Genomic DNA, 61,563 nt, shown 5'->3' on the forward strand with positions numbered 1-61,563 from the left:
TCTGTGCCAATCACCATCACCACCTCTGTGCCAATCACCATCACCACCTCTGTGCCCATCACCACCTCTGTGCCCATCACCATCACCACTTCTGTGCCCCTTCACCATCACCACCTCTGTCCCTCTTTTGTTTTACTTACCTTTCTATTGCCTTTCTTCTCTAGCGCGCTGCTCCTCCTCGGTCAGTCCAAACAGATTTAAAAAAAAAAAAAGAGTCACGTGATCGCTCGTCGGGTCCCGGCAGTCTCTCCTCCTCTCTCTATCACTGAGACACTGAGAGGAGAAGAGGCTGCCGGGACCCGATTCGAGGCACACAAGGCACTAGGCAGGGGCCTAGGTTGCCTAGCGGTAAATCCGGCCCTGGGTGGATCTCTGTAAGGGGTCCCTTGATGGCCTGTAGTTTGGGATGGTGTTGCACTAGAGCCAGGGATCTGCAGTATCATTGTCCATACTGCATGGGGGCAGTAAGAGGTGTGAGTAACAGGAGGTGCATGAAGTTAGTTAGAGCTGGTGGAGCCAGCTGTACAATGTCAGTAGACAAAGGAGGGAAATGGAGACGTAGTAGTAGAAATAGTTATGGGGAAGGAGGAAGGAAAAAGTAGAAACTTGGAGTTTGATCAAACAATGGAAAAATGAGAGTAATGAATATTCTGATTGTATTAAAATAAAAATAGAATTGATGGTGGGAAAAAGGGGTTATATAAGAGTTGAAATTGTGGGGAAGTGGATAGGGGGGTATAGGAGGAATAGAGGCCAAAGGGGCTGATGGAGTGGGGGAAGAGGTGGGGGGATAGAGGTGAGGGGTGGTGAGTAAGGAAAGTATGTTAGTATAATACTATAGATATAGCTTGTATGACTATGGAATGGGCTGCAATAAAGTCCATCAGATTTGCTAGATAAATAGTATGGTTAGGGTAAATGCAAGTGTTGGGATTGTTAGATAACATACAAGTGTGGTCTCTATAGTGAAAGATTCTTTAATGCTAAAAAATATGTATGTGGCAAAAAAGAAAAGAAACCACTGTGAAAGCCACATACTGGTGGTGAAACACAATTAGCACAACCACAGCAAGGAACCCTACTGCACAGTAGGAAAATATTTTTATTTCCAATATGCTGATCTTTTATTTCTTCTAATTATTGCACTCATTTCATTTTCTCCATTTCTCTGTAATTCTATATTCATACCTTTTCCCATGGCCATTGGTAACTGCTTATTTATATATATCTTATCAAAATATCAAATACTAGTTAAAAGTGTATTTTTAATGCATAGATTATGTCAATTTGAGATTGCTCTATAGGGGCTAATCCATTCCTTTTGACCCCCTATCATCATTTATTTATACAGTGCCACCAATTCCAGAGTGCTGTTCATTCTTATAGGTCCCGGCTCCTTTGGAGCTTACAGTCTAAATTCCCTAACACAAACAGACTAGAGTTAATTTTGTCAGAAGCCAATTAACCTACTACTATGTTTTTGGAGTGTGGGAGGAAACAGGAGCACCCAGAGGAACCTCATGCGAACGCAGGGAGAACACACAAACTCCACACAGAAAATTCCCTGAGTGGGAATCAAACTCATGACCCCAGTGTTGTGAAGCTGAAATGCTAACCACTGAGCCACTGTGCTGCCCACACCCTATAACTTGAGTTGGCCAGACCAGGGCCCCTGGTCTCTTCCCTGTAGAGCACAATCCGTATAGTAACCGGCAAGTTGTGGGGCCAACCGTTACCCTGGTGGGCCAGTACGTGCCTGCTTATTGTGCAAGAGTGTGCTCCAGAACTCTCTATGCAAGGGAGGAAATCTGTGAAAGATATGAGCAGTGGAGGCTGCACCAAGCGACTAATGGGTCTATTTATTCTGATCCCGCAGTATTGTAGATTTCCTGTCGCTGGCTAGCGCAAAAATAGAATATTTATCAGTAAAAGTTTGCCTGGACTTGGGCTTTCAGCTCCAGATACAGGAAAAAAAAATAATAAAGTTGTTTAAACAATATTTATAACATAAACTTTATTTTAAAAAAACATGAAAAATATATTATTTTAATAATATTGATAGCAAAACAATCCATATATATCTATGCTTAATACGCAATTATCCAACGTAATTAAAAATTATACAGCCATCTTCCCACTGGAAACGCATAGAAAACACTAAACTTTGTATATATCTATGCTTAAAACCATAACCGAATTCTGGGAGTACTCCCAGGAGAGCAGGGCAACCTCCCGGTTCCTGTTCACTGCAGTAGTTAATTGGCAGGGGCGGGGCTTAGCAACACAATTCGCACACCATAGTGGCCCACCCCCTGCTGTAATTGGCCATAATATATGATGCACGTCTAGGGGATGGGGCCAAATGACACAATTTGCCGGGCCCCGCCCCCGAACGCCCACCTTCCCCCCGGAGAAGAATATACCTAAGTTGGCAACTATGCTTAAAATTCAATCATTCCACATAAATAAAAACAGATCTCTCCGTAATTATTTGTTATAATTTTATAATAAAGAATATATTGCTACAGTCTAATATTACGCCCTAAGGATTGTTATATATACAGGTTCGATATACTCCTTTATTATAACATGTCTGGTCCTGACACAACAGGCTCCTCACCTGTATGTAAATATATATATATATATATATATATATATATATATATATATATGGGATAATGCATTTCATATGGTAAATGATATGGATATTATGGGCCAGATTCAATTAGCGGGAATGCTCCTCAGAACATCGCGGCTGCGCACTTTTTCTGATACTACGGTAGAAATCTCTGCTAGTATTTTCTTGCACTTCTATGGGGCGCCAGGAAAAATGAGCAGAGATTTCTTTTAACATCTGCGCCGCAAAGTGTCTTCAGAATGTCCGTGAGACACTTCGCAGCTAATTGAATTCCCCCCTATAAGTAACTGCTTATAGGCTTTTTAGTTTTTTTCTTAACTATATTTAAAAGCTCTATGGGGCATATTTAATTGTCGGCGGAAACGCTGAAAATCTCGCGGTCCGCGCATTATTACCGCTATTAGGGTAATAATGAGCGGAAAAAACGTTATTACGGTAGTGTTCTCGCTGGATTTCAGGGAGCTGCGAGCTGAAATCCAGCTAACGGTAGTAGTTTTAGCGCGCTGCGGAAACGGCACAATTGAATATGCCCCTATATGTTTTGTTGTACTTTGCAAAATCTGAAATGAAGATAAAAAGTTAAGCTACTCCCATCCAGTGTTTTGGAGGTGAACTGCAGGCAATCATCACTTTCTGTGACCATCCTTTCAGTACATCCCTTAAACAAGCGTTACCAGCTAACAAATCTGACAATACAGCAGGAAGGTGCAGGAAGTGCTTGTTGCCCATCACCCCTCTATAAACATTGTATCACACAATCCTTTGTTTTAATAACTTCCTTCCCCCCCCTGTATATAATGTGTAAAAACTTCCCTTAATTTTTGGGAAACTGTTTACTATTCTGGGTGCTGTTTCAATGTCATTGTACTTGAGAATTTCAACGTGAAATGACTGCTGAGGTGAGAGGCTGAGTAACATAATTAGGTAATATTGTTGGCAACGACTTATTCAGTATTAATTAACGATTTATTAAAACCACTTTAGTCGTATTAATTTGCAACGAAGAAGATGATAAACCGGCACTGACTCCTGATGGACATGTGAAGGAGCTGTACGTGCTGTGTGCTGGGCCGGACACTGTGCACTTATCTGATTGAGAGGGAAGACATTAAAATATTCCGTCACCCAGCCGCGGCCGCTGATTGGCTGAGACGCGCCCCCATGCAGCTGGGGGAGCGGAGACTCAGTGGATGAGTGTGAGGCTTCCTCCGGTTATTGTGTGGGGCTGAGACCGCCGTGGCGGCCCATTACATGGCAATGTACCGGGCGGGCAGCAGCTGAACGGGAGCCCTGGCATGGTGAGAGCTCGGGGATGTGATATGTGGACGGGGATTACTGCAGAGTAGGCACATTTATTATCCGGCTCAGTGACCTGATGTGCAGGGTAGGGGAAGGGATAAATGGAAGCTGTGACATGACCAACACACGATTGTAGTAGCAAATTCTGAAGGACTTGTAAGACTACATCAGGTTTAGACAGCAGTGCCTCTCAGTTGTTGTAGAACTACAAGTTTCAGCATGGCTCCGAGGACACCCTGAGGCTTGTAGTACCACAGCAACTAGCTAGCTAAATGCTTCCTGTCTGTGGGATACAATACTCAGACAATTCACTTTGCATCAAATTTGAAAAGTTATCAACCTATTGTCTTATTGGGCAATTGTTTTGTTTATTTCTATTTACTCATAAACCCCCATAGACTTTGCTGTGTTTTACTTTATTTCCTCCTTGACCTAATGGAGTTCCCAGCTACACAGCCCATTTTATATGTCCTTCAACCGGTGCCATGTTTTTCACCAGTGGCGCCGCTAATTCATAACTGGTTTTTCTCAATCAGGTGCCAGCTCATGCTCCTGTTGAACAAAAATAATTTTAATTGAACAATCTACCTACAGTTCTATTATTGGCATCACTAATAACAGGTGCAGGTGTTTGCTATAAATGTATTTTTACAACCTCTATTTCTTGCACCACTCTGTGCTTTGTTAATCACGTTTGGCATTCATTTGAATTGCAATCGGAACTTTCGTAGCTTGTGACATATGGAGATAGAATTGTTAACAAGTATAATTTTAATTATATATTGGTAACTTATTCAAGTGCTCTTTACATTAATATATACAAACTTCACAAAACAAGTACAGTTGAATCTTATTTTTAATAACTAAAGGGAGTTTTATAAAGTTGTTGTTTTTCCCTCTTCAGATAAGGCTCTCCGCCATTTCATGTGTGAAACATTGTGTTCCTTTACTTCCCTTTTTTCAACAATAAACTAGAAACCTTGGCAAACTCAAACTTGATCCCTAATAAATAACCTATTATGCAGCAATTTACAGAGAATGTTTATACATTCAGATCAGTCCCTGCCCCAGTGGAGCTTACAGTATAAGGGCCATATTTTCTAATTAACTCTGTTTTGCCCTGTTAATTGTCAACTGTCATTGAAACAATGACAAGATGACTTTTCGGCCCCATTTAATAAAAAAAATAACCCTGGGACAGCGCCTCTGATCTCGCCTGTCTTAAAACTCACGGTCACTATGGCAACTGTAGGTCACGCATGAGCATAGACATATTTACGATAGTGACTGTAAGGGTGAGCAGGTAAGCTTTGGTGAGGAACCTGAAATTCCCTCTACCACAATGCGCTCCCCATTGGCTTCAATGTATCGCTGATAAGTTCCATAGAAACCTATTGGGAATGGTTTTGCGTATGAAGTCAGTGAGTGAGTCTGCAGCAGATGTCTGCTATGATCCTTTCATCATCATCACCATTTATTTATATAGCGCCACTATTTCCGCAGCGCTGTACAGAGAACTTATTCACATCAGTCCCTGCCCCATTGTAGCTTACAATCTAAATCCCCTAACATACACACAGACCGAGAGAAACTAAAGGCAATTTAATAGCAGCCAATTATTCTACCAGTATGTTTTTTGGAGTGTGGGAGGAAACCCACGCAAACACGGGGAGAACATACAAACTCCACACAGATAAGGCCATGGTCTGGAATCAAACTCATGACCCCAGTACTGTGAGGCAGAAGTGCTAGCCACTAAGCAACCATGCTGCCCACATCCTCAATATTGCAACTCATTTCCTCTTCCATGCTGCCAAAGTTGATCATGTGACTTCCCAAAGTCAGAATGGCATAGCTCTGTCCACAATTTGTACCTAATCATCTTCTCCTTTGTAAGAGTGCAGATGGGTTGTGCAAAGCACAGAAGTGTTCAGAAGTCGCTTTGTAGATACTAATTTCTTTTGCCAAGAAAGCTTGCAATTGTTCATATGTTTTGAGAACGATACAGAAGTTGGTTCTTTTAAAAACATTATTTACTATAATGTGATGGTAATGTCAAGGTCACTGATCATTCTGACAGTATGAAGGCGCAGTTGTGAATTATTTCTACAATTCATGAATTATACAGTATAATTTATCTGTATTATTTTCATATTTGCAGGAAAAAAGGTATATATGACTATTCCTTATTCTATTCTTTGTTCTATCTTAACTCCTTTTAATAATAGTACTAGGCTAGGTACACACTGGAGGTTTTTCAGCCAATCATTGGACCAATCAGCCGATAGACGACCGTTCGGTCAGATATCACGTTAGTGTGTATACTTACACAATAAACGACAGTCGTTCCAAAGTTCCGATTGTCGTTCCATTTGGTTGGTCGTACTGTTTGATAATCTCATTCCAGTCACCTTTCGATTATGTAGTGTGTATGAATTCCCCACAAATTCCACGACCAACTGCCGATGGTTCCTCAAACTGCAACTTTTGGGGCGTGTGTATGTACATTTCTGATGTCTTTACCTCTCCCATGTGGTGTGAAGTCCGCATGTCGGTCAAATGAGAATTAGGTGCTTCTAATGGAAAAGCAATAGTAGCTTTATATTGCACTGATGCTTATAGCATATGTCTGCTTGTCTAATTATTCATCTTTGTCAGTACAGTCTACAAGAAAAGGCACATATATTTGAAATACTAAAGATGTGTATTGGATATGTCTGCTTCCATAATTATACACCTGTGTACATCACGTCTACAAGAATAGCACGTAGCAATGTATTCTGTAGATGCGTTTTGGATAAAACCATACGTGTGTGTGCATGTTTTATACTTCTAGCTTTATTGTAAGTAAATATATATATATTTTTGAAAGTACACCAAAGAAATCACGCTTTTTTAATCCAGCACATTTATTAGTAGACAATATCCATAGAAATGGGTAAAGCAATTAAAAAAAATTATTGCAGCTCTTATAAATTCACTGACATATTTAACGATTAACCTGGCTTCTGCTTTCTGACATAAGTTTCTCATATACTTGAAACAATTCCAGGAATTTTTTCAAGCTTGAGGTGAAATTGCTGTGCTGTATTTGAGATCAGCCTGTGGCCAATAATTTCAGAGTAATTACCAGTCTCTGCTCTGCAGATATCACCATTTATTTATATAGCGCCACTAATACCGCAGCGCTGTACAGAGAACTCATTCACATCAGTCCCTGCCCCATTAGAGCTTACAGTCTAAATTTCCTAACAGACAGACAGACCAGGGTAAATTTAATAGCAGCCAATTAACCAACTAGTATGTTTTTGGAGTGTGGGAGGATACCGGAGCACCCGGAGGAAACCCACGCAAACACGGGGAGAACATACAAACTCCACACAAATAAGGCCATGGTTGGGAATTGAACTCATGACCCCAGCGCTGTGAGGCAGAAGTGCTAACCACTTGGCTACAGTGCTGCCCATGGGTGGTTTTAAATGGGTGTCCTCCTTCTGGATGTGGGGTGTCAAATTGCAGCAGTTCCTGGAATGTGGGCTCATTCATCCGCAGGAAAATCCTGAAGTCATCAGTTTTATTGTCCCGTATATCCTGTATCGGGGGCATATAAGAGAATGAGTCTCTCCTCTGGAACTACTCTTTGGTCCAACAAGACCCATTAATTCTCCTTCTTTCCCTCCGTGTCTGTGCTTGCAGTCTTCTTGCAATAGCAAGTGGCAAAAGACCGGTAGTTTGCTCTACTCAACAGTATCCATAACATTAAAATAAATCATTGCTGTGCAGTCACGAATTAACGTACGCTGTATACAAACGTGTTATAAAATGAATGGAGATGACGTATTTCCTTTTAAAAGTTTTTGGGAGGTTTTAGCCATAGATGTTCTGCCCTTTTATTTAAATTTCTTCGGTATTTCGCTGCAGGGAGCCCTTATGTCGTTTGTGTGTGTATGAAATCAAAATATTTTAAGACAACAATATGGCTGTCAAAAGTCGCTCTCCAGACGGTTGATCTTCCACAAATCGTTTAAAGCTTGTATAGTGTGTACACATGAATCGCCCGACCGATGGGACCTTCAGTCGCAGGTACAAGCGTTGTAGATAAAACATCGGTTGGAAAACTCTCAAGTGTGTACCGAGCCCTACTCAGCAATGTGATGTCTTTTAGTTTCTGCCAGCAGCTGTTTACTAATGGTGATGACTGATGGACATGTTGCCTCTTATCATACAGTGTGTGGTTGCCAGTCTGTATGCAGGTGGTAGATAATCATCAGCTGTATGTTAGGCCAGGGCAGTTCTAAATGTCTTTTGTTAGCAGCCTTATTATATTGTTACAGAGCCAATAAGATTAAATGATTCTGAGGGTGAACACTTGCAAGTCTTGTTTTACTTTCCGCGCACTGTACATGTTCAGCTGCTATTGGCTTCAGTCCATCCCATCTTTGTACTGCGTCCTGTTCAGCAGCCAGTTTCCCATATGTGTCTTTTCATAGTCAAAATGACTGTCTGTCTGAAACTATAGTGAAAGTAACCACCATTTAATTAGTATACCAGGCTTACATTACAGCTCTATGTTAGAGGCTTATATGACTCATTTACTAACATTGCATTTAGGTGCAAAAAGTCCTCTGAATCACAGTAACCAATCAGGAATTGGTGTATGTTGGACAATGAGGCAAGTGTCTGGTTGCTATGGTTTACTGCAAATTTCGCAATTAAAAAAAAAGTTTTAGTAAATGAGGCATAATGATGTATCTACTTGGGTTAGTGCTGCAATCTTTGCTTGCCAACGGAGATCTCTCGTGTGAAGTGCTCTTATTCTTTCATGATGGCAATATTTTAATGCAAAGAAGTGTGTATAGTTTTATAAAGCTGTTCTGTGTGAACAGATGCATTGTATGCTGATTACCAGAGGCAAACGTGTGTTTTGTTTGAACAAGGCACCAACTTTTTGCATGTTTAAAAACAAAAACGACATATTTAAATGTATACTAAATCCGCACATAAACATAATGCGGTTTTTATGTCTATTTACTCTGCTTTTTTTTAAAAAAAAATCTGTTAATTTTCAACAATAACAGGTACAAAAAGGAGGGACAATTGGAATTCAATATTAGTCATCTAAATGAAGGTTGCATTAACACACACAACTTATGAAAACTAAAAATAGAGCTTAAACTTGTGCTACTAGGTATCTTCATAGAATAGGTATTGTTGTCCAGGGTAGCTTATTGCAATAGTTAAATATAGTTGACTGACGTCTACCGGATGACATCTGGTCCTCAATCTAACCCCAGAGTCCAGGCCAGGGTAGCTACCATGTTGTTGGATTTTTCTGTATCGGTATAGGAAGGGGAAGGGACAGGGGGGAGGAAGAAAAGTTGAGGTGGGGGTGGGGGAAAAGGGGACTGAGTTTGTAGAATAAAAGTAATAGGGGAGGGAGCCAAGACAAAAGTCCATCTAGGGTGGGGTGACCTGCACCACTATCGCCCGAGAAAATAAGAGACAATACATTAGAAGAAAAGAAGAAAGTACCCAGGTGTAAAGAGGTGAGGAAGCGACTCACCTAATGCCAGGTAGCGGAGTGTGATAATATGTGTACCATGGATCCCATGTCTTTTGAAAGTTAAATACCTTGTCCTTTAAAAGGCTTGTGATATACTCCATCGACACTATATACCACACTTGAGAGATCACTGCCTGGAGGCATGGAGGGGACGAGGACCTCCAATCTGCAGCGATTTGTAAGCGGGTAGCTACACAGACATACTGTACCAGTCTGTCTGTTTATCAATGGTTTTCACCAGAGAGCAAAGCAACATGACCAGGGGGCAAGGGTTACTTCATTGTCCTGGATCTGAGTAAGTAGCGCAGTCACCTGTCGACACTAATTTGATATGTGAGGACATTGCCACCAAATATGGTAAAAGTCCCCGCACCCCCTCCAGCAGAGATCAGACGTGCCCGGATATAATCTGTGTAATCGTGTGGGAACCGGATACCAAAGCGTGTAAACTTTAAATGCATTTTCTATGATTGAGCTGTTTATAGATACCTTAGATATCCTGAGCCTCAGCCTGGACCAAAGTCCTCATTGTCCAAAGTCCTCTGGGTATCTCGCTCCCATGCCATCTCGATCAGTTCCAAGGTTTCGGTAGCCGGTGATAAGGTAACATGGTATATGAAGGACACCAATCCTGGGAAACCCACTCGGTACATGCAAAACTTCTCGAAGGTGGTAGGTTTCTGCAATTTGGCGGTTTTGCATTGGGTCTGGATGAATCCTTGGATTTGAATGTAGGAGAAATGCAAGGAAGCCGGGAGGCCCACCCTCTCACTGAGATCAGAAAATGTGCGTGGAGCAAATTGCCCAGAGATATGTTCGAATTGAGTTATGCCCCCTCTGTGCCAGGGTGTGATATACGAAATGGAATTCCCTGGAGGGAATGCCGAATGATGCCAAAGTGGAGTAAGAGGTGAGGGGAATGTAGTGAGGTCCTTGTTTTTCTTAATGAGTTTATCCCATATGTCTAGCATGAATTGTATAGTGGGGTGACAGTATACCGAGGCTGGTCTCTGGTTTCGTGGGAGCCAGGGAAGGTATTGCATGATGTGGGCAGGTGTTCGTGTATTCTCCAAGTCTACCCATCTCTTTTTCTTCTGAGTCGTTTGCCAGGAGATAATGTGGCTGAGGTTGACTGCCTGGTAGTAATGTTCGAAAATCGGGAGCCCATACCCCCTGGACACAGCTGTTTTAGCTAAACAGGAGCGCCGTAGTTGTGGTTCCTTACTATGCCACACGAATCCTCCACATCTGTTGAAGGGAGGCCAGGAAAGTCCCGGGACTGAGACTGGGAGCGTTTGAAAGAGGTACAAGACTTTGGGGAAGACGTTCATTTTACTCACGCTTATTCTACCAAACCATGAGATGTATAGTTACTCAGCTTTTTTACAAGCAAAAAGAATGCATTGCAAAAGCCAATATGTATTTAGCCTTTAATTGTCGTTCACATTGAATTTGAAGCTAAATATAACAAATTGTTTTCTGTCAAATGTGAACAGTCTTTTTATCTGGTAAAAAAAACTTGTTTCATTTTTGTTTTGCAATAACACGGGGAGGTCAAAGCAGGTTTTTGTTGCTACACATTTAACTTCCTTGTGTTATCTTTATCCAGTGTTATGTTATCTATAGGCAGCACTGTTACAGCACTAACCTGATTTAGTAGATAATACAAAAGCAATAGATTTTGTATCGTGCAGCTCACTTTTTTACTATAACATATTAATGTTCAGATGTCGTAGTGCTGGGCAGTGGGGTGAACTGAGCATTCATCAACCAGTGACATACACGGTAGATGGAATAAATACAGAGGTGAACACAAAGGGTAGGCAAGTCTTGCCCTAAGAGAGCTTACAATCTAGCGGAAAATGAAGGGCAGAGCTGAGATAATAGGAACCAGTGTGGCTTGGAGTACAGATTGTACCACTGTGACTAGTACAGGGGAAACTAAAAAGTGTTAATAAAGAGAACAGGATTATTACGATTTTCCTACACTGAACCAGAATTTGACTATTACTCCAGTCTGATTATAGAGTATAGACAATTGGTGAAGGAGGGATAGTTGGCTCAGTTATATATAGGGTGTTACAATGATCATGTAGGTCACTGAGTTAGTTAGGATATCTTACCTGATGGGGCAATATAGGGTGTAGCAGGAGCTCACAACTCAGAACTTCAGAATGGATGGCAAAACATAGAATTTATACACTGATTAGTTCCCAGGCATCTTTTCTTTTCACTGTAACTCACAATACATAATGAATATCCTTTATGTGGTTAAAGGCCCAGATACTCACTCTGCATAAAGTTTGAGCTAGGCAGTAGCTATTTGGCTGATAATACTCCTTCTGCACCTGTAAGGCGGTAGCTAATTTCCCTTTGAGTTGGCGGCCAAGCTGCATCACCAGTATTCATGAGACTCTGGATCCTATTGAATGTTCTTGTGATTATTGATTCAGCCAATAAAACGGCTGCGCCTCTTTGTGTGCAGATGACAAGCGCTCTAAGAAGACTCTGAAGACAGTTCCAGCAGAGATATTTGTCATCGACCATGAGAGCATTCTACATGTGCATACCCTGGTGGTATTCATGCAGTGCTGCCTTATTGGGTGGATGGAAGCCTGTTAAAGCAGTGCTAGCAACAAAATTGTCTTGAGGTGAAAGAGTGAACTAAGAAGTAAAGTATTGCCATCACTATCTTGTATTATAACGCATGTTTGGACAATCTGAATCTTGCCGATTCGAACCTATTACATATACCAAACAAACCAAGCAAAATGTAGTTCATGGTTATCTGGAGTTTGCCGTGTTAGGCTTTTTGTGTTTTGCAGACAAGAAGATCATTGAGAACGGTGCAAACTTACGTTATGCCAAATATTTTTTGGTCTAACAAATGCTTGAAACATCCATGTATATGTTAAAGCTGCTAGTATCTATTTTATATGCAACAGCTTTTTATTTGTCAGCAAATGGCTATTGAATGGTTTGCAGTCTTGTATGTTTGTTGAAAGCTTCAGCTGCGTACCTTTCCCTAGATAATTGAACTCTTCCTTAGGTTGAGTAATTAACACTGCAGCAGCATAACAAAAATAAATCCACATGTACAACAGGTACATTCCTGCAGTTTGCATCCAGACCAGTAAATGTGGTGCACAAAATGAAGTACAATTGGTCAATTTTTCCTCATTAGAACTAGGTTAGTTCTTAATTTATCTACTCATTCAACCTTTCTAACAGCAAATGACATGCCAATTATCAGTACAAGGAACAAACACATCAAGTTCAAGTCAAGGGCAGGATATAGAAAACACACTTTCAAAAAGAGAAAATTACCTTTCAACGTTGTTTTGCATATTGTAAGAGTGACGCATATCATAGATGAAAACCTATTACTCATTAATAGTGTTACGGTTGAGATGTACATGGGACAATTGGAATGGGGGCGCAACAACCCCCCTCAATCTAATATCTGTAACTCTTTGGAAATGTCATGAATCAATAATTTACACACTTTCTGAATTGAGCAATGGGTCTCTGTGCAGAGGAAAGTGATTGCGTTATAAACCTGCTCTAGTGGGCAATGGGAAAATGGCTGAAAGAAACTGCTTATAAGGGGACACAGTCATGTAATAGAATGAGACGATTACAAGGAGGCATTAGGCCTGCAAGCTACAGCTAAACAAGGGACAAGTAAGCAGACGATTATAAAACCCCGACCGAGACAAATTTACAATATATGGTGCCAAATTTGTCTGTAAACTTTGTCTAAAAATTAGTTTGATAACCAAATTCACATATGACTTTTGTGAATTGGGAGATGGTAGGGCTTATTAACTAAAAAGAAAAATAGTGCAAAATTTGCACTCATAAGAACCAATCAGATGCTTTCATTGTTTAACTTGCACTAAAAAGATGAAAGCTAATTGCTGATTGGGTACTCTGCAATGAGTCCTGATGACATTAAAATTAATGTAAAATAAATAGATTATTAAATTTCTAGAAATATTTATCATTGGACATATAAAAATAAAATGCTAATGACTGATCTACTTAACACCATTTTCACTAATTTTCAATTGTGCAATGAGTTTAGCCACTCAAAGTTTTTATAAAACGTTTTTAAAATTGATTTAAGATGTTTGTGAATATAGAGTTAAGGTCATTTATTAAAAAATGACAATATTAACACCATTTAATTTTTTTTTTTAATGTAGTTTTGCTCTTTTTGTGAATTCAATCTGCTTTGTCTGTTATTGACAGCAGGAGATATGTGGGGATCTTTGTCCATGGGGAAAGGAATAGAGCTCCTCCCCCCAACAGGTCTTACAATATTTTTTCAGAGAAAAGCCTAGTGTGTAATCTGCTAATTCAGCTTCAGTGAAAACATGTATTTATTTTAGTGATATATTTTTAATGACATTTGTCCCTTTCTGACATGTTTTAGCCTGTGGGTGTCAACTTATTCAGTCGTCTGTGAATTGGTTTTGTCATTCATGAACCGCTCTCCACACTTGGCAACACACTGAACAGATGGGTTATTGTTACAATGACAGAACAAAATATTGTTGTTGTTTTTATCTACTGAAAACTGTTTAATTTTGGACAATGCATTTAAACCAATTTTGATGACATTTTCTTGAACTCTCCATTTATATAATCGGGAGCTTATGTTTTGAGGTAAATTTATGGGATGACATCAGTTCATCTAAGTAACTATGGTAAGCGTCAAAGAGGAAATATCTCCATATTTTACCTGTTGTTTTCTGCCCTTATGCAATAGACCTAAAATAAAAATCAGTTTGATATTTACAATATATAGTTGCTCAAACTTTATAGTCATTAATACCATACCACATATTGACTAATATAAACATTTGGAATCCACACATGATTAATAGGAATAGTTATATATATATATATATATATATATATATATATATATATATATATATATATATATATTTATTTATTGTAACAGAAGACAGGCAGGGCGCCTCAATGTGTATTACCACTTGTATAGTATAAATGGAAGTAATATCATGCGTACCATTAGGTATTGATAGGTCGTCTAGTCAGATAAGGAGGATCCTCTTCATAAATTGTTCCTCCCAGTTGGTAAAATAATGGACAATGCAGGAAACAGAATACAACATAGAGTAGTATTGTCAGGATGTGTAATCACACCACCTGTGAGATATATACCACCTATGGGACTTCCTTATCGTGCACAAACACATATGCCCAGGGATCAACAGTTATAATGTATAGGACACCCATGTGTACCAACCCAAAAACAGGTATAAAAATATATATAAACTGCGTACCAGATGGTCTCTTCAAGTTGGCATAAAATCAATCCTTTGAAGGATCAGTTGTATAGTCCCCCTCTTCCAATCTCAGTCAAGAAGTACCCCAGAAGCCTCCAAATGGCAATACAGAACCAGCACTCCCCATCAGCTACTGATACCAACATACCTCTCAAACAAACAATACATGTATGGGTGTCCTATACATTATTCCTGGTGATCAGCCTTTTGAAGCCATTTCCGAATATATGTCATGTTCTTCTGGTAAGCATATGTAAGAACTTAACTGAAACATAATGGAGTGTTAGGGATCACATGCAAATAATTACCCCCTATTCATTATTTCAGCAAAATATCCTATTTTGTACTAACAAGGACAAAGCAGGCTATCTGCAGGTAGATATGTATTGGAATACACCAGTTATTAATTAAACATTTTATTCTGGAGCCTACATATTATGCAGTGCTGTAGAGCAAATATTTAATCATTCACTTCAGTCGCTACCCCAGTTGAGCTTACAATCTATATTCCCTACCACAGGGATTCACATATTGGGGTTAATTTTGTCAAAAGCCAATTAACCTACCAGTATGTCATTGGAGGATGGGAGGAACCCCATGACCCCAGAGCTGTGTGACAGTAATGCTGACCAGTCTACCATTGTGCGACCCTAAAAGCTTAGTGGGTAAATAATTTGCTGATGGGGCTGCCATGTAAATATACTGGACAGCAAACTACAGTTATCAGACCTTTTGAAAATTAAATCACAGGCAGTTGTTGAATTACCCATAGTGCAGTTCTCTGCGTTTCATAAAAGGATCTAAGGATGTTAAAACAGTGTTCAATAGGTCACTATGAGGTTTTCTCGGTTGGTACTCTCATTGGTGACCAATAACGTGTCTGTGCGCGGCATTTTGTGCCCTAATAATGCTGCCAGTATGGTCTTCATAGTAGTTCTACAGGTGCCATTGAATACATTCCCATAGTACAGTGTTTCCTAGGTCCAGTTCTCAGGTACCCCCAACAGCTCATGTTTTGTGCATTTCTATCTGAGAGAACAGGTGGGAAGATCACTTACTCAGCCAAACCGCTGTACTCACCTGTGTATGATTAGAGGTCCACAGTACATGAGGACCAGGCTGGAGAAACATTGCCTTAATATGTACTGACCGTTTCAATCACTCAAACGTGTGTAAGTGAAAGCAGAAATAAGGCTTATGTCTCTGTAATAACTGGGTGTACAGTACTCTTCAGTTACCAATTTCACCTGATCAGCTGACAAAATGAACTTAAAATCTCTCCAGGACACAAGCAGTTTTATATCAGATTTTGGTAACAAATAAACTCGACTCCCTCTTGGGGTCACATAATTCCAGCGGTAGGACTTGCATGGATCAGTGAGGGCTGGTTATTTATCATCCCTTTGGGTATGCGTACTTCGCATAGTACCAATAAAGATACTAGGGTAAAATGTTTATCTGGGGAAACCAGAAGAGGACAATGTGTTAAGTGCCATCGTGACTGTGGTGGTAATGGGGAATTATTTTGCTTTGTGTACGGTAAACCTGGTTTTGGTCTGTAACTATGGATAGTGCTAGGGTGGATAATTGTGAGCTGATACCACTCACTTCTGCGCATGATCTGTTCCATAACAAGATTATTGGTTATGGTATGTAGGGAACCTTGTTCAGCCTCTCCTCCTGGCAGAATTATCCAGATTATCATTCCCACTATGACAACCAAAACACAGTTGTTACTCTTAATAATGTATTGTAAAGAAATAAGATTGGTGAGATAAGTTAATATCTACATAAGCGCTCTTTGTTTCAATCTTCTTCTAAAGTGTTTGCTAAGCTCTAAAGAGTTCTCTTGTGAAACAGATTTAAAGGTTGCTGGCCTCTGTGATTAAAAGTGAAGAAACACTATTGTGGTCCATGGGAAGTACACAATAACAATCACTTAATCATTCAGCAATGTTAATCAGTGATTGCTTTCAATCTCGGTAGCCACAAAAGAACTAGTGTTGCAAGCAAAATATGCAATGTAGAGGGTATTAAGCAAGGTGAAAATAACAGTGTTATCATACATCATAAACACCAAGGGCCTGATTCATTAAGGAATGTAAGGCATAAAAATTAGCAAGTTTTCTCCTGAACAAACCCATATTACAATGCAAGGGGTGCAAATTAGTTTATTATTTTGCACATAAGTGAAATACTGACTGTTTTTCATGTAGCACACAAATACTTGATAGCTTTATTTTTACACTGAAACTTAAAATTCATCTAGGACATGTCCTAACCCAACTATAAATCTGTCTTTACATTTTAAATTTACCTCCCCCTCCAATGCAACATGGTTTTGCCAAGGTGCATATAATCATTTTTTTTTTGCTTTACTTTCCATATTGAATCAGCCCCTAAGGGCTAGATTTACTAAGCTGCGGGTTTGAAAAAGTGGGGATGTTGCCTATAGCAACCAATCAGATTCTAGCTGTCATTTTGTAGAAGGTACTAAATAAATGAAAGCTAGAATCTGATTGGTTGCTATGGGCAACATCCCCACTTTTTCAAACCCGCAGCTTAGTAAATCTAGCCCTAAGTGTTTACTCTGAGTGCAGAATCTTTATTTAAAGTTATTGCAGGATGGGGCCTTTTGAAGGTAAACACTATGAAAATTTCCAGTGACTGGGGTTTCCCTGACTTTGTAATAATATTTAATATTAATATATTACATAATTTAGTATTAACATATACATCATCCTTTTTAAACTGAGAGTTTTGAAATGGATCACTTAACAGTGAAACTAATCTCAAATATGAAACTGAAAATGATGGTCTCAGTCCATTGTAGGTCTGTCCCAATCTTAGTGACTTATCAGTGGGTCAGACTGCTTTTGGGAACGATCAGACTGCATGACTTGGGGATCTGGTTTCAGCAGTGTGTTGTGAATGGAGATATGGATTCATATCAAATAATGACCACAAGAAAAAGCACATATATGTGCATATGTTCAGTCCGATGCATATCGGGATGTGTCCACCTCTACTTTAGTAGCATATGCATCAGGAGTAAGAAGTGTGTGTGGGAGGGGTCCAGTCTTGGAACAGTGTCTCTCTTTGAACATTACTTTCAAGTTCAACCTAGCTTCATAAAATCTTATTATGTTTATTCAAACAAAGGCAGGCATAGAAAAGCTCCAGTGTGACAATTGACAATTGTAAATCTGTCTAATTACATGGATGCCTTTTCCTAGGTATAGTCCTTAATATGGAAAGTTTATTAGCAAAACTTTATATCAACTTGAATATATTTATAAGTATTAATTAGGTCCCCTCTCATTCTCCTTTTTTCTAAAGCAAACAAAACTAGTTTTTCTAACTTGCTGCTAATTTAGCCCTTTAATTCCCTTTTATTAGTGAGCTTGAATTCTCCTATGTCCCACATATAGTGAAGTGTCCAAAGCCATATTTTATATTCAAGATATCAAACAAGTGACTTATACAATGGTAATGCTGTCTTCCCAGGATGGTATTCACCTTTACAGCTGCTGGGTGCTGCTACTCTGCTTTCTGTCACCTAGTATTACAAAGTCCTTTTTCCTCTATGTTAAACCCAATTGTATTTAAATTTTTCAGTAGCATAATTATCACCATGGCATAGGTGTTTAACCATTTCTTTTATGTACATTAACTTTAATCTGCCCAGTTTGCTATTGGGGCTAAATCTGTAGCAATTTACAATCCTGGTCTGTGTAATCCTACATAGTTTAGGAGGTCTATATACTAAGCTGCGATGAGCCAAAATGGTCATTGCAGCTGTTATTTTTTTTCATCAAGGGGTTAAAGCAGAAGAAATCCCTGATTTCTCCTGTTTAACGCTGGTCATTGTAGTCTCCATAGACATTATGTGGACAATGATGTGACTCAGTTTAGCTTTGCTTCGCCCACTTACCTTTTTAATGGATTCCTATGGACTCCATCGGTGCTGGAGAAACCTCTTTTTTCTTTCTGCGCCTTGTCCCATTACAACGTGCATGTGTGACCTTAGGAACGCATGCGCGTTACCAGTTGGGTCAAATCCTCCATTCGCTGGCTTGCCAATGAGCCATGGCTTTATAAATTACAGCAACAGGACACTTTTTGTATCGCTGTGATATGCAGCGATCCCAAATGATTCTCCCTTCCGTCCACTCGACACCAATGTTAAATAGACCCTTGAATGTTACCAGAAGGCCATCTACAAAAATGAAAAGGACAGGGCCCAATGAAGATGGCTGTGGTTCACCCCTAGTAACTTTAGCCCAGTGTGGATATTTTCTATTTCTAACTAACCTTTTGTATTCTGTCCTGCAACCAGCTCTCTACCCATGTATATACTTTCCTCATACTTTATGAGGAGGTAAGATAGACGTATTAACTCCTGGTTCAACTTTTGTTTTGTATGTGTATGTGTATGTGTATGTATGTATGTATGTATGTATGTGTGTGTGTGTGTATATATATATATATATATATATATATATATATATATATATATATATATATATATAGTAATCTCACACGCGCGCTCGTACCCACGTTAAGGCAATTCTTGTCCTTGAAACCTACTACCTTTTTAGATATCATGTGTGTCCTTTACTGATCAATCAGGAGTCCAGAAATCATGACATACACAATTGAGGTCAAGATAAACTGCACTGATGCGTCTTTAATCAAAGAGCGTTTTTATAGTCAGATCACAAAGCAAAAAAGTCTGTTGATTATTGCAAAAAGCATTTATCCATATATTAAATTGTTTAGGTTAGAACATCTTATGGGTGTAACATCTTGGGATATGTCTGATCTCGCATCTTGACTCACATCTTGACGTTCAGGCTTGTTCCTGTAACAGAGATCTTATCACATTCTTGTCACCAAACTTGAGTTGCTTATAACTGTATTTTTTCTATTTAAGATATCTGTGCATACATATAAGAAATCATATATCTGAATACATATATTTCAACACACACATATCGTATCACACATTTTTCGCTGACACACATACATACACAAAACCGAAGTTGAACCAGGAGATTATGTCTCTTACCTCTCCATAAAGTATGAGGAAAGTATATACATGGGTAGAGATGTGATTGAAGGACATAATCCTTCTTTCTTTCTACCTCTTTCACCCTATATAACTGTTGAAAATATATGTGTACAGTTCACTGTTGATATGCATAGCAATGTGTTAATGTTTTGTCATTTCTGTAGAATAAACAATTTAAAATAAATAATATATGTATTGTAGAATGTTCAATACCTAGCACACAAGCTCACTAGGCGCTGGTAATTACTATGCTATCTGCTGCATCTGTTTGGGTCAAGATAGTATCTCAAACTTTGGGTAAGGAGTTCCCACCCATACACATGTGCTCAGGGCCGGTGCTAGGGTCCACGGCGCCCTAGGCATTTTTAAAAAAGCATTACTTCTAAAGTCTTTTATTATTCTGTGGCGCCCTCCAGAGCCCGGCGCCCTAGGCAAGTGCCTAACCTTGCCTAATGGGAGCGCCGGGCCTGCATGTGCTGTGAGCTAGGTGTGTGTCTTCTGACCAATCAAGTCTTGGGCCTAGATTTACTAAGCTGCAGGTTTGAAAAAGTGGGGATGTTGCCTTTAGCAACCAATCAGATTCTAGCTATCATTTTGTAGAAGGTACTAAATAAATGAAAGCTAGAATCTGATTGGTTGCTATAGGCAACATCCCCACTTTTTCAAACCCGCATCTTAGTAAATCTAGCCCTTGGTGTGTTCCTTACCACAGGTTCATCAAAACTCTACAATAGACAGTATATGAAAGCTGCAATGTGATTCTGTGTGTGCATCAGTAGAACGTGTGCTATGGATGACTATTGGAAATACAGTATACACAGTTCTTGATTTTAAGCAGCTCACTTCAGTAATATGTTTCTGTTTTGTAGTTTGCATTCAGTATCTGTTTTATTTATACTTAATTGCAATAGTTTGCATGCACCTGCCCTGCCCTATGTATTGCTGAGAATGATTAATTAAAAACTATGTCTCACACTTGCTTTGGTCCTTAACTAAATGTGCTAATGTAGAAGACTGATTAATATGTCATCACTGTTCATGGTGTTAAAACAATTAGGACTGTATACTTCAGAATTACCAAAAAAACACCTCTGTTGTGCACAGGTTATTTCCAAAGCAGAACTATTTATTGTAATTTTGTGTTGCTGAGAGCAGACCGTTTACCTGTGCCTCAGTTTACACAGATGTACACCTGTATATGATGTGGATGTGTAGAGGAGCCTAATATAAAGGCAAAAGGGGTAATTCTGACCAATTCTAGGAACTGCTGTTATTGGGCTTGTCAATGTAAGTCAGGGTCAGCTGCTCAGCCTATAAAGTTCTATAGAAACTGAAACAAAGAAAAGATTTATGTACAGTTTTAACATATTCCTTCCTCTTTAAGATAAGACTCGGGGGGGGTGGTGTAAATGGCAACCTTTTTAGAGCAGGTGCTTTGATTACGGGTAAGGGTGACTGTCGCTATTACAGTTACATTGACCAACGTTTTTTTATGGTTCTCGAACAAGCTCCATTGTTGTGAAAGAAATCTTTCACAATCAACAATCATAAATGCCCACAACTGTGATTATAAGGTGAGGAATTTGTCCCATGTTGTTTCAAGACCAAAGGGTCAGTTTATGTTGCTGCGATGAGCCAAGAATGGTTATCGCAGCTCCTCATCAAGAGGTTAAAGCAGGATGGTGGTCACGGTGTGGTATTTGTCCCTGCACTGCTGGAGAGGCTTCACTGGATGTCTTCCCGAGTTCCATCACTATGCACATGTCTGGCCTTAGCTGCGCATTTCAATAGCTACAGAAAGAACTAGTATTATTATTATTATCATTTATTTGTTAGGCACCACAAGGTATCCGCAGCGCCGCACACAGTACTAACAGTAGACTATACAGGGTGAAACCATACACAACAATGAACAAAAAGTACCAATACTTCAGAAACTCTGGCTAGTCATATGCAGTAAAGATGGAGCGGAAGAACAGGTTTGGAGACGGGAGGGGTGGGGGCCCTGCTCATACGAGCTTACATCCTAAGGGAGGGTAAACAGACCAGGCAAAAGAGGAGCCATTTGAGGCAAAAGGAGAGTCTAGTAGTCTAGTTTCTCTTAAGTCTTTTTTGTCTGTTTCTTTAAAATAGTTCATGGGGTGCTGGGAAGGAATAAGGGGCAGTCTTGACGGTGATCTCTGTATTAAGTGTCTGATGGCAATTATTAATACAGACTGATCTGCCAGTCCATCAGCACAGTGGTTAGCATTGCTGCCTCAGTGCTGGGGCTATCAGTTTGATTGCAACCAGGGCGCACTATGTGTGGAGTTTGTAATGTTCTCCCCGTGTATGTGTGGGCTTCTCCTGGGTGCTCTGGTTTCCTCCCACAGTCCAAAAATATATTGATAGGTTAACTGGCTGCTGACAAACGTGTGTATGTGCTTGTGTGTAGTGAATTTACACTGTAAGTGCTATATAACTGGTAATAAATCATGATATTTGGATGTAAGCTCAGGGAAGGATAAACAAATCTGAACTTCTGTGAATACTGACATCTAACCATGTGCTGCTCTCTGTTAAAAACATACAGCTGCTAAAATGTATCCCCATAGTATAAGCATCATCCATACACCTCAACCTTAATGGTTCCACCTGCATAAAAAGCATTAGATGAAGGGTTTGTGGGATGGAGATGACATGGGACTGCTGCTTAGTAACCTAGCAAATGTTTGTTTGTATTATTTGGTATGTAGAGGAATGTTACAGGAGACAAAGGAAATACTGTATTCTACCTTGATTTTTAAAGCAATTTTATTCAGATTAACTATAATATTGAATAAATATACAAATTAGTAAAGCAGTTTGTGCTAGTCCTGTACACTATTAGTACTTTTACTATTTGTTCACTAGTAGTCACACAGGGCTTTTCACATCCGAGAGCATTCACTGCTTATTATGAAGTGTAACATTCCTGAATTGGCAAATCATTTTTGCTGTTTAACATAGTGATGCCTGTTATCCCTATATAGTGCTCATACAATGACAACAAGTGACCTGAATACATGTAAATAAATCGAAAGCTGTAGCAGCTTATTTGACCACTATGGAGTCTGGGGGTGAGGGGAGTGGGGGGGGACTGACAGTGATAGGTCAGGGGCCTGGCAATACTCCGGAGGCCCCGATCCTGCTCTATTAAAGAATGGGATTGCCTCATACATGTATACGTTTACCCTCTATGGTAAAATTAAAAAGATGTTAGAATTACCTCGACTTTATGGTTTGTATATGGCTTTATATTTTACAGAAAGGGGTGCATTCAAAATATATAATATAAAATCACACATTTTTCAGATTGTCCTAATTCAAAATCTGTGGGCAGTAGGATTTATATGGGGCAGCATGGTGGCTAGTGGTTAGCACTTCTGCCTCACAGCACTGGGGTCATGTGTTCAATTCCTGACCATGGCCTTATCTGTGTGGAGTTTGTATGTTCTCCCTGTGTTTGCGTGGGTTTCCTCCAGGTGCTCCGGTTTCCTCCCACACTCCAAAAACATACTAGTAGGTTAATTGGCTGCAATCAAATTTGACCCTTGTCTCTCTCTCTCTCTATCTGTATGTGTGTATATGTTAGGGAATTTAGACTGTAAGCTCCAATGGGGCAGGGACTAATGTAAGGTAGTTCTTTGTACAGCGCTACGGAATCAGTGGCGCTATATAAATGGTGATTATGAAATGTACAGGTCACAGCAATGTGACCTTAAGGCTGTGCAGATAGTAAGCTTGCGAGGAGGGCTTTCTTACCTCTACGTATGTATGCATTACCCATTATTGTGTTGGTTCCCAATTGTAAAGCGCTGCAGAATCTGCTGGGGCTATATAAGGTTAATAATGATGAAGGCTGGGTTCCCATTGGCATTTGATTTTAAAAGCCAGTATAAACACCAAATTATTATTTGTAGCACTATACTTAATGCCTAGCTGGTTGATACTCACGACATAGGAATGTGTCTGCATACTTCAATTATTTGTGTAACTCAGCAGTATTGCTAAACTCCTTCTGGATTTTTGCACCTGATGTTAACACACAAAATGTCTTGTGAATACCTGAGACCTGCCCAGAAGATGGCTCCTATCTGTGGGCATGCAGTAAAACGCGTTTTGTTTATTTGTTGTCTGTTCAGAGTGCTACTTGATTTGTAGGTGACACTTGAAACAATTATCTCCAAATCCTCATGGTGCTTTCTCTTGCGATATTAAGGTTCAGAAAGATGTATTATGGCTATGCAAGTTGTTTGCCTCTTCCATTCCTTTGGGATAGAATTAACATCGTAGAACCGGTTTTCAGTTTAACGTTGGTATGGATCATTGACCCCTACTTAAAAGACCAATAAATCAGAGATAAACCCATATAAACAAGTGCTTACAGCGTGTGAAATAAGTATTGAACATATCATTTTTCTCAGTAAATGTATATTTAATGTGGCTATTGTACTGAAATTTACACTTAATGTCATCAACAACCCTTGCAATCCACACATACAAAGAAATGAAATTGGATGTCCCTAATTTAAGTTTTGTGTAATAATGTGAAATGACACAGGGAAAGATTATTGAACACACTTCCTGAAATTTATTTAATACTTTGTACAAAAGCTTTGTTGGTAATGACAGCTTCAAGACGCCTCCTGTATGGAGAAACTAGTCGCATGTATTGCTCAGGTGTGGTTTTTCCCCATTCTTCAACAAAAATAGTTTTCAAATATTGAAGGGGCTTCTTCTATAAACTCTGATCTTTAGTTCTATCCATAGATTTTCAATTGGGTTCAAGTCAAGTGATTGTCTGGGCCATTCTTGCAGCTTTATTTTCTTTCTCTGAAACCAATTTAGAGTGTCCTTCTCTGTGTGTTTGGGATCATTGTCTTGCTGAAATGTCCACCCTCGCTTCATCTTCAGCATCCTGATAGATGGCAGCAGATTTTTATCAAGAATGTCTTGGTACATTTTCCATTCATCCTTCCTTCAGTTATATGCAGTATGCCAGTACCGTGTGCAGAAAAACAGCCCCACACCATGATGTTCCCACCTCCAAACTTCGCTGTTGGTATGGTGTATTTTGGGTGAACAAAGAGTTAAATTTTGCTCTCATCTGACCACACTATATTCTCCCAGTATTTCACAGGTTTGTCCAAATGTTGTGCAGCAATCTTTTAACAAGCTTCAACAGTTTTTTTTTTTTTTTTTTTTTTTCTTCAGCAAAGGAGCCTTGCATGGTGAGCGTGCATACATGCCATGGCGTTTGAGTGCATTACTTATTGGTTTTCTTTGAAACAATTGTACCTGGTAATTCCAGGTCTTTCTGAAGCTCTCCACAAGTGGTCCTTGGTTCTTGGACAACTCTTCTGATGATTTTTTTTTTTCACTCCTCTGTTAGAAATCATGCGAGGTGCACCTGGTCGTGGCCAGTTTATGGTGATATGATGTTCTTCGCACTTCCGGATTATGGCTCCAACAGTGCTCACTGGAACATTCAGCAGTTTAGAGATCCTTCTGTAACCAATGCCATAAGTATGTTTTGCAACAATAAGGTAGCGAAGGTCTTGAGAGAGTTCTTTGCTTTTACCCATCATGAGATGTTGCTTGTGTGACCCCTTCGTAATAAGACACCTTTTTATAGGCCATCAGTAGGGGCTCAACCAGCAGGAAGGATTGCTTTCTAATTACTGATAGATTTCAGCTGGTGTCTTGGCTTTCCAGGCCTTTATGCACCTCCCTTTCTTCATGTGTTCAATACTTTTTCCCTGTGTCATTTCACATAATTACACAAAACTTAAATTAAGGACATCTATGGTTTGATTTCTTTGCATGTATGGATTGCAAGGGTTGTTGCTGACACTTGGTGTAAATTTCATTTTAATAGCCACATTAAATATATTTTTACTGAGAAAAATGTTGATGTACAATGTTCACAGATTGTAAATGGCAGTATATGATATAATCTACTGTGCAATATAAGCATGTTAACCATTCTGTGACTGCTCTTCCAACGAGGTTGTGACTGGGTCAGAACTGGATGTGCTACAGGTGGTGTAGTAGCTAAATTGGAGAGGTGAGGGAAGGATCGTAAAAATGGTAACATCACCTGTTAACATAGAATGAGGTATGTTCTAAAATGAATACCATAGTGCAGGCCTAGCCAACCTGTGGCTCTCCAGGTGTTGTGAACTACAAGTCCCAGCATGCCCTGCCAACTATTAGCTGGCTATCTTCTGGCAAAGAACTCCTGGGTGTAAATGCATCAAGCTGAGAGTTTTCCAGTTTCTTATCATTTATTTAGTACATTCTACAAAATGATAGCTTGAACCTGATTGGTTGCTATAGGCAACATCTCCACTTTTCAAACCCGCTGGAATACTCTCAGCTGGATACATTTACCCCCTGGTGTGCCACAGGTTGGCCAAGCCTGAACTCTCACACTGAAAGTGTTATATGAATACCTGTATAAACTGTGAAATCTGACTTCAAACCACATTAAGCCATGAAAACATATCTGTACTTTCTGGACATATATAACCACCTAATATATTTTCTTTGGAACGGAAGTGTGTGTGTAAAAAAGCTTGTCAGTTTACTTTGTGTTTTGTTTTTGGTTTTTTTTTACTAGCCAATTTTTATTACTGTCTCACTTTAGTTCCATTTTCACTCTCATATAAAACTATTGTCCTAAGATTTGTGTTGCGGCATTGTACTGTGCACTGTTCTCTAACCTGTAACCTTATTTCTTTCTTCCACTGTAAAGAGGAGAATAGAAGATTTAGGCCAACACCTGGATTGATATGGCAAACCCCATCCAGTGGGCACGTCACCGATGGCAGCATGTTATACCCTCCTCAGAAGGCTTCTTGTCACCACGGCACCTCCTGACATTTGGCAGAAACAATGAGAGAGGAAGATTATCTTCTAAACACAGGATCATTGTACCATGCTTGGACCAGTTTAAGGAAGAGTATGAGAGTCTAGCCAAGGGCTACAAGAACAACAAAATACGGACTACCAAATACACACTGCTGAACTTCATACCAACGAACCTATTTGAACAGTTTCACAGGTAGGTTTCTATGTACTCCGCAGTCTTTGGACAAGAGAATCAATAAGTGAATGGTGATGAATGCCCTACATTAACAAATGTTACTCTGACCGTCTTTAGAAATGTCCCTCAATAGCGCTTTGAGCGTATTCTATACCAGGTCAGGACAGGCACCATTTTTATAGTTACTTTTAATACCTGAATATTGTATGTGTTGCGCTATTATAAGCTCACCCCCCTTTCCCCCTATTATTCTGGGATCAGAATATTGAAACTTACTGCGCACTCTACTTTATACATAGGGCACACTAATAGGTGCCATAACTGCAAATTATCTAGTTTAAAAAATCAGGTTTAAATTCTGCCAAAAGTACTACTGCTTATAGTTCATATTTCATTAGTGGATTATCTTAATAGTTATTTCTGAATTTATACAATTGTTCTGTTGCACCAATATGTTGAGTTCCTTTTTTTATGTAAAATTAGTTTAATTCCCTCAATTTGATTTCTTCTTGTTTTTATAACTGGTTTCCATTACTGGGGACATAACAACATGGGCACCCCAACTGAATCCTGCACTGTAACCCTAGAGTGAATTCATTCTTGGTTTGACACTTCTATACCAGAGATATAACCTATATTTTTTTTAAAATGTATTATCTACAGACAAGGTTTGGTGCTTTGCTACAATTAATAACATGTCCTGTCAGGTCCATTTCTCATTTTCTATATTGACTTGTTGGGTTGCCTTTTATGCACTTCTCAGGCATGCATTATTCAAGCACCTATAGATGTATGAGACAGACTGATAAGTTGCAAATAGAAATATTTTGTGGGTCACATTATTTACACTTTCGTAAATGACCTTTTAATCCTTGCTGGAGACCTAACCGTCCCGATGGTTGCTGGAGACCTACCAATTTCAGGGCTCTGTCCTGATTGGTGGGAAAGTTGTGAGGTATTCTGGTCACTGATGTTCTGCATGGCAGAGCAGCAGTGAGCGGTTGTGTACTGCAATTAAGGGGTTTGGAGGGGATGAGAAAACGGGACAGCCTTACACTCATAAGTACTAGGCATGCCCCCATCATGCCGAGGCCATGCCCCCCATCATGCCGAGGCCATGCCCCCCATCATGCCGAGGCCATGCCCCCCATCATGCCGAGGCCATGCCCCCCATCATGCCGAGGCCATGCCCCCCATCATGCCGAGGCCATGCCCCCCATCATGCCGAGGCCATGCCCCCCATCATGCCGAGGCCATGCCCCCCGTTCCGATGCTGCCTATCCAAATGTTGTGAGGTACGACCTAACTACTATGCAAGGCCCTTGTAGAGACCCAGTAGGACTGCGCACACAACGGCTTCAAACCAATAGAACTGAGAACAACTATTTTTTTTTCCTTCCAATTTATTTTTATTACAGAGCTTACAAGACATTGCTCTATGTTCAGGAGTTCAAAAAACACATACATGCACACAGTTATCCTGCTGATGTACCTATTAAAAATCTGCTTATTTGATTTTATTTATCTATTTATAATGGTTGGGTGACCTTTTGAATTCAAACTTTGTTAATAATCTCAAGGTTTTTTTTTTGTTTTTTTTTTGTTTTTTTTTATCACTTACAATATAGGGCAGCCAACTTATACTTCCTGTTTCTGGTGTTTCTGAACTGGGTCCCATTGGTGGAAGCTTTCCAGAAGGAAATCACCATGCTCCCCCTTGTGGCCGTTCTAACAATCATTGCAATTAAAGATGGCCTTGAAGACTACAGAAAATACAAGCTTGATAAAGTCATTAACCATATATTGACTCAAGTATACTGTAGGTGAGTGTGTGCCAGTTGTCTATAATTTTTTATGGACACTTTTATTAGGTGTCTTAAGATTTGCATGCGGTTACTTACACAATATAAAGGACCTTGTATCTAGTATAAGTAAATTCCTGGTTGTCAGCCAAGTCAAGAGACCTTTACTTGGAATCTGTGCATATTATGAAGTTGTGAGGGGCCAACAATTTCTGATTATTGCTTCACGTAGACCAACCTGGCTCTTTTCCTTCTCTACTTGCAGCTACTTTTTGGTATAGCAGTGTCTTTGGTTGACTAAAGGCCACAAGTTTTTAGCACACAGCATGTGCACCGAACCACCCCAAAATGTAGCTGTCACTATAAAATGAAAAATTAGGCTGTTGCTAAAAGTAAATAAATCAATAAAACTGCTCTTATGCATTATCGGTAATGTTCAAAAAGTTGATGAAGTTGGACCTGTTTTTTTATCTTGATAATAAAAAGGAGTATGTACTTTAAACATAGTAAACCTTTTTACTGCACTTTTTATAATGTAACTTTTATTGTGTCTTAGGAAGGAGAAGAAATATGTCGAGTGCTACTGGAAAGATGTTAGGGTGGGGAATTTCATAAAGCTCCGGTGTGACGAGATTATACCCGCTGATATGGTGCTGCTGCATACTTCTGACCCAGATGGGATTTGTCATATTGAGACCTCTAGCCTTGATGGTGAAACAAACTTGAAACAGAGACAGGTGGCGAAAGGATATAACATGGTAATGTCTGAACTGAGCGATACTCCGCTGCCTTGGCGAGATTTTAATGGTAAATTGCAGCGATAGGCGATTTTCTATCGCTACAGTAAACGGCCATAGAAAATCCGCCTTATTGCTGCATTTTAATAAATAGACCCCCACAAGCTAAAACTGTAATGCATGCTGACTTGCTGTGACCACACTGGCCATGTCCCTGTGTGTAAATCCACTAATATAGAGCGTCTTGCAAGTGTTCTCGCACATATGGCTTTGCCCAAATAATTACTTCAAAAATGTTTTTCTCGGTGTACAGGGGAACCCTGCTTCACCCTGCTTCACCATCAGGGTATAGGTAGTAGAGAAGCTGGGCATTTGGGAGTTCAAAAATATAATTAGGACTCCTCCCTTATATATTACCCCCACCTGCCCACCATCCTCAGTTTTTCATAAGGGCCTGGAGTTGTTTTTTCTATTTTTACAAAACATCTAAGGATCGCAGCAGGTTTGTTATAGAGTCACGGATGGATCATAACTTACAAAATGTCCAGTTTAATCCCATCCCAGCAGGTGTTGTTCCTGGGTCTTCTTTTCGATACCCAGCTTCAGAGAGTATTTCTTCCCAAGGAAAAAGTCTTATCCATTCAGAGGCTGGTAAGACTAGTTCTGAGTCACAGGAAGCCATATGTTCTCCTGTGCATGAGGTTACTAGGAAAGATGGCCTCCTCATACGAGGCAGCGCAGTATGCTTGTCTCCATACCAGAAGTTCTGTCAGACTGTTGCCGCAGTCTAGTCTATCCCTTCTGTGGTGGCTCAGGGGAGATCACCTAAGCAGGTTACTTCCTTTTTGCATTTGGGACTGGACCATTGTATGAATGGGGCACTGTGACGTTCGATCTGCGGCTACAGGGTCTCTCTGGTTCAGGGAGGAGCCTAATAAATGTGTCGGGCAGACCAGTTTGTATCCAATCAGACAGTGCCATATATAAACCACCCGAAGCCCTCTAGCAATGAGGGAATCGGCCAGTATTCTGGCCTTGGCGGAACAGCATGTTCCAGTAATCATAGCTGTCTATGATCCAGAGATCTAGAATTGGGAGGCGGATTTTCTAAGCAGAAATACAGTTCTCCCGGTAGTATGATCTCTACATCCAGAGGTTTTCCATCAGATCGTAAAAGGATGGGGGCGACCAGAGGTCAATATGATGGCATCACGCTTCAACCGCAAAATAGAGAAATTTTCTTCACGGACCTGGGACCCTCAGGCGATTCTGGTTGATGCCTTCACAGTGGCTTGGGACTTCTATCTAATATGTCTTTTCTCCAATAGCCATGTTTCCTCAGATTCTCAGGAAGTCCAGGCAAGAAAGAGCTCGGGTGATCTTGATGACACCAGGCTGGCAAAAAAGAACTTTGAACGGAGACATCCTAAGGATATCAGCCGAGTCAGGATGGCGACTTCCACTAACAGGATCTTCTCTCTCAGCTGCCATTTTTTCACCATGAGATTTTAAGGGGCCAAGGGGTTCTCTGATGGGGTGATCCAAACTATGTTGAGAGATAAAAAGCCACCTTCTGCTTTAAATTATCATAGGGTCTGAAAGATCTATTTACTATGGTGTGAACATAGAGGAGTCTGGATTTCAGTTTTTAGTTTGTCTCTTCTTTCTTTTCTACAGGATGGGTTTGATTTTGGACTTAAACTAGGTTACCTAAGAGTCCAGGTGTCTGCTCTGTCTATCTTTATTCAGAAGAAAGAAGGTTGCTAATATTCCAGAGGTGCAGACCTTCTTACGGGGGGTTCTTAGATTCCAGCTGCCTGTTGTTCCCCTATAGAGCTTTGGGGCCTTAATCTGGTTCTATCTGCTTTGCAACATCATCCTTGTGAGCCTTTAGATACTGTATAATTTAAATACCTTACATGGAAAGTTGTTTTTTCTTCTTGCTATTTCTTCAGCAAGATGGGTCTTAGCTGGGAGCAATCTGTCATGTAAATCTCCCTTTCTTATCTTTCATGAAGATAGGGCATCGCTGCAAACTTTTCCATTTTTTTTGTCCGAAGGTGAATTCATATTAACCAGGAAATTATTCCTTCTTTTCAGCAAGAAGGTTCTGGAGATAATCCGAATTATGCTTATCTTCTGGATGTAGTCAGATCACTTAAGATATATTTATCCAGAACTGCTAATAATCGGGAGACAAATTCTCTCCTAGTCCTGTATGACGCCTGGAAGAGAGGTTGACCGTCAACTAAGCAGACCATTGACAGATGGATAAGAATAGCAATCCATCAGGCTTCCATCTGTGCAGGTAAACCTGTGCCAGGTAATATTTCTGTTCATTCGACCAGATCAGTAAGTACTTCCTGTGCGGCGAGACACGGGGCCCCAGCAGAGCAAGAATGTCGGGCAGCAACCTGGTCCTCCATATTTTTACTAAATTCTATCTGTGGCTGGATCACTTAGGAATAACTTATTGTGAAAACTTATTTCAATTAGTGGCGCTTTGCACCTCTGTATATCACTACAAATGTACAGATTTTTGATATTGTATTTTTGAACTGGAAATGTATTGATTTCTGATGCAGCAGCAATATGTTGGACGAAATCTGTTTTTTAACTTCTAATGGCAGGTTAATCACATGCTAATTAAGTCTTTTCATCTCAATGACCATGAACTCTTTTAGCTTGAATGCACAGGAGGGGGGTCATTACCTTTCCATCCTGTGTAGTTTTCGCCCTGTACCCTTGAACCTGTCTGAATAACGTAACAGCAAGTAATTTGGGTAAAATTTGTTTATAATTGCGCTATCTCAAAGTCTAGAGAATATTACATCCTGAGAGTATACATCGGATGTAATATCTCAGACGTTTTGGTGCCATCTGGGATCAGGGGCTGGGTTACCCCGTGCCAACATGTATGTCACAAACAGTGTAAAAAGAGCAGTTTGACTATGTAATGTAGTATTGGTCCATCTGTAACTTCTGGACAATCGCTAGTATCACTAAACTAGTGTGAAAAGATCTTTATCAGGACTATTGAGCAACAAAACATCACTGTTTGAAGATTGTGCCTGAGACTGTTGCCTGCTGTATCCTGTGACCAACAGATAAAAGCTTACTCTTTTTTAATCCGTTCCCCAGCTCTCCTTTGAACCCAGAGTCTGTCACCCAGCAGTCCTGATTCGTAGTAAGAGGTCAGTAGGTACCAGTCAGCCCACAACAAAGAGGCACTGCAGTAGTTATACCAACTACTCAGAATTAAGTGGTTCTAGGCACCATTGATGGAGCCTAGTGGTGGCAGCTGAATTCTCCTACAACTGTTGCGCAGTTGGCATTCGCAAGTCGGAGAGTGTCTGGTAGCAGGTGACACCAGTATAAGCAGTCAGTAATAGTCTGTTACTGACGGTGAGAAAGCAACCAAGGTAAACTGTGCAGGAAGACCATCCCTTCATCCTTTTTCCCCCTACAGACTAAGTGGCAAAGTAAACCCATCCAGTCACACAATCGTTTCAGCATTTTTGCATCCAGGAATGCTAGTTTTGGTAGGTAAGTTTTGCGCTCGGCGGTGTTTGAGCATACACTCTCTTAGGGGCAGTTTTGGGACATCCCCATGGTGAAGTATGGTCCGCCAGAAAAACTGAATATAATTCTGTACTCGCGTTAAACCCATTATTTCTCTGACATCTGGCGGACACTGCGAACCCTCCTTAGTTCTGTTGGACTTTGTTATTGTTATGATATGTTTGTGCTTTGTCTGGGCTTCCTTAGTTATAAACTGTAGCGGTGGGGGGAAGGGGGGGGGTTATATAGAGGGGAGGATTTCTTCTTTTATCTTTTTAACTCCTAAGTGCCCTACTATGCAACTACCTATATCCCCATGGTGAAGCAGTGAGTTGTTGTTTTTGTTTTGTTTTTTTAGATCCTGGAAGCAATAACTGTCCTTTTGCAGTACAATTATAGAAAAGGCATGTTTTAAGTTTGGTTAGTCAGATCGAAGACACAAACCCTGAGAAAAACACTCTGTTGGTCACAAAAACAAAAACCTGTTTAGATTAATTCTGGAGCAAATCACAGATTAAAGGCGCTCCTAGTTACCATACAATTTTGTATGTATACTATTCACTCACTAAAATGTTTGCTGCTGTGTCCCGTGGTTACCCAATACTGATGGTTCACCATTTTATTTATTTTTTTGCTAAGGATTATGACTTTGAGCCTGAAAAGTTTTCAAGCAGGATCAAGTGTGAAACTCCAAATAGTGACATTGGCAGATTCAAGGGCTTCCTGTGAGTATTCAATGCCTTCTCACATCTTTATTACTATCAAAAGTAAGGAGATCATTCCACATATAAATGAAATAATCGTGTAATACACATTCTAGGGAGCTTTTGTACCGTTATTTATCTGGTTTGTAAATTGTAAAAGTGGTATTTGTTTTGTTTTTTTTCTCCTTTTTTATAAAGAGCTCATCCAGACGAGGAAAAGGTTGGTCTTGGTAAACACAATTTGCTACTGAGAGGTTGCATTGTGCGAAATACAGAGGCTGTTATTGGCATTGTTGTATATGCAGGTTAGTGTTTTTTAAATGGCTGTTGTGTTTTTGGGGAAACACTAGGGTTTTATTTTGGGGGTTTTTTCTGTTCCTTGTGCGTTGTTTGTTTTTTTATTGTAACCCTCTGGCATGTGCCTGATAATAAATCAACAACTAAAAAATGTAATATAATAATAAAGTAACGGTAAAAACAAAAAAAAAGCTAAATCCGGTTTCTTTAGTCTGCTGCAGAAAATAGAGATGCAGTCATCATCGGTGGGTTAGATTAACAGGACAATAAGTATATATAAATTGGCAACCAGAGAAATTGTAATAGAGTTAATGCCTCAAAGCTGGTAACTGAGTGCTCTGAAAGCTTTACCGAAGATGGTAAGATAGGAGTTTGTTAGCTGCAAAGAAATGAGTCCTTTGTGTTTTTAGGGCATGAAACTAAGACTATGCTGAACAACAACGGTCCCCGGTACAAGCGAAGCAGATTGGAAAGACGGCTGAATTCTGATATATTGTGGTGTGTCCTGCTCTTATTGATAATGTGCTTGGTCGGAGCCCTGGGTAATTAAAATATAAAAATGTATCAACAGATTTGGCAGCTTGCTAAGATTATGACTGTACAGCATTAATTACATCTTCTTGCATGTCACACATTGTTCTAGCAAAGATCACTAGGCAAGTTAAATGTTTGTCATCACACAATAAGTGATAGTAAGACAGTGGTTACAATATCTTTTTTAATTTAAAAACGCACAACCATCTAGAATGTTGTTTTCTTGATATCCGTTTCCTATTATCATAAAACGTTTCAATAAGAAATAAAATATATATATTATATTATGTGTTCTTTTCTTTAAGTGACCTTTCCTGGTATGGGACTGCTTTAAATTGGCAAATCGTTATTCTAGTTACCAACATCACATGTTAACTTCCTTATACTCTGTTCTGCTTATCTACATGAAGTTTAAAAAAAGAAAAGCTCTGAATTAATATCCTATTTTGCCTTAAATGTTTGAAAATTTCCCTTGTGACGCCAACATAAATTACTTCCTTGATCAACATTACAAGACTATATGGATTTCAAGAACGCATTCATATGAATTTTGTTTTAGTATAAAATAAGCTAAACTGAATCTGTGGATACCATATTCTGTGCTAGGACATTGACTGTCTTTACTCTAGTTGTTGAGCGCAAACATTCTAAAATCCAGATAGTGTGGGTTTTGTTTTTTTGACAGTCTGTTAATGTTGCCGCCCCCCTTCCTCTCTTTATGTATGCAGCAATCAAGGCTTGTTACACATTTCATCTATTTTAATAATGAAATTGAAATAGTTTGTCCATGTTTGCAACCTTTTCCTCATATATTCAGATCTGACATCTGTTTTTACTCTAAAAAACAAGGACATGGATTTTGGCTGTCTGGCTTTCCTGAAGCCCCTGTTTTTAGCATGCCGGACCCCAGTGGCGAGCACACCCCTCCAGCGTTGGCCAGCTTCTATATGTTTTGGACAATGATAATCCTCCTTCAGGTTTGTCATCATATTTGTAATTAACATGTTGGAGTTTTTTTTGTTTTTGTTTTGTTTTGTTTTTTTTAAATCTACAGTTAAGACTGTAAACTGTTAATGAGCATTGTCAGGTTATTACTTATAAATTGCATTCTATCCACCCACTGTATCTGTAAAATGTAATAACTGCTTTTAAGACTAATGCCATGAAACATAAGCAATTAGAGATTCATAAGTGCCAGGTACTTTTGTAGAAAGGGGCAAAAACAATTTAAATGGTACACTCTGGTTACTCTGCTCATCACAGTAAGCCCACTCCCTTCAATTACTTATCTGATAGTCCTGTAGCTGCTCCACTATATACCATGTGTCCACTTACAAATGCGTGGGCCGCTATTCAGCAGAATTTGTCCATTCAGCTTAGTCCAACTTTCTCTACTGAGAGTACATTTTACTATTAAATCTAGTACATATTAGAATTCTTAATATACTGCTATATTAATGATTTGAGGATTCACCTACAGATGCCAGCATGACTGGTTACTGTTTACTGTCCTAGGGGTATATGTACTAAACTGTGCGTTTGAAAAAGTGGATATGTTGCCAATAGCAACCAATCAGATTCTAGCTATTATTTTGTAGACTGTACTAAATAATTAACTATAATCTGATTGGTTGCTATTGGCAACATCTCCACTTTTTCAAACCCGCAGCTTGAGAAATTTACCCCCTGGAGGGAGTGATTTTGTGTCTATTGCACCCACCGATCAAACTTCCATAGATTTTGAGAAATTACTTAGCTTGAGAGCTGCTCTAGTTTTGGCCTACTTTTTGGACTGTAAATTGCCCTGCAGTCTAAAATATACAGATACTGTGTTGCAGCATGTCTTGATGACCTGGCGTTTACATATCCTAAGTCCTATTGATAAAAATAGAAATATATAAATGTTATATATAAATAAAATTGTCATTATTATTCTTGCATATTGCTGCCAATTAGTCTGTTTTTGTATAATTCGTGTGCTAATATGTTAATCAGACCATTTTAATGTACATTCCTGAGCATGTGAAGGGTTTTAAAGATCGTGGCTTAATGTTTGTTTTAATTAAATCAAGTTTACGATTTTACAGGTGTTGATTCCAATCTCTCTCTACGTCTCCATTGAAATAGTTAAACTGGGACAGATCTACTTGATTCAGAATGACAGGGATTTTTATTGTGAGAAATCTGACTCTCTCATTGAATGCAGAGCATTGAATATTGCTGAAGACCTGGGTCAGGTCCAGTACATTTTTTCCGACAAAACGGGCACTCTTACTGAAAACAAGATGGTGTTCCGGAGATGCAGCATTGCTGGTGTGGAATACTCCCATGAAGATAATGGTATGTCTTTACAAGGAAGTGTTTGTTTTCATCACTGTTCAAATCTTATGCCTTGTTAAAATGCAGAGTATTCTGTTTTGTTTATGTATTCAGAGAAGTAGTGTTTTACATAACTTTGTCTAAGTTAGGATCATGTTTTGTGTTTATCCTCCTCAAAATCCATTTCATGTTCTAAAACTCCACTGGGAAAATCAGTAATTCAAGGGGCTTGACTTGGACATGTCTGTAGTTCCTCCTCCTCTATCCCCTCTCCTGTTAAGTGCCTGGCAATGTGGGGGCATATTTTTACTAGGACTGATTTGTTAGCTTTTTATTACTTGTCTTATTTCTTTTTCTTTTTTTATATTTAATGATATTTAACTTGCACATAGCCACATCAGCAGTTCTCTAGGTCCAAGATGGTGGCTGGAAGCAGGGCATCGCACAGCACAGATTGCCATGTGCTGGTAGGAACAGTGGATCAAAGGTACTGTGAGTGGGTACCCCCGACGCCAATGGCGGATGACTTTGGGGGAACTGGTCACGATGGGCCCCAGGTTTGGAGGCTGCCTCTGTTAGAGGAGCAGTCTTATGTCCTAATGGGGTTGGGTCAGATGTCGCTTGCTCTGTGTAAGCCCCCTCTAGGCACTGGAGTGGTGGAAGCGGCTGTCATTTTGGACGGTTGCAAATCCAGTTCTGGGCCTTGGGTTGGGGGGGGGGGTGCTTCCTTCCTTCCTCTTTCAGCACTTCCTTCTTGGTAGTCTTTCACTCCTTGTGAGCATACACCGGAACAGCAGCCATCTTGGAGTTCCATCACTGCACGTCTCTGCCCTTCCATCTTTAAGGTACCAAGTCTGTGGGGTTAGTTTTCTATGGGGTTAGTTCCTCAGATTGATTGGGCTCTGGGGCTGTATTGCAGAATCCATCTGTTTTTCTGGTTGTGTGCTGAATCTGTCCTGTGTTGTTCCTTCTCTTCCCTCTGTGTCTGGCATGCCAGGGAATGATCCTCCAGGGCTAAAGCTGGGGTAACTAATATGACGAAGTTCACCTGTGCCATATTCAACTCCAGATTGCCTTCTGGACAGCCAGGAGTGGAAGCTTGGTGCGCAGCTCGTCAGTTTGAAGATTGGGTCGCATGTGCTTTGGGGGCTCTGGCTTTGTGGAGTCTACCTGGGCTAGATTTTTTGAAAAATCTATCGCTCAGATTGCCTGTTCCTGGGATTCCCAGATTCCTTCTGGCTCTGCTGGGGGATTGGCAGATCCATTGTCTGAAGCACCAGACCAAAGTCCTGTGGCAGTGGTCTTAGAGGAACTGGTTTGCCCCACAAGTCTAATGACTTCAGTTCAGGACCTAGTTAAGGTTTCCTCCTTTTTATAGAGGATGTTGAAATCTGCCACATAGTTTAACTCGAGCAGAAGTGTGGTGTCACCTCAACCTGGGAATGAGTAAAATTCAAACTGTGTCTCCCAGGAGGAGGGCAAGATGATTGTAGTGTCAGATGCTGAGGACTCCACCTTTGGGGAAGAGGTCACTTCTGATTTGATGAGCTGATAAGGATGGTGCACCTTGTGTTAGACATCCCAGACACAGCTGTGGAGACTTCTTTGTTTAAGTGGAAGTTGGTTAACTGGATGATTTGTTGGGCCAGGTGTGGAACTTGTCGAAACAACAGTTTCAGGCATCCAGTAGGCTGCAAAACTGTTGTTCTCTTTCTTCTGAAGATATTTGTAAATGGGGATCACCTACTAAGATGGACACACCTGTCGCACAATTATCAAAAACAATTACCAAATCCATTCCCAATGCAGACACATTAAAGAATGGTGTGGATCATAAGTTCAAGGGCATCTTTAAGTTTATTTTCTTGGTGGCAGGGGCCTCTTTAAGACCTGCCTTAGCCTCTGTTTAGGTGAATAAAGCTGTGTAATGATCGTCAAAACAGCTTTCCGAGGGCTTGTTAGCTGCCAGCTAGGGTCCGAATTGCTCCCATTGGTGCAGTTAAGTACTATGTAGCTTTCTGAATTGAGAGAGGCAACTCTGGACATGGGACTGATTGGGACTAGGATCTCCGCCTCGGCAGTTTCAGCTTTTCAGATCCTCTGTCTTAAGGCCTTGCAGGCTGATGTGGAGTGCAAGAGGACTCTTGAGTCACCTCCTTTTTCAGGGAGTGTCTTGTTTGCACCTGGGCTTTTATAACTTCATTAGTCAAACAGGGGATAAGTGTTTTCCTTCCTGTTAACGGTCTTAAGTCCAAAGATTACAGGTTTCTGAGTTTCTGCCCCCAGTAGGGATGGTTTGCAGAAAGTAAGGCAGACTTGGACTGCTAGATTCATTAGCCAAGTCTTCAGACAAGCAATCTGCATAGCAGGCATTCTGCCCACTCAGGATTCGCTATGGTTGGAGCCAATCTACTCTTCTTCTGGGGCCAGTGATTCGACACTACCATGGATGCTTGGGTCAGAGAAATCATAGATACATGCTAGAATCTATGCACCAGTTGCACGTTTTATATCTGGGACTGAACTGTGGTCATGATGGAATCAAGCCGTCAGTGTGGGTGGGTGGGGGGGTTGCTGTGTATCTTCACGGCCACTTTCAGGGTCTTTCGAGCTTCAAGGAATCCAGTCAATGTGTTGAAACTGCGAGTGGTGTTATGCAGACTGGTAAGTGCAGAGCACTTGCTGCAGGGAAAGGCAGTGAAGATAGTTTGACAATGTCACAGCGGTGGCGTACCTCAATCATCAAGGCGGCACCAGGAGTCCTTTAGCCAGGGGTGGAGAATTGAGTGGTAGACTCTTCACCCTTGCAAATGGTCTCTGCATCCGATGGTCTTTTGCCAAATTGTGGAAAGGTGGGGGTCGAGCAGACGTCAACATGATTGCATTTCCATTAATGCACAAGGTGGAGCTTTTCTGCTCTAGGGCAAGAGATCTACGGGCAGTCTTGGTAGATGCCATATCGGTTCTCTGGTGGTTTAACCTGGGGTATCTGTTGCCTCTGGTAGCAACGCTTCTGAGAGTCTTGAAGAAGGTGAAGAGAGAAGATGTGCCGGTCATTCTGGTAGCTCTATATTGGCCTTGATAGGCTTGGAAATACCAATGGGTTGGGATCATAGTGGCTTCTGCCACTATAACCAGATCTTCTAAGTCAAGAGCCATTTCCACACCAAGGTTTAGAGCAGCTGGCTGTAATGGCGTGGCTGCTGAAGCCATGATCCTTAAAGCAAACAGGTTTTTTGGTTTCTAGTATAAACCATGCTTCGGGCTCACATGTTGGGTTCGGCCAAAAGTTATAACAGGGTCTGGAGAACATTTTTTTATTTCTTTTTCTGTGGGGCTTGTTTAAACATAAACTAAAGTTCTAACAGTAGAGGGTTATAGAGAGCTATAGACAAATGTTAAAAGTTTTAAAGTGCCTACACTTCTGGATCCTACACTGTACTTGGTGTCTCCAATGGGCTAAGAGAAAAGGATTTAACGGAAGTATAAAAATCCTATTATTGTTCTTGGGATTTACAGTTTAAAAACTTCTATCGTTCATTATATTAATTATATTGTTTCAATATAATGCCAGGAATCTACAAACAACATGTTAAAAGTTAGGCATCATAAAATGTTTAATTTGCTAGGGTTTGACTATGTGTTATAGGGATAACTGAACTTAAATAGAATGTACATATAGCATAGACAATCATGTTTCGCTAAAGCTGTAATTAATGAATGGTGGTTTTGTGTAATCCGTTGTCATCATGGTCATGGGTGTACTTTTAGTAATGAAGATTTGCAGCATTGTGTTGGGAGCTTGGTGTGAGGGGTGCTTCTAGTAATGAAGGTGGGAATTGTGTTGGGAGCTTGGTGTGTGGGGGCGCTTCTAGTAATGAAGGTGGGAATTGTGTTGGGAGCTTGGTGTGTGGGGGCACTTCTAGTAATGAAGGTGGGAATTGTGTTGGGAGCTTGGTGTGTGGGGGCGCTTCTAGTAATGAAGGTGGGAATTGTGTTGGGAGCTTGGTGTGTGGGGTGCTTCTAGTAATGAAGGTGGGAATTGTGTTGGAAGCTTGGTGTGTGGGGGCGCTTCTAGTAATGAAGGTGGGAATTGTGTTGGGAGCTTGGTGTGTGGGGGCGCTTCTAGTAATGAAGGTGGGAATTGTGTTGGGAGCTTGGTGTGTGGGGGCGCTTCTAGTAATGAAGGTGGGAATTGTGTTGGGAGCTTGGTGTGTGGGGTGCTTCTAGTAATGAAGGTGGGAATTGTGTTGGGAGCTTGGTGTGTGGGGTGCTTCTAGTAATGAAGGTGGGAATTGTGTTGGGAGCTTGGTGTGTGGGGGCACTTCTAGTAATGAAGGTGGGAATTGTGTTGGAAGCTTGGTGTGTGGGGGCGCTTCTAGTAATGAAGGTGGGAATTGTGTTGGGAGCTTGGTGTGTGGGGGCGCTTCTAGTAATGAAGGTGGGAATTGTGTTGGGAGCTTGGTGTGTGGGGTGCTTCTAGTAATGAAGGTGGGAATTGTGTTGGGAGCTTGGTGTGTGGGGTGCTTCTAGTAATGAAGGTGGGAATTGTGTTGGGAGCTTGGTGTGTGGGGGCGCTTCTAGTAATGAAGGTGGGAATTGTGTTGGGAGCTTGGTGTGTGGGGGCGCTTCTAGTAATGAAGGTGGGAATTGTGTTGGGAGCTTGGTGTGTGGGGGCACTTCTAGTAATGAAGGTGGGAATTGTGTTGGAAGCTTGGTGTGTGGGGGCGCTTCTAGTAATGAAGGTGGGAATTGTGTTGGGAGCTTGGTGTGTGGGGGCGCTTCTAGTAATGAAGGTGGGAATTGTGTTGGGAGCTTGGTGTGTGGGGTGCTTCTAGTAATGAAGGTGGGAATTGTGTTGGGAGCTTGGTGTGTGGGGTGCTTCTAGTAATGAAGGTGGGAATTTTGTTGGGAGCTTGGTGTGTGGGGTGCTTCTAGTAATGAAGGTGTGAAGGGAAGTGGCTTGGTGGGGCAGATTGTTATGGTGTCTAGTATTTATTAGTCACCCTCATGTCATGGCTCCCTCTATCCTAGGATTTGTCTAGCATTGCTCCGAAGTGCTGTAGTTGCTGTTAGCTTTTAATTTGTCCATTTTGTTTTCTGACAATATTTGGTAGATTTATTAGGATATACTTTAACCATATATTTATATAAGCTTACATGTTAATATATTCACAACTTTGTTTTATCTTTGCATTTAAAGCCAGGAGACTGGAGTCCTATCAGGAATCTGATCTGCATTCAGAGGACGAGGAAGCTCTCTCCTTCTCTAGAAGTGAAACCTATAAGCCCAAGAGTCATAGTCCCAAGTCTGTGAGGAGTATGCCAAGCAACAGGTCTTTGAACAAGCTGTCTGCAAGTCGTCTAGAGCTGCCAGGAGAAGGTGACAGGGGCAGCTCTCTACCACACCCGAGACATTTTGCATTCAGCAGTCCTATGGTATGTACAGTTAATTTATATATTGTGTAGCTTTGGAAGAGTGTTGCCACCTAAAGCCAGTTATTCCATAGTTAGGACCTCATTTGTTGTTTCAACTTTTTTTATTGCCCTAAACATGGACATTAGTAGGCTTACGTTATTTATTAGTAGTCTTTAGACCTCAGGCCTCCCGCTCAGCTGTTTTACTTGTGCTCTACTTAGGCATATTTTAAATATAGGGAGATTCTCCCAAGAGAATATAGTGCTCAAAATTTGTGAAAATCGAATTTCTAAAAACTAATTTGTTTTAAAGAATCAGATGACAAAGGGCTGATCTAGGCAGCAAACAATTTGCAATACTTTGTTATTTTATTGTTGGTGTGACTGTTTGGCATCTTGGTAAGTGTTGCAAAATGATTAAAGTTTCAGGTTTAAATTGCAATTTTCTTGCTTGGTACTAGATTCAGTGTGTTCTCTTAACAGGAGAAGGATGTGATGCCAGACCCAGGATTACTGAGGAAGTTTTACCAGATCACTCCTCATTGTCTTTACCTGTCCAATCAGGCTGAGGAGACTGCACTGGAGACCTCGTACATTGTCGACTTCTTTCTTGCCTTAGCCATCTGTAATACTGTAGTGGTCTCCTTGCCTAATCAGCCACGCCAGAAGGTATGAAAGTGTGTGTGTATTTTCTTTTTTTCTTGTAGTGTTCAATATGTGTGCTTAAAGGAAAAATAAATCCTTACAGCTTTTATGAAAATGGTCATTAAAAAGATTGTTGGGGAAAATTTGCAGGTAACAAATAGCATTTTCAGGAGCCAAGGGCAACATTTTTAATTTGTATAATCTCCCAAATTTGTGTGAAATGGCAGAAGACCTCTAAGGAGACCAACAAATGTGATCATGCAGCATTATGAATTATTGCCCGATCCTGATCATCTCATTGTCTGGGCGCCTCCACAAATTAAAATCCCCAAATTCTCAACTAACAAAATTACTGTTGTCCCATGCACTGGGCCTTGTCCTTCATGAGAGGTCACCAGCGACTGCAGTACCTTGATGCTCCATGGCTTACAGACTGGAGTTTGGCCAACATGCAGAAAGTTGACTTTCAATCTGAATTCACAACCTGTGATCAGTTGACAACCGGTATTTGGAGTTTACACCACAACTCCAGGCTATGAGCCCTGTGGTATCATGGGCTTGCAGCCTTTGGCCCAGAAAATTGTTTTTGTGATCTGTGGTGGGTCCTGCGCATTGGACCCCTCTGGGGTTGGTAGCTAGGGAAGGGGGATTTATTGCAGGAAAAACATAGCTGCATTACTGGGGTATATAAACACTTTCTTGTATTTTTTCTTTTTATTTGTATTTATTTTCTTTAGTGGTTAAATTGTCAGAATACACAAATGGTCTATTTTGCAGATATAAGATCTATCATGTTTGCAAGTGTTTGCATTGCTGCCTCACAGTGCTGAGGACATGAGTTCTATTCTGGCCAGGGCCCTATCTTTTTGGAGTTTATATGTTCTCCCTGTGTTTTGTGTGGTTTTCCTTCTGGTGCTCTGGTTTCAAGTCCAAAAACATGCTGGTAGCACCTTAGAGTGTGTGTGTACTAGGGGAATTAGAATATAAGCTCCAATGTGGCAGTGACTGTTGTGAATGATTGTTTACGTATTCTCTGTACATCATAAAATGATCGGCGCTACCATTTTTGCTCTATAAGCCAGGTACTTGCACTGTGCCTGTGTCTGCTGGATTCCTGGAGCCAGGAGCTACGCTGTAACATGCTGAACGTGATGTCGCACCTCTTGCATTTGTAAACTTGTTTGGCCAGAACCATCTTTACCCTTTGTTTCTTGTCATTGTTATTTATTTGCATCATGATCCACTTCAGATAACCTAATTATAAACCTTTCAATCAAAAAATAACATTTTATTTGGTTAGCGACTTCAGGACAACACTTTATCTAGTCACAGTCTTGATTTCTACATTTGGCTATTTTTTTGCCTGCCACTATAATTGTATTGATGGGCATAGTGCTCTTGTATTTGAAGTCATGTTACATTGGGATATTATTTCTGCTTCAAGAACAGGTCTGTGTCGGACATCACTGGCCAAGAATACCACACACACACTTACACACTTGTGTTCCCCAGAAATGTTACGGAAGGTGGGGGTTGTTTTTTAGGGGGCATTTGTCTAGCCATTGCTCCCGAGGTCTGATTTATTTTATATTAATCACAGCACAGAAAAAGTATTTTTTTGTGCATGGCTTTCTTGTGTACTAAAACGGTTCTGTGTTCTAGTATTCTGAATGCTGGATACAGTAAGTGCGCCTATGTCTAACGAATGTATAACATGTTATTGCTTTATAAATCCAAGCAAGTATTCTGGTTTTAAATTTTCTTTCTCTGTTACTTGCCATTGATGGCATTGTTCCATTGTTGGTGGATGTGTGGTCGATTATACAAGCAACAGCGCCATTCAGATATATTTTACTTTGATAGTTATGCAATCCAAAATATCCAGTCCACAATGAACTGTACTTTTTATTTTGGTGAGCATATATAATATGAAGCATATTTGCCAGGCAACTGTATTTATAATGTTTATTATGCTTTTACAGGTAAGAATGCCATCCCTTATCAAATCTCCAATGAAATCCCTAGAGGAAATCAAGCAGATGTTTCAAAAGTTCTCTCTTCGTAAACTGAGCTCAACTTCACTTTCAAGTGGAAAAGATTCAAGCTCAGAAACTCCCAACAACTTTGTGAGCAAACTGCCCTTTTTCAGCAGAGTGAAGCTGGCTTCCCCTGCCGACGGTGGCCACAACTTGGACGTTAGTTTAGACTCTGGGAGTAAAATACATCTTGAGAGCTTGGAACAGTCAGACCTTGCAGGTCCCAACGATGGCAATAATAAACCTACAGGGTGCGTGCTGTACTATGAGGCGGAGTCCCCGGATGAAGCGGCTCTGGTTCACGCCGCTAGGGCTTACAGATGTACTCTTCAGTCACGGACACCTGACCAGGTCACCGTGGAGCTTGGTGTTCTTGGGTCCTTAACATTTCAACTGCTGCACATTCTGCCATTTGACTCTGTGAGGAAAAGGATGTCTGTTGTGGTGCGCCATCCGATCTCCAATACGGTAGTGGTTTACACAAAAGGCGCAGACTCTGTTATCATGGATCTCCTGTCTGTGACTTCTGATGGTAAGTTCCAAGGCCCCTTCCAGCCAAGACTCGGTGTACTGCAGAGTCAAATAATTCTGTGTAATCTCTTGCATTCAAAAATGTATATAAATGCTGACGTTCTAATTCCAGTAAGATGTGTATGTGCCACCACCTTATGTGGTGATGTTTTAGTGAACACAAACTGCTTTATTGAAATTGGTTAAAAATTCAATTTTTATAACATAACATATCTCCTGTCCCAGTCTTCTCATTTTCTTCCATGTTATATTTTACTGTTAGCTTCTGTTTATTATGTCCTTTTTATAACAATTCTTTTATAAGCCCTGTGACATTCATTTAAACAAGCCAGTTAAAATTACATCATTGTTGCTTATGAACTAATATTTTGGTATAATTATACAGTTTTAGTACTGTTTTTAAGCTTGTAATACTTATTCACTTGGGTTTAGGGCTTCGTCGCTCTATATTCTGCTGGAGTAACCAAGACATGTATATTTGCTTTGAATCTTGAAATCTGTTGTATACAAGAAGTGTAATACTAGTGTTTATGGGCAGTCTAGTAGTGCCCTGTAGGGTTAGTTTCATGAGCTCCTTTCACTTCCACATACAACCTGAATAAGCCAGTGATCTGCCCGTCATCTGTATGTATAGTTTTTATACTTTACGATGCTAATAATCTGACATTTTGCACGTTAAATGTGTGCAAAAATGTACATAGCTTCTTTTTATATAGTATAACATTATTTAGTTATGTTTTATTTTCAGATAACAAAACAGAAATGCTGCAGACTGATATACGAATGTTAACACAGAAACATTTAGATAAATATGCTAAAGGTGGACTCCGAACTTTATGTATTGCAAAGAAGGTAATGTGTCCTTTTTCCTTTTCCCTGACGTGTGTGTGTGTGTGTGTGTGTGTGTGTGTGTGTGTGTGTGTATATATATGTAATTCAGTTATGTTATTTCATCAATAGTACTAAGACTTTCCTCCACATGAACAAGATGTTTCTATGTGTGCCCTAGATTCTAGTACATTGTTTTTGCTAATAAAAGGTCCTTGCTGTATCTGACATGCAGGTAATGACTGATTTTGAGTATGCGGAATGGCTCCAGTCCCACTTCATAGCAGAGACCAGTATTGATAACCGAGAAGAACTCTTATACGAGTCTGCACTTAGACTGGAAACCAATCTAACGCTACTTGGTAGGTTTGTTGTGTAACAATGCCTTATGTCTAAGTCCTATGTAACGGGCTTCTGTGGTTTATTCTCCCTTTAGAAGTACGTGTAGGAATGGACATTCAATGATGGGGGCAGATATGTATTTCTCCAAACGTTTATCCTTCCCTTTAATCAATCCATGTTTATTTCAGGGGCCACTGGAATAGAGGATCGTCTGCAGGACGGTGTTCCAGAAACAATAGAGTCCTTAAGAAAAGCTGGTATCAAAATCTGGATGCTTACTGGGGACAAGGAAGAGACTGCAGTGAACATTGCCTATGCCTGCAAGCTGCTAGAAGACTGTGACAAGATCTTCACTCTAAGCAGACTAGACAATGTGAGTGCGAATACATATGGATGACGAGAGCGTTTCTTACAATGCTTTGTAATATGGCTGTAAGATAAACCCTTGTTCTGACATTGGAACCTGTCTGGACAGTCAGACTACTGTTGTGAATGAGCAGAATCCCATCACATTGATCAGAACGGAGTATCTGGTTGGCGTGGGTGTTTTAGGTCATCTGTAGGACAGGAAATCACTCTCTTAGATCAGGTTATTTTGCCCCATAAGATGTGTGTTACGTTGCTCTGCATGTTTGTATGAATTGATCTCCTCTTCTCTCAAAGGAAACATGTGAGGTTCTCATGAATCACGTTATCAGTGAAATTGAAAGACACGTTTTGACGACTAGTCCTCTGAAAAAAAGAGAGCAACTGCAGAATTCCCATTTTGAGAAAGAAAAGTTGCACTTTGCATTAATAATAGATGGGAAGAGTCTGGAGTTTGCACTGCAGGAAACCATGCAGAAGAAGTTCCTGGCGCTGACAGGGCAGTGCAGAGCAGTCATATGCTGCAGGGCAACTCCACTACAGAAGAGCCAAGTGGTCAAACTGGTTCGGAATAACCTGCGAGTGATGACCTTAGCCATTGGTTAGTAAAACGACACTGGTTTTGTTTTTTTAGTTTCAGTTTTGCATCCATTATATTTTTTTGTGATTTGGTAGTTAACTAAAGTGTAATTATTTGTAAACAATGTAAAGTAAATGTGCTTTTGTTCACTATGTAGATATCTATATTATGTATAATGTTGTCCGCTTCTGGATATAGCATAAAGACACAAAACACTAGTAACCACATGTCAGGCTGGTGTGATATATCGGATATTGAGGACAATGCATGCTGTATCACATCCCCTTTCATATTGCATATGACACCCTACGGTGCATATGTCTGAAGGACATAGATATTGTGGTATGATTTTTCAAATATTAGGAGAAAAGGATTTTCACTTAAGTTTTTATTACCCTACATTGTTAGCCTGACAGAGATAGATAGATATAGATGTAGATAGATATATGGATGACTGTATAAATATATATTTATTTCATATTCACATTGATATTAGTATAATCCCTACTGTGCGCTGGAGGTCTTTTCCCTTTATTACTTCAATAAGAGATCGTGAATCTCTACCTATAGCAGCACATGGAATTCTAGTTGTTTTTAGACTGTTTGCGCTGTCACTTTGTTTTTTGTTCTGCTCTTATTTCGCCATGTGTCTTGTGAAATACCTGGCTTTTATTGCCTGTGGCACACATACCTAAGGATGACTCCGCTTTACATAGCATTATTGTGTTTTTTTTATTGCAAGGTGATGGTGCCAATGATGTGAGCATGATCCAAGTTGCTGATGTAGGTGTTGGCATTTCCGGCCAGGAAGGCATGCAGGTACTATTTAACTTCAAGTGACTCAGATGAAATTGATCCTTAGTGAAAATTACTGTGACTAAGTAGTAAGAACTATATAGGAGTCCTTACATTTTTATTTTATTTTCTTCAAGACACTGGACAACATCACACAGCACAAAGGGAAACGAAAAAATAGCGCTATAAAAATTGCCGTTTGTGTGTGTGTATATATATATATATATATATATATATATATATATATATATATATATATATCTATAATATATCTATCCATCTGTCTATCTATCATACTCAATTGGTGGCACCACAAATCATCTTTAACAGCCGCAAGACGATGATCAATTTCAATAATTTTGTCAGTTAGCAATACACCCTCTAGATGGCGCTCTTAAACTTGAAACTGCAAATTTTTCAATTCAAGCTCTGTGTACAAGGGGGTTGTTACTTCCGCATATGTCTTTAATTATGAACTGATACTCTTAATCTCTTCTGCAACTGTATCCACAAGGACGTTATTGTTTATCTTCAGAAAGCTTTGTATGATTTGTCCTATGATTAACAAGGACACTACATCAAGAAGGTCCATAAATATCTTTTTTTCCACATCATTTATGTACAAAATTACCTTGGTAATTTGCTCACTGGGTATGTTTTGTTTACATTGTCATCTATATAGACAGTTTACCAATTATGGAAAACACGAATGGTTCAAAGAAAGTAAAGTATTGTGGAGATGTATACCAAAATTGGAGCTACTGAAATGGTTTGTTTTGGGAAAGCTGAAAACTCTTAGCAGTTGGCCCGCTAGTAAACCTCCCACTTTGTTTACATTGATTTCATAGATTGCAAAGCTGAGTACACATCTATGTAAGTATAGTGCATGTCACACGATTCACAACCATTTCTTCAGAGTGTGTACGCTCCCACGATTATACCACTACACATTGCACCTGTTAATTTGGTTTTCTAAACTTCCTAAAATTCACGATAGACAATGAAACAATGTCGGGAAGTGTGTACGCACTCACAGCCAACAGCGTAAGGCAGCTATCTGTAGCGTGTACAGAGTCCTAGAACTTTTCAGCAGATGGTTATGAAAGATGACTATCACAGCCCTGAAGGTAAATTGTGTAGGTTTGCATGTATGGACCTGCATGCTCATCGGGACCTTCAGTGGTTGGGGAAATTGCATCTGCAGTAAGATCACATAGTGGTGTATCCAGCTTAAGATCTTTGTAGGTGCTGTTTTATGTATGCATGTGATCAACTTGTATTCTTATTAGCGTGTCATTTCTTTATAATGAGTTCTGTAAAGTTATGCTATTTTATACTTTATATACACATATTAAAATTTGATCATTTAGGTCTGTATAAGGATGCAGTCAACAAGATATAATTGTAGTTTAGACCAGCTGTCTTTACTTTGTGTCTTGTAAATCTGTCTGTCCTTCTGTACATATTTAGAAGGCCACTGATCTTAAAACGCAAATTGGCCCGATGTCTCTTTATAAGCGATCCCAAAAGTACTGATGTGTCTGTGGATGGGTCGTCTTGGACTCAATAGGATTATTACCAGCCGTGTTGGTAAATGCAATTGGAATATGGCTGCTTTAGTGCGAGGTCACCATCTTATCGCAGCCTCCAATGACAGAAAGTGAAGGCCAAGATTATATATATAAAATCAGTGTATTGCTGAGCTGAATAATATATATTAAGTAACTGGGATGATTATATTTTACTAAGTAAGTTTGTTACAGAAATGCATTTTTATGCATAACCCTTGATTTTGTGGATCTCTTTTGTAAGCACAGGGAGACAAAGCCAGGAAGGGCATTGGATATATAGTGTGAACATGACCAGTATTCCTCATTAGGTGTACCACAGAGGAAGGTACCAACATGTTGTACTTTGCTTTGCAGGCAGTAATGTCCAGTGATTTTGCAGTCTCCCGCTTTAAACACCTGAGGAAGTTGTTACTTGTCCATGGTCACTGGTGCTACACCCGCCTAGCCAATATGATTCTCTACTTCTTCTATAAGAATGTGGTAAGTAATTCAACATTAGGATAAATGTACCAGACAATGTTACATATTGAGTTAAGTGCACATTAAAAAAAACAAAAGGACATTCCTGCAGGTGCCCTTGACGCTGGGATGCAGGCTTAAATGTTTTGATCAAAATATGAACTAATACCTCATGTTTTCCCATTTTGCTAGACACACACAGATATGCGGTGTAAAGGATAAGCGCGGACAACTGTCTTTTTTTTTTTTTTTTTTTTTTGTTTTGTATACATATATGGGCAATTATATTGCCATGCAGCTGGTACCATATACAATATGGGATATACCGAGCGGAGGTTTATTGCCAAGCAGCTGGTACCATATATAATATGGAATATACAGAGCACGGGCTTGTTTTTTTCTGACTTGATGTTACTTGCCTTTTTTTATGTTAGCCCTGGGTTTCTCATTGTATTGTCTGCACATTGCAGGCAGTGTGAACACTGGGTTCTTGTCACCCCAATCGGATCAGTACAAGTATGGTCTGTTACGTGCAGACATTATGTGTGGATGATCACTGGATTCCTGGCTGTTATACATATGTGCAGAGACAACAGTTATTTCCGTATAGAAATGTCATTTTACACCCTACAGACCTGTTGGCCAATGTAGCACATCTTTTGACCCTCAAAATCTATATTGTTTGTTGGAAGGCCAGGACTGTAATGGTTTATGCTGTATGTTATTGTATATAAAGAAAGAGCTATACAGTTTATGAAATGGTTTATACTTTAATCATAGTCGTTGTAAAATAAAAGGAAACATTATTGTTGTTTTTCTCCCCCCAGATGTTTGTTAACCTTTTGTTCTGGTATCAGTTCTTCTGTGGTTTCTCTGGGACATCGATGACAGATTTTTGGATGTTAATTTTGTTCAATCTGATTTTCACATCTGTGCCACCAATAATCTATGGTGTTCTGGATAAAGACGTGTCTGCGGACACTCTCCTTGTGCTGCCAGAGCTCTACAAATCTGGGCAGACATCAGAGGTAGGAGCAGACAAAGGAGAATCTCATTGTAGTCCACACATTCTATTCTTCCCTTTTAACAAGTAGCCAGCCTTCCAAATCACTATCAACTGCATAATATCTGGGACATGACTTGTATTCAACGGGAACTGGTTGTTAATGAATTCATCGGCTCCATTCTTCTGAATTTCAATTTACCCATACAATGGGAGCCTCTGCTGTGTGTAAATGATAAGTCCACTTTAAAAACTAATAGTGACTATAAAATAAGATATTGATCAATTTTAGTCAAAGTATGGGGCAGTTTACTAAATGGAAAAAAGACGAGATGCAGGACATTTTCTTTTGTGCATCTTTGTCCATCTTGTGCGATACCCCAGTGCACGTACCATTTCCGCATCACCACTTTGCACAGCCTCTTTGCTAGATTGTGGTCTTTGTTAGGAATGCGCATGTAGCCAGAAATAAAAACCCAATTTCAAAGTCCGGCATACTAACAACTTTTGACACAGCTTCTTGGTTACAAATTTTTCTTTTCCACTAAAACACTGCCTGTTGGATACCCATTTTTTTATTTATTTTTTTTGTACTAAAATTATTCAAATAAAATAAAGATAACTATAGTCTGTAGCCCAAAGTCTTCATCTTGACGTGCTCATATATCTACTTGCGAACACTTTGTTTGGTAGATCAGTGTTTTTAGAAATCTGATGTTTGTTTATTGAATGTTATGACTGTATAAAAATATTTTTTGTAACATTAAACAGGTTTTTCACTTTTTGACAACCCCTCGTAAATAAACCTCCTTTTGTACACCAAGAATCCCTCTTTACCCGAGGTACTAGTATATCCAATGCCAAACACATACTTGTTAAGGAGAAGACATTAGTTATTGCATTTATCCTTTTTTTTTTTTTTTATTTTTTTTTTTTAAATAATTTTTTAACTTGAAGTTGTTATTAAAAGTATATAAATGGTCTGTGTTTCACATTTGTAGGCTTACCAGTCATCAACGTTCTGGGTCACCATACTGGATGCCTTCTATCAAAGTATTGCATGCTTCTTCATCCCTTACTTTGTAAGTAGTGTAAGATGCTCCCTATGTAAAGTCAAGTGTCTTTATTACTGTAGTAAAATATAATGCACATTTAATTGGTTTCCCAACTTGATTGAAAATATATCTAAGTTATTACTTGAACTATCCTTTACTAGCTAGGGATAGTGTTCTGGCAAGGTGTTGGTATGTGTGTACACTCACACTCACACTCTCCCTCTTCCTCTTTGGGTCCGTTGATGCTTGTAACAAACCAGCAAAGCGCTCCTCCTACGTTTTGCTTATTTTAATTCCCATCCTCTGTAAACTTACCTTTGATGTGAATGGGGAGCTCATATGGGAGGGGCATTGACAACATTGCTGTTAGTTTATTAGGGCCCATTTTAGTAAGCAGTCACTGGACTGTTAGTCATTGGGGGGAAAGTAGAACTTCATATAAAAAACAAAAAACAAAATCTGTACTATAGTATAATTTCTTGAACTCCATACAAAACTGGGGTTGAGCCATCCTTTAAGGGTTGAATTTCCCTCTTTAAATGTTTGTGTCTGGCTTTAATTTATCGGCATCACTACCAACAATAAATATTTGAAGAATCTCTTAAAAGGAATTCCATACGTTTCAGTGCAGTGTGCTCTGGCGCACAGTATACCACCACTTTATATTGCATTATTAATATTCTCCCTTCTTTTGTAGACTTATCTCGGCTCTGAAATGGATATCTTTTCTTTTGGAAGCTTCATCATAACGGCAACACTCTTTGTGGTTTTGCTGCATCTTCTGATTGAAAGTAAGACCATGGTGAGTCCATATAAAACACAGACAGAAGAGATCGCTGCTGGGAGCCTGGACCAGACGTTGGCAGACATATTCCCTTGTGATTAGGGCATTCCACTATTTTTTTTTTTTTTTTATTTTTTTTTTTCATTTCATGTAACAATTGAAATGAATGTAATATCCCTAAAGCTCATTAATTTAGGCTTGTATGCAGAGCCGAATTTAGACCTCATGGGGCCCTAAGCAAGATACTGGTTTGGGGCCCCCTCCCTGCAAAAATCCATAGCCTTATAGTTTTTTAGCATAACATATACCCCTATTCAGGGGCTGGTTGACAGACTTTAGCCCGGGGGGGCAAGCATATAGCACTGGCCCATAAGTAGCAGACCATTTTTAAAGGGTGGTCTCACCGCCGGCCCTGGGTGGGCTCTCTGGACCCTAGGCAATTGCCTAGGTTGCATAGTGGTAAATTCGGCCCTGCTTGTATGTGCAAATCCATCTATCTGGGATCCGTACGTACAATATGGGAAAACACATTATACAATTTAAATTTTAAATCTGAAGCACTATCCTGTTGGTGTTTTCTGTTACCGTATAGTAAAGATTATCACAGCAGTTTTATATAACCATATTCAGCATGTTTATTTCCAATCTGATTTGTATTTCAGACATGGATTCATTGGACGGCGATGGGTCTTAGCATCGTTGCCTATTTTCTCTTCTCCTTGGCCATTGGAGCAGCGTGTGTGAAATGCATGCCGCCCGCTAATCCGTACTGGATCATGCAAACTCACGTGTCCGACCCAATGTTCTATCTCGTCTGTCTGATGTCCGTTGTTGCTGCACTCCTGCCAAGGTACATGAAACGTTTCATGTAAGCAATATGCTTCATCATGTTTGTTATTCCTGCAAAATGTGTCCAAGTCATTATACAACTTTCCTAAGAGGACAAATATTTACATACCAATGTGTGTTTCAAAGAGAGACGCGTTTCATGCCAAGTAAGTGAACCTTAACAGATGAGCTATAATTCAAAATAAAACAGCGGTGTGAGCGAATAGCTACAAAAAGTCAGCCAGAAGCACAAACTCTATATCTTCGTTATGGCTTACTTGTTTGAACACTCCACTTTTGTGATGCTGCTTAGGACCTGTCGGCATCTCTCTAATGCTGATTTGTAGAGTTATATCTCTCTAGTGCCAGCTCCTGAATAACTCTAAAAGTAACCACAGGAATAATTATGGACAAGTAAATTTTCCCTTAACTTTAATTTATGTCGGCGTTGCCCCAGGTAGTAATATAGACCTTTAATCTATTTGAATATGTTGCCAAAAGAAACTCTCTATATGTCCTGAAAAACACTATCAAATCAGCCTTTGGTAGGTTACGAAAGTGAAAGGTAATGATAAGAAAAAGAAACGTTGTAAAAACATAAAATCATGTTATCAAAGGGTTAATTGTATGTGTTCTATCTTCTGAAGCTCCAGTTAGTTCATGCACTGGTGACTGTTTATTTTCCCACCTTTTGCAAAATATTTCCAGATTGCAGACCAGAATTCCACTCTTAACATTCTTTTTCATTTCTTATATTTAGATATGTTTACCGGATATTCCAAGGCGCGCTGTTCCCCACTCCACAGCAGAGAGCTAAGCAGCTCGATGTGATGATACCAGAAGAGCGCTCGCATGCGATTAAACACTGGGGGCAGCCTAACAATACCTCATTCCGTGCACTGCCAGCAGATGGCAGCATAACAACAAATGAAGATGAAGAGGCTGCTTGTATGCTGCCTGCAACGGATTCTCAGCACGCAAGCTAGGATATGTGCTAGCAGTATCTAGCAATGCTGGAAAGAAGTAAAGAGACTGAAAGTCCATTTTTCCTCAGTGTTTCACAATCAACTTTCAGTGTTTAAAAAGGGAAAACAAACAAAAGTATTGTATTTCACTCCTGCTGCTAAGCTCTAAACCTCCTAGAGAGCTTTTAATGTGTTTAGGAGAATATAAAAAAAAAGGAATAATATGGTCATCCAGCCACGCTTGGGTAATTGGTGATAAGATTCTGATGGCGTTTTGGGATGAGATTTACCACAACTGAAGCATGGACAAATGTTGGGGTTGATGCTGGGGGGGGGTCAGAGTGATTTATTTTATTTAATGCTGTTAAACTATAGGTTTGTGTCAAATTTCCATTACACTAATTAGCTCATAAATTATCCCCCACATTGACCCTTTAACTTGGTCCTGCCCTAGGAGTAATAAAGTAAATAGCTCGTGTGTGTGTTGTTGCAGCATGCCTGATGTAAACTGATCAAGCTAACTGTGACTTTATACCGAACGTGTACGTCTGATGTACTGCTTACTTTGGTATTTCATATCTGTGTAAAATGTGTACTTCAAAAGTATCAAGAATGAAATTTCTTTAAATTGTGTGTTTTTCAAAAACCAAGATACAATATTTTCACATGTAGTCATTTTATTTATATATTTTTTTTGTAGTTTTACCAGCATTATGTTTTTGTTTTTTACAATGGTGTTATGTTAAGCAATCACTGTTCTACTTGTTACGTTTGTTTTATGTAAAGACATGGGCAATTTGTTTGTTCTGTATCTTTATGCTGTTTCAATGATGATTCACCACTTCACTGTGGTCCAACTTTCTGTGTTCCTATATTGGACATAGGCTATGGATTCTTTAAATCAAACTCCAACTCGTTTTCCAGCAGCACTGAAATACAAATGCGTGGACATTGATTATTCATAGATTATCTTTTTAAACTCTGCCATTATTTTAGCATTCACATGTTCAGCGTTTTACTAAACAACCAACACCAGTCTATATGGATCAATTTTCTTTTGAAAAAGAAGAGAACTGAGAATTGTCCCGGGCTCAGAACAAGGGCGCAATCCAATGTTAATGGTGCTTCTTTTCACTACTACTCTGAAACCATTTCTTTGGATAAACACCATTACTATTTTTACTGTTGCTATCTTTGCTAAACCATAAATTTATTAAAAATGCATGTTGCCTTTTATAGACAAAATTGTTGTTAGGAGCTTTTCAGAACAAAAGATGTTTTTTATAACAGAAAAGTCCAATAGCTGAATCCAGACATGTAGTGTAAAAACAATGACCACACTAAAGGTTACTGTTGAAGTGTTGTTGCCAAAGTACAACAATAATGTGTGAGAGGGGTCTGGTCAGAACCAAAATGTTGCTGTTTTACTAAAGTATTACTTTTTCAGTTAACCTATTTTTACTAGTATTATTTTTTGTTTGTTTTGATTAAATTAATGAAAGGACACTGCAAGCAGCCCCTCAGAACATGAAATAGCTGAAAATAAAGAACAATAGTGTGTACTCGTGTCACGATATAGGGACCATTACATATGTAATTGTGAATGTTAGAAGATGTTTATTTAATTTGGGAATTATTTTTTTTTGGTGGGGGGAGGGGGATTAGTGGGCCATTAATGCACTTTGATTTTGTTTAGATGTAATGCCAATTCAACTGCAGTATTAATATCCTGGAGTTTTTATATTTTATATATAAATTATTTTACAAATTTTTTAATGGTTAATTATGTAAGATTCATAAATATGTATGTTGAAGGTCCCTATGCCCTGACAACTTCATTGGAGCTGTTGGTAACTAAATATAGCAATAGAGGGATCATCCCATATTACCCAAAGCCAATAGTCGTCTCTGCCCGGCCCTCTGTGTTGTAGGACTCAAGTCCTCCATATCTGTACAGTAGTGATCAGTAGAATTCTGTCCCTTTATAGCACGAAAGAGACCTCTATGGTCGACTTTGCAGCGAGCTTGTTTGTGACTACACCGTTGCTACAGGGAACACTAGAACAATTCAAGATATCCATCTCTTTAAAGTGGGGTTTCCCTATTTGCTGTACAGGGGGGCGTAATTAGTTAACTTCCCCACTAAACTTGGAGTTGTCTCTTTTAAGAGGGTTGTATGTAACCACCTTAGGTAGTGACATGCAAACCATCCTCTTATATAACCAGTTGCTGGATGCTTTGCAATGGCTTTTGTTTTTTAATCCAAGATGTGCGTGATTGTGTGTGTAAAGAGCTACAAAAGCAGTATCCATAATGTTTCTGCAATCCCCCCACTTAAAAAAGAAAGTTTGAATGCTAGTTCTGTTTTTGACTTTATTTTTTGTCCAATACAGTAAGTAAACTGAAAAAATAATACATTTGGTTCGCAATCAGTTTATGCAAAGTTTTAAAATTGTACTATGCAAGTGCTATGCTCAGGGTCTTAGATTTCATGTATGCATCTAGCACCCTTATGTGGTGAAATGAACTATACCATTGTGCTTGCTGAGACGTGTGATGCCTCTCACACACATGTATTTCCTTGGAATGTGTTGCCTCAATTGTATTTGATGATCTTTATATTTGTATTATACTTATATTTGTATGCTCACTGTAGCCGGTAAAAGCTCTTTGCTGTGCAAAAGTGTTTAGCAATGCAGCCGTGAGCCAGAGCTGCATGGACCATGCACCTTAAATATTTCTTACTGTTTTTAAAGCAAATATTTTTATGCATTCTGTTTTGTTTACATTTAATGTCTTGTATATAATAGATTTATCGCTGGTAAACCAAAATAAAGAAAATGATTTGCTGTAACTGATCACTGGAAAGCTTGTTTATTCTAAGTGCAAATTGCATCACCTCTTCTCACTCCCTTCTCCAGGACTTTGCCCGGGCTGCTCCCCAGCTGTGGAACGATCTTCTCAGTTTAGCATCTACTCTCAAAGACTTCAAGAGTGCCCTTAAGACTCATTTCTTTATTAAAGTCTATCAGTTCTCCTCCTAGCTCCCTTGTCCCGGCTCTCTCCCCCAGTTAGTACCACCCTATTTGTGTCTCCCCTTTCTTTTAGGATGTAAGCTCTCAGGAGCAGGGCCCTCTTTCCTTGTGTGCTCTTTCTACTATTCCATCACCCTCTGTACCTCTTGGCCTGCTTCTGTAGCCCTGTTTTCTAAAGCTTCGGCCTACTTCTCACTGATTTCTACCACCACTTTCACTCATTGTCCCAGTAATAATTTGATGTGCATTACCATGTTACCTGTGTCTGTGTATATATGTTTACTCTTGTTTTGTTCTTTCTGTACCATGTGTCATGTACGACGCTGCGGACCCTTTGTTGTGTCTTATAAATTAAAGATAATGATAACTGATGTCATTTGAAAATCATGACCTTAACCCAGTGCGTGTTTCACTATTAAAATAATTTTCTAACTGTCATATTTAAGCAGATTTATGTCTTGGCAAATTTAAATCACTCTGGAATTCAAATGGTAAGCACATATTTGCTTATTCGGCAATCTCCATAAAGTGATTGGGATGATTTGGAAGACCTCTTCAAAGCATTAGAGTGCAAATTAAATCCTAATATGGTAACAAACATATATTGTCATATATTACATCATTCGTGAGCTTTGCTTTAGTGAGAGTGTGCTTAACAATACTAGAAGCGCAAAGACGTTTTCCTGTCTCCGCTGTTGTGTGTGTGCAGGTGGAAGTACACATGCCCATTTTTGTAACATTGCTATATGAGCAGTGCCAGGGAAAGTAAAAATGTCTCTACTTTGTGTATTACTGGTTTGTCACCCGCTCTGTGTACACTGAACCAGCGACTCTTCATAGAGTATGGTGATCTCTGTGATTTTTTTGGAACAGAGGAAAGACTGAACTGCTGCGAATGTGCTCGAGCCCTAAATATCAATCTGTCTTCCTCACACAAGGCATGGCAAAAATATAGGACTTTTCAGGTTGTCCAATTTTTGGACACCCTATCTACACCCAAAATATGCACTTTAGAACTTGCACATTCACGTAGCACCAGTTATCTGAAGTTCACAGTGTATTAGGACTCAGTCTATCTAGTCCCAAGATAAACAGAGCAGAATAGATCGAATTTATTGCGTCCGTCCAGACAAATTGGTGTCTCCTACTTTGCAATGTGTAGGGGGCTGTCTTCTGTCCAGCTTCAGGCAACAGCTGGTGTCCCAAGGGAGGAAGCGCACCTATTTGCTACAACAGGGGGTGGGGGGGGGGGGTAGAAAATTGAGTGGTGGTCCCCAAACAAAGATATGAAAGCTCAAACATAAATGGGGCCTTCTGAAGAGAATATTATCATGTCAGACTTTACATATGAGGGATTCCACCTCTTTGTTTTACACTTTTGGTTGGCTTAACCGGTTGGCGTGACCGCTTTTATAATACTATTTTACAGGTGTTCAGATCCAGTCTAGGTTGGGTAGAGGGGCCAGTTGTATAGTAATGCAGTACTTACTGTGTTGTGCAATAGAAAAATAAAAATCTGGAAAAGTAAAAGCGTAATCATCATTTATTTATATAACGCCACTAATTCCGCAGCGCTCTACAGAGATGAGGAATCCATTTATATTTTGGCCAAGACCTGTAAACTCACAGCTTAGCATTAAAGGTCCTACATTATCCTGCAAGTACCTACCCTAACCTGGGAATGTGTTGCCATCACTTTCAAAGAACGATGCAAAATATTAAAAAGTAGGTTTAATGGCTGGAATATCCATGTGCTAGTTCTTGGTCTCTGTTTTCATATCCATGTTTTGTATCGCTGCTACCTTGATTATGGCTGCATTCCCTATGTTGTGAAATGCTTGGAGACCTCAAAAGTTTAATGCCGGAGCGCTCACATTTAGGCGGCAGCCCGTCTCATACCCTTCACCTTTTGACTTTTCATCAATTTAATTTGACTGGTCAGAAGCTTTCTAGGGATTCTTATGATGTATACTCTTAACTGTAATGGATTCAACACTTCATGGACTATCTCAATCCTTGAGACACTTCTCCTTTCTCCCTTATAGTAAATTAATGTAATTTACCTGCCTGCAATTCCTTTAATGAAGTGTTCCTGTCATTTATAGCTCATAGTCTGTTGTCATGTATATATTTCTTTCCTTGCTCTGTCTTACGTGTGACTTTGTAGATCTAAGTATCTTTAGTAGGTGATTTCTCTGACCACTTTTCACTTCTACTTTGGGACTGTGTGGAGATTAAATCTCTTATGGCTTGCGGTTCCACATTTAATGCAGTTCTGTTTTAGTTTTTTGGGGATTTTGTCATGATTGCCAATGTAGCCTCTTGGTTATACCCCTGGGAAAAATTTGGAACTCCTAGTAGGTTAACGTTTATCAGAGTCCTAATTTGATATCAGCAGTTGTCTCAGACTGCTTGTATTAATTAGTCCTTTTCCACAGCTAAACAGCATCAGGAATATAACTTGTGTTCAGTGCAACAGACCAAAAGGAAATCAATTTAAAGCTCCATATACTTCAGTTTGGAGATACTTTTGGTTTTCTGTTAGAATAATTTGTCACACTATATTTTTTTCTGTTTTTTTGTTCAGATTTCAAGTACACAAAACATATGCTAATCATACTGTTAAGTGTACTCCTCATAAGCCAGAGTGTCAAACTTAGATATAGTTTTATTACATAAATATGCAAAATATATGTTTAAAACTGAGAACCATTCTCCGCCGTGTCAACAATATTTTAATTACTTTGTGCAAAATATAATAAATCATCGGAGGGGCAATCAGATCTGCCGTCAATTACTTGCTGGAGAAACATAGTGATATATAGTAGGAGGCAGACTGTCCCATTGTTATTACAATCAGATAAAACATTGGCTTGTAATTCATCTCTGTTCATATAAAGAGTGCCCAAGATGACCCATGTGTAAAATGGGTGTGATGAACATAAGAGAATATTAACCATCTGTTTTCTCATGTTTGACTAGTTCTCTTCGTGATATATATAGAAGTGAATAGTGTAGCAAGTTCAGCACAAAGGAAATTTAGATCCATAAAGAGTTCACATATCCTCCACCCCACTCACTTCCCTCTTGAACTTGGACACATTCTCCATAGTACTTTGAAATGATTGTGCCTATTTTGTGGGGGGGGGTTAATCCTTTTAAAAATCTTCTATCTTTAAAGATGAGCTCTGTACCTATCTGTGCTTTCTCGGTTTCTTATCTATTCATCTTGCCCACAGTGACTGAGGTCACAACAATCTCGGCTATTTACAGTGGGATGATAGTGATTATATGAGGGAGCCTCTGAGGGCTGGACAAGCTGGTGGATAGGAGCCTCAGGCTTACCTGGGGGAAGCGCCCCCTGTGGCAGGGAGTGGAGAACTTTACATGTTACCCTTACTTGA

General features: G+C 39.7%; 1 protein-coding gene across 1 annotated transcript; it reads left to right on the forward strand.

Moving 5' to 3' along the window:
- Positions 1-3,820: 3,820 nt before the first annotated feature.
- ATP10D (ATPase phospholipid transporting 10D (putative)) lies at positions 3,821-57,450 on the forward strand. The gene is made up of 23 exons (XM_075195287.1): positions 3,821-3,936; positions 26,674-26,982; positions 28,593-28,787; positions 29,323-29,524; positions 33,704-33,789; positions 33,967-34,073; positions 34,476-34,607; positions 35,449-35,576; positions 36,687-36,939; positions 42,122-42,357; positions 42,820-43,005; positions 44,964-45,549; positions 46,297-46,400; positions 46,612-46,738; positions 46,907-47,091; positions 47,382-47,685; positions 48,407-48,483; positions 50,385-50,510; positions 51,317-51,517; positions 52,494-52,574; positions 53,245-53,349; positions 53,994-54,181; positions 54,920-57,450. The coding sequence occupies exons 2-23, from the start codon at positions 26,711-26,713 to the stop codon at positions 55,143-55,145; spliced, it is 4,107 nt and encodes a 1,368-aa protein (XP_075051388.1). The 5' UTR covers positions 3,821-3,936; positions 26,674-26,710; the 3' UTR covers positions 55,146-57,450.
- The last annotated feature ends 4,113 nt before the right edge of the window (positions 57,451-61,563 follow it).

Source organism: Mixophyes fleayi, chromosome 1, assembly GCF_038048845.1.
Source record: "Mixophyes fleayi isolate aMixFle1 chromosome 1, aMixFle1.hap1, whole genome shotgun sequence".
Classification (NCBI taxonomy): Eukaryota; Metazoa; Chordata; class Amphibia; order Anura; family Limnodynastidae; genus Mixophyes; species Mixophyes fleayi.

Coding starts and splice junctions, on each gene's coding strand:
- ATP10D (XM_075195287.1), top strand. CDS start 26,711: ATGGCAAACCCCATCCAGTGGGCACGTCACCGATGGCAGCATGTTATA. Junction 36,940..42,121: donor ATACTCCCATGAAGATAATG/GTATGTCTTTAC, acceptor TTGCATTTAAAG/CCAGGAGACTGGAGTCCTAT. Junction 47,092..47,381: donor CTCTAAGCAGACTAGACAAT/GTGAGTGCGAAT, acceptor CTTCTCTCAAAG/GAAACATGTGAGGTTCTCAT.